This window comes from Xiphophorus maculatus, chromosome 5 (assembly GCF_002775205.1).
Source record: "Xiphophorus maculatus strain JP 163 A chromosome 5, X_maculatus-5.0-male, whole genome shotgun sequence".
Taxonomy (NCBI): Eukaryota; Metazoa; Chordata; class Actinopteri; order Cyprinodontiformes; family Poeciliidae; genus Xiphophorus; species Xiphophorus maculatus.
This window is the reverse complement of record NC_036447.1, coordinates 20,985,756-21,056,136: the sequence shown is the minus strand read 5'-3', so window position 1 is coordinate 21,056,136 and position 70,381 is coordinate 20,985,756. Positions and strand designations below refer to the sequence as shown.

The following is a 70,381-nucleotide window of genomic DNA, read 5'->3' as shown; positions in this document are numbered from 1 at the left end:
GGAATTAAGGCTGAAATAACCATTCGATTCATCCGTTTCTTCAATCCTCGAAATGTGAAATTTATTGTTTTCGTTCGACCTAATTATATTGAATAATTTAACATTGGATATTACTTTTTATTAAATAGAGATCATAGAAGTATAGTTAACATGAAACATGACATTGTGTATATAACTGAAAAGCAAATAAATTAGATATAAAACATTTTAATAGGCATTTTTATGGTAAGACTTTCAACATTAAAATAAGCTGATATTAAGAAATGGATGAATTTTCAACAAATAAAACAAAGTTTCTTAGAATTTGCAAAAAGATATGGCAAGTTTATCCCAAAAAATGTATATATATATATATATATATTTCTGATACATTTATTTTCCAACAGCTTTATGATAAAAAATCCAAATCTTAGTGCTCTTTATGATGTTTGTGGTCTTTGTATTTATTTTATTTGAGTTTATTTGGTAGGGTCAGACACACATCAATAATCATTTAAAATATTTACAGCATAATGTTGACGACATCTACACACAAACAGTGAAACATCAAAAATGGATTCAGTTCTGTTTTTGATGTTTGTTTCTTGAACGTACTGGTTACAGACTTTAAATCAACAGGAAGTGAGTTCCAAACTGCAGATCCTCTCACGGACAGAGCACTTTGAGCAAAAGTGATTCTTCGAATCTGAAGCTGCTTTAGTAGATCTGCTATTGCCCTGCAGTCTCTGTATGCAAATTCTTAATGGTGTAGGTGCATATCCATTTAAACACTTAAAAATCCATTTTAAAAGATTATAATTGATAAAATCAGGAAAGTCCAAAATGCCAATTTAGCCAAAATGTGACAATGATAGAATCTGATTGGCTTTTGATATAAAACCTTCAAAGCCCGATTATAGAGACTTGCTAATGGTTTGAGTATAGTTTGACTAGTCTGAGTCCAGACAGTAGCTCCATAGGAAAAATGTGAGAGGATCATTGTGCTTTATGGCACCACGTTAAAAAATCAGATCCAAATGTGCAGCTGAAATTTCACGGCGGACATAAAATTCTTAAATTGAGTTAATCCAGGATGTGCTTGGATAGAGAGGGAAACTACAGCTTTTTTAGAGAAATTAAATAAGCGCAACGTCATTGTCTGGATTAATAAATATCATCATTTATTATTTATTTGTGATTTTAAAAAATATTAAAAACTGTCAACATCATTGGTAACTGGTTTCATTAATGTATATGGATGTGAAAGGATTCTGTATGAGCAATGCGTGACCATACAACTGCTTGTTTTGGTCAAAATTAATATCAAATGTATATATACCTCACAGCAGCCTCCAGCAGAGTATCTGTCAGGTTTGCTCTCCACCAAAGCAATGTTAAGAAAAGAAGTACTGATAACCTGCCCATCAACAAGCACATACTTCCCCTTTTCGCCATGCAAAAACTTATGGTTTGTCTTAAAATGAAGGTGAACCATGTCTTTCAGTGATCCGACAAAGTGTTTTCCCCTGAACTGTTCAATTAATTTTGCTGGAATTTGATGTTACAAACCAAAAGTAAAGTGCTGCATGGTTGTGAAGCAGATAAAGAATATATCTATTATGAAATGTTTTATAAATAAAGCGAGAGGAGCCAGACGTAAATTTCAATTCAGCCCTTCTGCTTTGAAAAACTAAAATTGCAGGAAGTTTTTGTCTCGTTTCTCCATCAGCTTTTAACATCCAGAGATTGAACTTTTTCTAATTTCTCTCAGCAAAATACCTCAAATTCAATCCGATTGGATGTAAAGGAAACATAATTGTTTAAATTCTTAACTCAAAGCATTTCCTTTGAGAGGGAGATTTTACACATGGAAATGTTTTGATCTGAACCACTTTACTGCAGCTGCATGTTTAGAGATGCTCTGCTGGAAGGTGAACGTCCTCCACAGTCGTAAATCTTTCGCAGTCTGTAAAAAGGCTTCTGCTGGGATTTGTCGAGGAGTTAGCTTGCTCATTTATCTCTGACTCATTAAGGAAAAGCTTCCCCACAGCATGATGCTACCACCACTGTGACTCGCCATTGGACTGTGATGTTCAGAGTGATGCACAGTTTTAGATTTCTGCTGTTTGTCTCCACACATTTCACTGACCCGCCTGCTGTGTTTCCTGATCTTCAGGATCCTGTTTATTCACTGATGTTCTCTAACAAACCTGTGAGGCCTGCAAAGAAAAACTGCAATCATTTAGGACTAGAGTTTAGATTTATGACCCAACACCGAGCCGAAATGTGTGCTGGGTCATGCCAAACTTATTTTGCCTTATGGTCGGGTCGGGCAATGATGGTGCATTTAATAACCCAGCAATCCGTACAACTCAGAGGAGTATGTAGTTTGATTTGTTGAGGAAAAAAAAAATTAAGGTGCAGATGTTCATTAGATTAGAACAAGGGCAGCAAGCTTCACGATATTTATGCAGCTACACCCTGCTCCTTTCCAGGCAGTGACACATCACACATGGTTTACACTTGACTCATTCTGTGGTTACGATAAGCAACAAAATGGAGCTGGAAGATGCTAAACAAAAAGCTAAAACAGGAGAACTTACTCAAATTAACCTCTAAAAACGAAAGCAGTAAAATCTTAATTTAAATAATAACTAAAGTTAATTAGTTGGGCTCAGACACAATGTCTAGTAGGTGTGTCAAACTCCATTCCTTAAGGGCCGCTGTACTGCAGTTTTTAGATGTGCCACAGGTACAAAACACTGGTATCAAACGGCTTAATGACCTCCTCCTTGTGTAGATCAGTTCTCCAGAGCCTTAATGACCTAATTATTCTATTCAGGTGTGGTGCAGCAGAGGCACATCTAAAAGTTGCAGTTGCAAGTTTTTAGGCCCAATCCAAACTAGAAAGAACACGAGAGCAGCGCTCCGTTTAACGTTGTCATCTTTTATAACAATTATGTAAAATACAGACTATTAGCAGTCATTTTACAATACAATTGTGAGTCCTTGAGATTATCTGACTCTGCACCTGAAGCTTCACAGGCCACAGTGGGGTCCCGACCCTAACTTTGGGAACCACTGCTCTAATCTTTCACAGACTTTGTTAATGTCAGCAGTGTAAGCTGATGATAATGTTGCTGGGAGAACTTGAGAGGTGCTGATAATGCTCACTTAAAATGTATAGGATTGCTTGTATTTTTTATTTTAATCCACCACATTCTTCGATTTTTAAACAAATTAAATTATAATCATGAAACCTCTCCTCACCTCCTCCAGGCTCCAGGCTCACTTTGCGTTCTCCTCACCCCCGGCCCGTCTTCGGGACATGAAGGTCAGATAGGAGGGAGTGTTTGATCGATAAGCACCACCCTGTCCTGGACTCACTGACAGCTCCTGTCAAGTGTTTGGCAGGACTCCTATCAAATGGATCAACTGTTTTCCCAAAGCCTCCTCCACCCACCACCACCTCCCAGCTTTAAAAGAGAACTGTCACTAACTGCCACTGTCACATACCAGGCAGGTGCTTTCAACGCTCTGATAACGTGCCAAGGAATCTCACCAGAACCCACGGTGTGTGTGCGTGTGTGTGTGTGTGTGTGTTGGACTAAGATCTGTTGAAAGTTGGCCCGCATGTTGTGGGAGTTTGTGCATGACCCCTCTGACCCAATTCGCAGCTTATCATTTGGGATCAAGATACAAAATTGTAGGCTTCTTCAGCTGAGCGGTTCTGAAGGGGAATTTTTTTTTTTTTTTTTTTTTTGCGGCAAGTCGTCGAACTTTGAAGAAACACAAACATTAGCAAAGTTAAAAGGTCAGAGAGCCGGAAAAAAAATGAGTTGAGATGAGTTATGAGCCCTGAAATGCATACTTTATCCCCCCCCTCTGTCTCTCTCTTCTCAACTCGCTGATTTTCTGTTTGCGTCACTAAAAGAAGAGAGGGGCTCCTCGGTGACCCACAACACAGATGTTGGAGGCCTTTCCTGTGAAGTCGGACAAATCGGTGTTTGCGTGTGCTGAAAAACCCCATTTTTAGGTGCTTATCGTGCTGATGACTGCGTCCTTAAAAGAGAGACGCAGTAAAGCGAACTCTATGTTTGTATGTGTGTGGGCGTGTGTGTGTGTGTGTGTTTTGGGTGGTGGTTGGGTGTTGGGGGGTGCTGAGGGTGACAAGGAGATAGTGTCGGTGATTGACACGTGAAGAGCAACTAAAAAAATGCCCCGCTTTGGAATGTGACAATCTCCCAGCGTCCCATGTTGCTCCGAGTCTGACAGTGAATTGTTAAAAGCATTCCAGGCAGCTGGGGGTAGAGGGTGAAAAGGGGTAAAAGGAGATGTTCTGGGGCTACTAAAAAGGAAAAAAAAAGGGTTTGTTCGCCCCTAAAGTAGATGAACCATATCCTAAATGCCCGCAAACAGACTAACACGTACAAGAAGCGTGCATTAATGTGACGCTGAAAGCATTTTAATACTTGCATTTTGCTTTTTTCAGTCAGACAGGGGTTCAAAGGAGACCTGGTGGTCCCCCACCAGCGTCCTACAGTGACATGCAGGCCCCCCCCCAAAGCCCCCGAAACCCACCCACCGAGGCAGGCGAGGTGGTGGTCACGCTACGAGGAAAGGTCCTTATGGAGCGGCAAGTTAAACAGACCACACGACAGGGGCAAAAGGCCTCCGCTTACAAGGTCTAATTGGTTCCACAGGTTGCAGACTGGAGAGCAAAGACAGGGACCGCCGGAGAAAAGGATGGGTCAGCGGAGCAGGAGGGGGGGTCAAAAGACTGTAGAGACAGAAAGGGGGAGCAGGAGAAAAATAGAAACAAAGAAAACAGAAAATATACCAACAGAAGAGAGAGGAGTGATGGAAGAGAAGTGGAATCAGAAGAGGAGTAGTTCTTGTTTCTGTGATGCAGTTTCATTTTTATAGTAGAAATGAGGGATTTATCCAGAGATCGGGTGGATGATGGCGACGTCACTCCCACATGTGTGAATATTTTCTGAAGTTCAGGTCGTCTGTTAATAGACATGTTCAGACTGCTAACTTGATGCAATTGTCTAATTTTGTTTTATTTAGTCATGTCATTCTATTGTCCTTATGTTTTTACTTAGATATTTTCTGCTTGTAAAGCCTAAGTTTTAATAAACTGCATTGTTCTTCATTTGTCAAGCGTTAAATAGAAACAAATGTTCAAACCCTTTTTTAATAAGGTTTTCTGTTGCTAATTAGTGACACAAGATAAGGGTTTGAAGGCTCACCTTTCACAACAAAAGACGTCACAAAAAGAGGAACCAATAATTAAAGTATCAATGATTAACAGTTCTAGTTAAAGTCATTGCAGTCATCTTAATTTGGTGGATTTTTTATTAGCTATTGAAAATGTTATAAACAACTTTGATGTGTTTTAAAGAAGAATTTAAAGGCAAGTTTAAATTCATAGATGATCTTTTTCTAACCCACATAATCATACAAACTCACTCGTATGTCAGTGACTATTAAGAAGTACTGAGCAAGATTCAGACTGGATATTTAATCATTATCAAAATTGTGGAGCACATTTACACTTTTTCTCAGTTGTGTGGTGCATTTTTCTGATCAGAATTAAAAAATCACACAGTTTAGCAGCCACAATATTTAGTCAATACAGTAATGCTCAAAGTAGCAGTTTCTCATTTCTTCCAGGAAATTGTAAATCCTTCTGGATCAGCTGGTTCAATGTAATGCTCTGCTGTTGCATAACATAATTTGTTTATATCATGTCGATCAAAGTAAATTATATGATGAATTATCATTCACGGGAATGAGAAAGCTTGTCTTCATTTCATCACTTGACTCATTACATACAAACGTGAACTATCTGGAAAACAGTTGACCTCGATTCTCATCTCCCTCTACTGCTCAGTCTGGGCCTTCTTTAATTGACCTCAATTTCTACCAGGCCGATCAGCGAACAGAAGGAGAAGTTGTGAAAGATGACGTAGATTTTCTGAGCTGTTTGAGAGTCGTAGTCTTAGTTTTAGCGATGGCAGTGGAGGAAGTGAACAAAGCCGTACAGTCACATTGAATGTTGGCTGTCAATATTTAAATAACATCAACAGCCGCCTCATTCGGCTCGGCACTTCTCTCTTTGCAGTGGAGGAAGGTTGTTTGCAGCGCAGGCAATTTCCGGTAAGCTTCATAGAGTCAGACTGGTGCATTACATTCATCACGGCCAAATGTTAACAATTGGGTGAAATTTAAAACCTCAGCAGAGTCCACACCTCCAGAAAACAATCGATTCTGAGTAGCTAGAGGTCCAGACCCTCTGTATGAACCAAAGTCGGTTTTTACCAGTCTGGCAAAAGACAGAAGCTGTGGAAGAAGCTGCATTGAACAGAGAGCAACCTCTGATGTCTGAGGAGGAAGGTTTATTGCCAACACACATCCCCAAATGGCCCTGCTTGTGGCCATGTGATGACCTCTCAGCAGTGGATTCACCACTCAAGGTCAAACAGACAGAAACATCTGGATGTCCAAGAAGGATTCACAGCACTGTGTATGCTGATTGTACTGCAATATTGTTTACAGCTTTAGCCAAAGGGTGCTTCTTTACAATGCTTATTGTAAATAAATTTGTAATTTGCTTTCAATGGTGAGGACAAAGTGCAATCGCAAAGAGCATATGCAGTAAAAATGTGAAACATACATAATCAGTGTCCTGTACTCATTTACCTCTCTAAATAGAGCAATGTGTTGCTTCACTGTGGATTTCAAATGTATGGCGCCGTCATGAGCCCATTGAGGTAGCGTCACCAACAGCTGACTTGTTAAAAATGGAAAAGTGAGTGAACTATCATAACAAAATATGAACAAGCTATTCAACTTGCTTGTTCATAAATGTGGTGAGGACTTTTCATTTTGTTGACACCGACACTTTCATTGTCATACGTTCTTACTTTGTACATGCTTTGTAAGTTATCAGCTAGATTTTTGAACTGGTACAAAATGGTTTGGGAAATGGACTAGCTGTTGTGCAAATGGAAAGAGTGATGTAAGAAATACAAAAGGACAACAGTAAACAGGTTGGTTTCCTAGAATGGAGCAATCTTTTAAATACAGTCATTGAAATTTTCACGGGATTGCCATTCCAAAAACCTGAGAAATCTGTCTTTATCGATTCCAATTCCAAGTGGGCTTGGAGTCAACATCTAACTGCCTTGCTGTTAATCACAGGAAATGTTTATGAGCTTGGAGGCTGGACTTCATTATTCCATTCCCTTTGGCACAATCCACCATTACCTCTGGCAGCACCACAGACTCTCACCAAGACGCTACCACCGCCATGCTAACCAGCTGGTGATCAGGCGTCTCCATTCATGGTGATGTAAACGTTCCTTTGGTGGAGATGCTGGTATTCCAGAAGTTCACAATTCATAACAAAAACATGACAGAAAGGTTAACATTACATGAGTAAAAATCGATTGTTTTTTTTAAATGTACAATGTTATTGTCTGCATGTCCTCAACGACGTCTTACCAGTTGTCTTTATTGTCCTGGGAGGCTGATTCTCTATTGCCTCTTTGAAATATTTTGACATCAAAATAGAAAACATTTTGATGTCAAAATATTTCAAAGAGGCAATAGAGAAAACAGTATGTAGACAGATATAAAAGAAGACGACAAACAACAATTATATTTTATGTTATGGTGATACGATGTGAAGAGTTGTGTCCTTAATGTCAAAACCTGACATTAACTTGCTGTACAAAGGTTTAAAATGACTGAAAACTCACAAATCTGAAGATTAGTGGTGATATTAGCTGACTGGTGCTACGAGGAAGTAATAACTCCTGTCAACAATCTCCATGGTAAACATTACATTTCATAAGAGCTGAACGAATTATTAAACCGTAAGTACATCTATCTGTAGATTTAGATTACTTAATGTGTTTGACATATTTCGTTTGTGAATGATGGCTTTATTCTCGACAATCACATCAAAATTCATTGCTCAGCCTTAGTGAAGTCATTGTTGGCACATTGATTTATTTAAAATAATGTCTGGTGAAGCCAATGCTCATGAAGATATACAGCTTAAAGTGCAAACAGTAAAATGTCTCAAGTGCATTTTAAATCTAAGACCTCGTATCTTGTTTTTAATGTTTTCTTTGCTAACTTTATATCATGTTTATACCACATCAGCTATTCCTCTAGACAATGAACATGTCAACTTTATGGCTTCAAAACGCTGCACAAAGCCTTAAAACTGTGATCCCATTAAGAGGTAAAATCTGGAACTGTTCAGCAGATGAAAGTTTGACTTTGTGAGCCCTCCGAGTATTTATTTCGTTTTATACCTCGACAAGCTTTAGTCTGTATTATTGGTAGTTATGGACCAGAAAATGGAATTCCCAGCAAAGTGACCCGAGGTGCTGTCACACCGCAGGAAATCTTACAAGTCATTGAATCTGTTTAAGACCCTTAACTTATTGTTTTTCTTTAAAAAGAAAGTTGAAAGTGGTTTTCAGAGCAGGGAAACTTATTTGACTTTTTTTTTTTTTTTTTAAGAGAATGCATTTGTTTGCTACTGCTAAAGCTGTCAGCGTTATTTTACAGTGTTTTTTTTTTATTATTATTACTTTTACTGAAAAGAAAGCATTCGCAATTACAAGGTAAGCTTGTGTATGTTTTTTTATTATTATTGGTTTCCGGGAAAAAATAAGCACCTCTTTGTTTGCACTTTGTCACCTGCTTTAAAACATTCAGCCCCCTTCATGGAGTAGGTCCAGTTTGACATCTCCATGACATCTGTCTAAGACTGTCTAGACCACAGTAATAACACATATAAATTCCTATAGTGAGTGGCATTCCCATTTGATGTAAACTGATCTGCTGTGTGCCTGCCAGGTCTGAGCAAACAAGATCACTGACACCATTTCTGCTGCACAATTTATTTGACGGAGTCAGTGGGTTTCATTGTTCTTTATCCTCATGCTTTTGTTCCTGCGAGCCGAGTGAGTCCTGAGCAAATATATAACTCTTTGGAAGATTTAATCCTCCCGGAGTTAATTATGTTAATGTGCAATCTATCTAAATTTCCTACAAGCATGCAGTGAGCTGAGTCACAGCTGTCACAATTAAACGGCTACGGTCCAGATGTACCGAGAAAGTATGCTCCACAGATGTCAATTCCATGTTCGTAGATGTGTTATGAATGTGTCAAACGTCTAGTAAATGTGAGCGTTTACCGTGACTTCTAAATTAAAAAGAACTTGAAACAAAGTGAAATCTGGTTTCTCGGCCATGTGGACGAACCTGGTTATTGGACTCAGATGTATGGAGGCTTTAGAGGGGAGCAGCCTGTTAGCTTAAAGAAAGAAACAGGAACAGACAGCTATACCTGGCCTGGCCTGGTGACAGAAACAAAATCTGATTACCTGCATACCAGCACCTCAGTAAGGCTCAGACTCATTATTTATGTCCTGTTTATTTATATTGGTGACAGAACAGAGAGACAGAACAATAGGAGAGGCCATTTTACCGCCTGCTAAATCAATTCACAGGTAAAGCTGTGCTGTGCTGGGAGCATACACATGTTCACATTCATGTTTATTCACCCATCCATCCATCCATCCATCCATCCATCTTCTAACACCCTTGTCCCTAGTGGGGTCGGGAGGTGCTGGTGTCTATCTCCAGCTAACGTTCTGGGCGAGAGGCGGGGTCACCCTGGACAGTTTACCAGTCTGTCGCAGGGCAACACAGAGACAGACGGGGCAAACAACCATGCACACACACTTACACTCACCCTAAGGAGAATTTAGAGACACCAATTAACCTGACCATGTTTGTTCACATAGGCACAAAATGCCAAAATGGATCCAAATTAGTAATACTTGTCAGTCTAACCTACAGCTCTGTAAAAAGTGAAGAGACCACATGCTGAGCCCATTGAAACCCTCATGGTTATTCCACCAAATATTGATTAAATATTGAACTCTTCCTGAGTTAAAACATCATTATTGTTGTTTCTAAATGAATTTGAACTTGTTTTCTTCTTCAGCGTTTTTGTTATTTTGACAATTTCTCATTTTCTGCAAATAAAAAATATTTGCTTGTAATTTCAGAAACATGTTAGCAGTTCACAGAATAAAAGAACAATGTTCAAACATTTACCTATAAAGAGTAAAATCTGACCACTTTAAATGATCTCTTAATTTTTTCCAGAGCTGTATGACACTAAATGAAGTAAATAAAATATTCCTATATTTAAGTATTTATTTATTTTTCTTTACAGAAACACACTCGAAATGGACAAATTAACGTGTAAAAGTTGAAAGCTTATTTGCCCTGGACATCATGTTGTTTTTATTTTTAATTTTGTCAAAATGTGTCGACGTTCTCTTTGGTTTAAAGTGGATTCATTAGGCAAAATTAACTTTTTGCATGTTTTTGTATTTCCATTTGGGTCTGTTTCTAGAAACAGTCCAAATGCTGGAAGAAAAAAAAACTGACGTTTTTTTGGCAATAAGTTAATGTTTTTTAGTATCTGGAAAATTAGTCATTTCAAAAGCCTCTCGATTAAAAAGGCTCCATTTCTCCTTTTGGGTCTGACTCTGGGTCAAAGAAGTATCGCTGTACAATTGTTCATCTGTTTGACATGTATAAAGTGTGAGTGTAGTTTATTTAATTAAAAGTCACAGAGCCCTTGAGCAGAACATTGTGATAGGAGTGCAGGATAGGCAGAACTGAGCAGGTGAAATCTCATTATCGGAGAATAATTTGTGTAAAAAATTTAATAAAGATGTTTTTTATAGCCCATAGACTTATTCTAACGTGTTCCAGGAAGCATAATAGGTTCCCTTTAACTACAGGGTGGGCCATAAGTATCCATACATAGTAGAATGTAGAATCTATATTTCTTTCATACTTCAGATACCCAAGAAGATGCATTTGGCAAATGAGCAAAGAATTGAAATTGTACTGATAGCTGGATTGGGAAGCGGTCGCATGGCTGCACAAAACTTTAACAGAAAACATGGAATAAGCATCACATACGACACTGTGGCAAAATTTATTTTTAAGTTTTAGAAAACTGGAAATGTTGCAGATCAACCATGAAGTGGAACAAGACGTGCAGCGATTACACAGAGTCCCACAAAAATAAAAACGGTTGCCCAATATAAAATGTTTATTTTTTTCTATGTATGGAAACTTATAGCCCAACCTGTAGATTGATTTTCCTCCTGTTTTAATAATTTCTGTAAGTCTAGACTTTCTTTGCATTAAATGTTTACTTTTTAACTCTCCTCTGACTGGCTCGCAGTCTGTAGGGTCCAACAAAGGAATAGACATCATGCATGTTGTAATTTGTACCTAACAAACATAACAAGACTAAAACCATTCTGTTGCAGAAGACTACCTTAACATTGATAAAAACATATAAAAGAGCCGATAAAGCAAGGTGATAGTTTATATAACTTCTATAACCGTTGCATATTTCTTCTGAAACATTGCTTTTAAGAGCCACCTTTGAAATGCTAGAGAGGCAAAAAGCTAAGACAGAATTTCAGTAAAAGAACACCATTGCTGGTTTCTCTGAGCTGTATGCATCCTCTGTGTGTGTGTGTGGGGGGGGGGGGGCAGGATTGGTTCCAGCTGGAGCTCATCAGGTGACAATCAGGGGCAACGTTTCGAGGACCGGCTTCCCAAAGGTGAACGCCAGATGACTCCCCTGATGGATTCCTGGTTCCTCGTCACCTCCTACCACTTGATTGCTTCCAGTGTCACTGCCGCTCCTCACACTGCTCCTATGACGACACTCACCTGGATTCATCGTCAAGTTCACCCTCCATCGCTCTCCATTGCCGTCTACCTTGGGAATAAACCGAGAAACAATCACCAGGCAACTGCTAACCCGACTACGTCGGTCTGAGTCTTGCAGATCTCAGCTAACTCCAACACAGATCTGCATGTTCACTTCACTTCAGCTCAGTTTTGCTTTATTTTGGAAATTATCGACATTACACGTGTTCTCCATTTGTATTTCTTTGTCACCTGCAATTCTTTATTCAGTCGTCAAGAATCAATATTAATCAGTTACATTTTGACAATAATCTCCACTGCTACTTCAGTAGAGGTAGCAAAGCACCAATTACTTGTCATGTTTGATGAAATCATGAAATCTGCACTCTACCAGAAACTTCTGAAGGAGAAGGTTTGACCATCCATTTGTGACCTCAAACTCAATCACACTTGAGTTAGGCAGCAAGACAATGATCCAAAGAACGCCAGCAAATGGTAAATGGTCTGTACTTGTATACGATTGATCAAGTCCAGAGGACTATCAATTGTCAGTAATGTTTGATGGCAGTTGTTGCGATCGAGGGGACAATCAGTTGTTAGGCTTATGGCGCAATGACTGCAACTGCATTTTGAATTTCCTCTAGTTATCTTTGCTAAATGATCTGAAACAGTGCGATAAAAATCCAAAACAGAAAAAATGTGTAAGGTGCAAATACTTTTTCACAGCATTATATGTGCAAAGAACAAGTAAACATTTCCAAATGAATAAAATCCAGCTCTTAAAGTCAAAGTATTTAGTTAATAGTCCTTATGCTCCTCCGAACATGACATTGCTTCTTGACCGGCCCTTTCAGTGCTGGTGGGAGACGAAGGGTTAAGTACTCAGTCGGAGGAGATAGGAGCTGAAAGGAGGCCATGAATCCTGAAGTCCCTGCAGGCCCAGCATGGTAAAATAATTAGGCTTACCTTTGAAGAGAACTAAACAAACACAACAGCACTCAACACCAGCCACGTCCTCTGCTGACTTTCTTCTTCGTCTGTTCCTCAAAGCGGCCTTTTTTTTTCTTTCTGTTTCCTCGCTCTGCTACCTGCCATACCAAGCCAGTCGAGTCGCCCTCCCTCCCACATCTCTCATCTTTTCATCTTACTCTGTTCTTCGAGATTTTGAAGTCTGGCAGTCTCTTTCTGTCTGCCGATTCTCTTGGGGAAGAAAGATAAAAATGGACGGAAAAAAAAGAAAGACGCAGTTCACGGATCAGTTTTGTACATCCTCTAAAGAATGCTTTAAACTGCAAGAAGAACCAGCGCTGTAGGAATATTCAAAAAGAAATACCAAAGTGCTGACTTACTATTAAATTCTCCATTTTTAAGTGGCTTCTAAGACTCTGGACAAAAAGGAGATTGTTCGATCTGACTCTTCTAATAGCAATGAGTTGGAATCGCGCTGTTTTAAAACCTTTTCATGGAGGATTTTTGATAGATTTTACATGACTGTTAAGCAATTTCTCAGAATTGCTATTACATTCTATATGACATATACTGCTAACTGATTTATTACCCTTCATACAAAAAATACATTGAAGTAGTCAGGAAAATAAAATCTTATTACAATTAAGTGTGTTAGTATGTACAGAGAGTATACAGAAGTTAGTTCACTTTTTTCATTATTCCTCATTTTTTTGAGTTGCTCTTACCCTTTTAATGTTACAATTGAAAGTATATATTTCATACAAAGTCTTAGTATTATTGTGCAACATTAGGTTTACATTCTTATACTCCTAGATGAGGACTCTTGTCAAAGAATAGGAGAAATTAGAGCCTTTCTGCCACATTTAGTCAGATAGGAAGAAACATTCTTTCCTAAATACTGAAGCAAAATGTTGGTCAATAGATGCAGTTATTAAATCCATTTGGATTTCATTTCATAGTTGGTTACTTTTACCAATGTAGCGGGACTCAATACAGTTCTTGCAACCCGCAGAACTGCTACCTCAAAAAGGATGTCATTAGTCCGACACCCACGGCAACTGTGTGAGTTGTTTGTGAGCATAAAGTTAATCAGGTAAGAAAATTCTGTACGTCAGTTTTTATTTTTTGTGCGTTCTCTGTCGGTTCAAAATGTCTGCTCATACAATTAAGCACAGTTGGCAAGAAAACTCAGTGTCAGACATAATTCATCAAAATTATTTCTGATAAATAAACAAAAATCCGATCAGAAATTGTGAGAAGGCTTTGATTGCTGTGATGATCTATGAATATTTTCTTAGGGATGATCATTTTTGACATACAAATGGATATTTTATTAGCAATTGTTAAACTGGCACTCTTTTTACACTGCTTTTGTCATCTTTTGAGTGACCAGATTCTTGACTTAATGACGGTAAATTCAAATCTTAATCCAATTAGATGCATGGATAGTTTTGGGCTTAAGTACCCAAAATTACATGTGGTACTTAAGTATTTCTAGTAATACTGTTAAACAAATTAATCTGCAATATATGGACCTGTTTTAACATTTCTTTTACCCCCCTCATTAAAATTCACTGTACTCCAGATTACCTTTTTGTGTTAATATTAATAAAATGGCACATTATGTTGGGTTTTTTGTCTTGGTTTTAAGTAAAATAAGCTTGATCAGAGAGAGACAAATAATACCAGAAGCATATACCTGAAGAATAAGCTCATATGCCCGAAGGACAGATTGAACTCAGGAGACAGAATCAAAATGGCTTAAAATAGTTTAATCAAATCTTTTGTTGGGCAGTGATGATAACATATAAATTAAGAAAGAAGGAGGCGGAGAAAGGTGGACTTAAAGACAAAGAAGGGGAAAAAAGGAGCAAAGAGGTATACGGAGGCAGGATTCCCAGAAGACCACTGAATTTCCCTTCTTTCTTTTCTGCCTTTTTTCACAGTCCTCTCACTCCCAGCTCCACACAGCTGTTTTAGGGCCAGGGGCTTCTTTCTCCAGAGCCCAGATGAAAGAGCCGCCTTAAGCAGCCCTACAGGTAGGTCTGGTAAAGCCATTGCTCTGGCTGTCCACTGCCTAACGCATGAAATAAAAATAAAGGCAGAAAGACAGAAAGAGTGGGGGGAAGGATTACACTAGAATGAGCAGAAAAATGAAGATAAACTTGAAAACGCAGAGTTTGAACAAAGTGACAGAAAAAGAGCATCATGGCGACAATTTGTAAGAACGAAGAGACAGGTGAGGAACTATGAAGAGGTTACCTGATGTTGGGCACCAACCCCACGACGTTAACAATGTCCGCTCTTATTGACTTTGTTAGAGCATTTTCAATGCTACTTTCTATGTGTTTACAAGAGTAAGTCACGCTGAAGCGGGTGGGTAAGGGTTTAAATTCAGCAGAAAACATCCAAAATGGCTCAGACTGAGCTAATGACAAGCTTTCTGTTGCAGCTTTGTTTTACGGCATACAACTGCTCTCTCACACACATACTTCTTTCCATCCAGATGTTGATGGAGAAGCCACTGCAGGGCTTTTTGGTTTTCCAGCTAAATTACTTATATTTTTAAGTTCCATAAGTCTGAGTGTATAATGCTGTTATTGCTGGAACACATAAAACAGCAGCAAAAACTGAAAAACAGTGTCAGTGTGCTCAACAACTGGTAAAGAACTTCAGCAGGACTTCTTTAATGTCACTGGGAACACCGCGCTCAAAGTCGTTATGCAAAACTGCGTCCCTTAATCACTTCTACACACCGAGGTCATTCCCAGACAGTCATTTCATCCAGTTAGAGACTTATTCAAGATCTCCACTCAAACACGAATAGGTACTTCAGATGTAGCTTGAATGCTGGATTTTCCAGCTTTTCTCACTGCTACAATTTTCTCAGGCTCCGGCAGAGCGACACCACCCACACACAGTCTTCGCTAACCACCACTGTGTGCGACTGGAGCGCTCCAGGTGATGTCTAACCTCTCCACCTTCCCACATTTATATAGCCTCACTTCTATGGTATATCACAAAAACAGTTATTTTCTCCTCCCAAAAAATTTATTTTGAGGGCAAAATTTTAATGCAAAACTTGGTTTTGAGTAAATGAAATCCAATTTCTTTTTTGGCTAATTTCATTGAAGGACTAACTATTTTTTTTTCTCATGGATACTTTACGGTGCCCAATAGGCATACTCAATATTCGTACATGGGAACTGACCAAAAACCCAATTCAGTCATAAAAATCAGTCAGAATTCTGCCTGAACTTTTTTGGTGTTGATGATTCTAACAGAGATTTACTAATGCGGGATGCATGGTGGCTCTTCCTCGCAACAAGAAGTCTCTGTGTTCCAGTCTTGACCAGAAGCGTTCTGACGTGGGTTCTCTCTGGGTACTCCGAGTTTCTCCCCAATCTACAGAATATGTTAGGCTGATGAGAGACATGGTTGAAAGTCTGAGTCATGATGATTCATCTTATCTGTTTATGTGTTAGCCTTGTGGCTAGTGACCCATTCAGGGCATACCTACTTTATACCAACAACAACACTCATCAATCAGTGAAAAGTACATGGTACTAATTAATGCAAGATGTATTTCGTGGCATGTGGCAAGTGGTATTTCGAGACCATACCTGGGTGTCTTAGGAGTGTGATCCTGCTGCAATTGGAAAACACTCAACCACCACCCAGATCTGCCAATCCAGGATAACTACCCCCTTAAGGAACTCCAGGTGAATCTCATCCACCATCAGGGCCTTGCTACCAAGAAGCTTTTTAATCACCTCAAGAGAGTTTGGGGACATGGAGTATGAACAGTCCGTAGTCAAGATCTCTACTGCAGATAAGATCAAGTCTTAAAGGACATTGGCGAAAGTTGCCTTAACTACCAAAGTACCCATTCATCGATACCAGTGGTGATGGAAGCATCAAACTGGAAAATTGTAAATGGCGATTTACATTCTGTCATTCATGCCTTCACTCACACATTCACTGATGGTGGAAAGCTTTTGGACAGTAGCCACAGGCACCTTGTGGCAGTCTGACCACCACCAGGAGACAAGACGGGTGAAGTGTCTTGCCGATGGACACAACAACATAGGTGGACAGAGAGTGGATCGAACTGGCAACCCACCGGTTGCGGAACAAACGCAATAGAATTGTACCTATTCATTTTTTTAATAAACAAAACATCCATCCATTGTCTGTATCTGCTTATCCTTATAGGGTAGTGGATGGTGCCTTTCTCCACCAGTCCTTGGGTGAGAGGAAGTGGATAAGTCACACAGTCTATTCCCCATACCAAAGGCCAATATTAGAGTACAAAGATACCCTTACAGTCATGTTGGTGTAGTGTGGAGAAAGCCAGATTACCCAGAGTAATCTGATTAATGGGAAGAAAATGCAAACTCTTTGTCCAACACACCAGGCAGGGATTCCAGACCTAATTCAAGATGGCAGTGCTTACTTCTGCATCACTGTGAATGCCATGGTTACAACATTATTTTAAAAGATTGAAACTTACTTTTTATAACTATCTAATGTATACAGATATTTAAAGGGTTCAAATTTACATGCTGTGGAGATAAATTACTTTTGGGCATGAAAGATGAGCAAATAAAATGAGATTAACAATCTTGCAATCCTCAGCTGTTCTCCTAAAATGAAAATATTATATGTAGGTCATAAAATATTGACAACTACTTACAACTCCCAACCCAGCTATGAAAATGCATTGGACTAAAAATTTAGTCTGTCTGTTAGATATGACAGAATTGGGTGAACATTATATCAAAGACCTGAAATGTTTCAGGCTCATCGGTGCAGCCGTCTTCCACTTCCTCCTGCGCAAGAAACAAACTGTGACTTTCTGTGACGCACTGGATGTGAGCCAGCACACTCCCGGGCCAGCTCAAGGTAAATTGCTGTCGAGGTGATGTGGTTTGAGGCCCATTATGTGGTTCAGGTTGTTGCAACAAAGCAGCAGCGCATAATTACAACAGGTGGTTGGAGAGATTTTCTTCTCAAAAGCCACTGAGGTTTGGGCAAAGAGAAGGACTAGCAGAGGACACTGAGTGAATTACACCATCACACATTTTCCTCCCAGCCTAACACGCCCATACTTACTATTTGCTGATTTTCTTTTACTTTTATTCACCATTTCCATTGACCTGGGGAACTAGTAGCTGTGGTCTTCTCTGGGACGTTTTGTGTTCAATGATAGTCAATGTAAGACTTTATGAACAAATTAGGATTCAAATGAGATAAACTAGGAGGCTAATAGAAAAGAAAAAAAAATCTGGGCAAAGCTTGGTCCTGTTTCAACTCTCCTCTTGAAGCGGCCAAAAAGCTTCTTGCTGGAGGATCCAAGCAGCCGACAGTTAGGTATGTAACAAAGCAAAGAGGGGGAAAAAATGATAGCTTTTGATCAGGTTTCAGCAGCAACCTTTCATGTTCAGTCTGGAGAATTTTAACTAAACTTTCCTGACAGGCCGCTCTTGCGTTCGCAGAGACTGAAGCTTTTCTAAATTATGAGTGGCTGTTGTTGATGACTGCTGAACAGAGGATTTGCAGGGCGTGCAGAGCAGGACCAAATGTTTCCAGGCTGGTTTTAAAAACTGAGGTGTTAATGTGGGTCAGAGCCTGTTAGCATCAAGTCAGTGCTGATTAACAGGATCTCACTAAGGTAGAGTAGGATAAAGTGAAGAAAAGTTTATGAAAGGTAATTTAAATGCTCTCCAAACAAATGCACTTTACTGCACTTTTAATCCCTTTGTAAAATAAGAAGGGCACCGATATTGAAAATAAAAACAACTTCATCAGTTTCTGTTTTTGTCACCTGATTATGGTGCATCTCAACATGAAAGCTTACAATCATCCACATGTTAAAAAAAAAAGTGTGAAATGGAGCCTGTTTTATCCAGTATGTTACATCTTTTCTAATTTGGTATTTGTGAAGCATATTTAGAACTAGTCCAATAAAGTTGCTTCTCTGTTCCCAGGATGATCAGATATTTGACCTAGAGCTGTTCCTGCCTTCTTTTCAGCTAAATGACTTATTCGAGACAATCTAACCTGAAAATGGACTGATTGGAAATGTTTTGGCCAGTCTTCAATTTTGTAATTCTCTGACGATACTGAATTTAGTCAATTCTGATTTCAATTTGTGCATAGTTATTTACATTTCAAATATATTTACATATGTTGTATTTTTGAAGAAATTAACTAATTTAATTGTATACACAAAACTGTGAAATAAATCAGTGATTGACTCAAAAGGAAAGACGTAGAGAGCTGTATCTCTCTCTCTCTTTACTGTAAATCTACTAAAGCAAAAACAAAATCACCAAGTTATTAGATGTAGGAATCTGTACAAATAAAATCCAACTAAAAATTCCAATATATGTTATTTACTCTTTTACAAGAAACTGATTTTCACTCCTCAAAACCTAGATGTGCACCATATCATCACATATTTGAACACATCTTGTCAGAACATTGGAGAAAAATGCTTCAGCGTTTTGAAGGTGTAAAAAATGTTTAATTATTCACTTTAAACAATAATTAATTATCAATTTAGGAACAAAAGAGGCTGCACAGTGGCGCAGTTGGTAGCACTGTTGCCTTGCAGCAAGAAGGTCCTGGGTTCGATTCCCGGCCGGGGTCTTTCTGCATGGAGTTTGCATGTTCTCCCTGTGCATGCGTGGGTTCTCTCCGGGTACTCCGGCTTCCTCCCACAGTCCAAAAACATGACTGTCTCTCTAAATTCTCCCTAGGTGTGAGTGAGTGTGTGCATGGTTGTTTGTCCTGTATGTCTCTGTGTTGCCCTGCGACAGACTGGCGACCTGTCCAGCGTGTACCCCGCCTCTCGCCCGGAACGTGGCTGGAGATAGACACCGGCAACCCTCCCGACCTCATTAGGGACAAAGGGTGAACAGAAAATGGATGGAACAAAGGATGACACTCATATTGGCACAATGTTTATGCTGGAGAGTGAGCAGTAGGTGTCGCACAGCTCTGCAGTCTCGAGATTCCTAAATGCTGACATTTTTAAATTCTGCATGTTCCACGAAAGACCGACCCTGTTGGTGCCAGACTGCCTAAACAATGACATGCCTCTGCAGATAATACAGTTTCCTTTCTTGAAGCTTCTATAAACTTTACAGCTGATTTAATTTCTAAACACCTCGCTGACATTGAAAATCCCTGACTTTAAATCTTTCCATAGAAATAAGCTCCACACAGAAGAGTGCAGCTGTTTTTAAGGCCTGTTTTTAAGACCTGTCATAGTTTGTTTTGAAGTTGACTGGTCAAAAAAGATTGGGTGTATGTTAGGGGCAAAGATGGCCGATTAAGAGTCAGCCTTATTCCAACTATGATGTAGATTCACTATCTGAACTCTACATCACATCATCATGACCGTCTGAATTTTAAAATCTGTTCAGGATTTTCTCTACACTTGACCTAAATGTGTGGGCTCCTGCCAGTGAATTAAAAGTCTGGGAATTGAAATAACAATAGTTATCAGAATATTTATAAGTACTTTTAAAAACGTTCTGAGAAATGACGGAGATTTAAGTCAGCAAAAGGCACCAGGAGTTTTCATTCGTTACAGAATAGTCACACCTGCTAAGTGTTAAGCAGAATTTGCGCAGCCTACACTGGCATATAAAATAGTCTGACTTAATATGCAGCTAAGAAAACAATAAATGTCATATTATCTCAAGTCTCAGTTGGTCTAACCCTAAAACAGAAAACTCTGTCTGAATCATTTAATATGAAGCTGCAACAGCAGTTTCTGAACAGATGATTAATCTAAAGCTTCCAGGTTTCTTTTGACTAATTTCTTTGCATAATTTGTTTTTAGTCCGATAAGTGTGCGCTTTTGAAGTTTAATGGCATTCACGTGGAATTTATTTCAAGATATTTTAATTGTTGCTTCAAACAGGATTAAAACAAAGTGCTGAACTGTTCCATATGGCGAATTCACTTGTTGCAGTGTCCCGCTGGAACTAATAAGCCAGTCCATTTTCACCCTTTAAGTCTCCAGCATGGGCCAAAATGACTGATTTACAGCTAAGATGTTGAACAAACTCTCATAATTATATATGTAATGTAATTTACTCTTATACTGCCTCTCTGTGCAGCAGTTTCCCATCATGTTCACACATGGAGGGTGAGAGCCTGCGTTTATAAAGCTTTACAAATCGGAGTCAAAGGGACAATAATCGCATTTAAGGCTTGGCGTCTGTAGATCTCTGCTGTAATATTTTTGCCCTGATTAAGAAAAAAGTGCATATTGTGACACTTATGTTGCTAGAAATGATTGGTGTCACCACATCTTGGATAGTTAGCAGAAATTACGCCTTTTTTGTGTGTTCGGCGAATTATTTCTTGGATTTTGAATTGTGCACCAGTAACTGTATTCAACTTTTCACTGATATCAGAGTAAAAGTGTTTTCCCAATATTCATTTTCTGTACTTGTTATGTAACTTATCTGTTTAGGAAAAAAACCAGAGGACCTTAAGGAAGTGTTGCATGCAATATTCTTCTTTACTCCTTAAGACCGGGTACAAAAGTGGGCGCAGAAAATGACCAGGTTGTTGATGTGAGACTATTTCAGTGTAACAGTAAGCTAAAAGTGTTATTTCAAAGAGTATGACAGAATGAGAGTGTTGATCTGATATGTGGCACATATTTTTATTTTTGACTAATTTTATTACTGTACTTTTGATTTTTTAATTATTATTTCATGTCACTTTTATGCAGATGATATTTAGGTGTACTGAATATACAGATGTACCTCTACTCAGGCAACACATTGGTCACTTGACTTCTGTCATTTAGTCAAACTTAAGAAATGTTCATGTTTTTACCAGTCGATTTCTCAAAATTACTAGCCTGGTAGAAACCAGCTCCATGTCCAAAGGGTTGGAAAAACGACTGCTTCCTGGAGGTGTGGACTCTGTTAAAGTTTTACATTTTACCCAATGGTTAATGTTTGGCCGTGACATAGGTAATGCACCAATTCAGCACTGTAAAGCTTACCAGAAATTGCCTGCACTGTAAGCAACCATCCTCTGTGAAGCAAGAAGTGCTGAGCCACAGGAGGTGGCTGTTATTGCCACAGCCTGTTGACTTGTCCAGCAGACAGCCATCAGCACCCTCCACAAGGCAGATAAGACATAAAAGGTTATTGCTAACACACTTCAATATTTGGAAGTGTGTCCAACACGGACTAAATGGATTTGTTCACTTCCTCCGTTGCCATTGCTAAAACTACAGGAGGACTACAATTGTAAAACAGCATCCATCATTCACAATTTCTGTTCGCTGATTGGCCCGGTTGAAATTTTACCAGAGAAATCCATTTCAAAGGGAGAAAGTCCAGACAGAGCACAGAAGAAATAGCGAATCTAGCTGAAAATAGTTAGGCTACAAAATTACTAGTCTGAATTGTTTGCACTATTCAAAAAAATCTTTCCTAACAAATAAGTTTGTTGCAAAAACATCCATTCTTTTTATTTCCCTTTGTCTAGACTACTGCATTGCACTTTCACATACATCAACATAAAGCAACCTTGATCGCCTTCAGTTAATCCAGAACTGCGGAGCGAGACTCTTTAACTGGAAGAAGCAGAAGAGCTTATGACACTCCTGTTTTAATGTCTTTACATTGGCTTACCGGTTCATTTTACAGTTAATGTTAGAATCTTGACCTTAACTTTCAAGACTCTGAATGCAAGGTCAAGCACCTTCCCATTTAACTTAACTGTCAAAGACAAAGACACACTCCAGCTAGAGGCCTTAGGTCCTCAAACCAAACTCTAATCATAGTCCAAAGCATAAAACCCAAAGGGGTCACTCTCTCCAGACTGTAGCACGTCGACTGTTGAATGATTTTCCTTTGTTTTTTGCGCTATCTTGAATACACTCTTTATTCAAATTGAAATTTAGTTGAATGTCACTTTATATTTCTATTTTATTACCTTTATCATTGATCTGGTTTTTGTCTTCTAAATTACACTTCAATATTTATTCTCTTTTTCATTAAAGAACTTTGTGATTTACATCTTTGTAAGGTGCCATGTACATAAAATGTATTAATTACTCACCGACAGGAAGCTATTTACAGCGGCCGTTGTTGTGCAAACATGCAGCGGTCAAAAGGAAACCCTGCGCCTCTATTGTCACGAAGAATAATTACAGTTTAACTGCATGATGTATCAGATGGAAACCATGCTGTGAAAGTAGCACTTGAGGCCCCGGACGAGGTTTTCAGGCTCAAACCCGAGACCTAAAGCAGTCGTTGAGGGGTGTTTGTGAGCGAGAGAGCATGTGAAAAACGGCTTCAGATGTTATGTGAAAACCATGGTGCTTCATGTGTTCACATGGAATACGTATTACTTAAATATGTAAGATGAAAAAAAGTATGTTGGGGTCTGTCCTGAGAGACCTCCCCCCTCAAACAACCTCTAACCTGCAGTAAGGGAATAATTTAATGTAACTGTAGATTTTCTTAAGTACATGCCAGGGAATTTTTCCATGTGCTGATAGAAAACAAAGTGTTCTGCAATTCTGGACTTGAATGAGATTAATGTGATTGGGAATAATGGCTGGATATATATATGTTGTCTTTTTATCTAACCTGCCTTTAAATGCAGAAACAGCAGAAAGTGTCTTAGACTCATTACATGTCTATCATGTGCATGTCCAACTGATAGGAACGAATGTCACTGAAAACTTCACATATTTCAATCATTTATTTCAAATTGTGGAATCAGTAGATTCCTTACACACAGAGTGATCCAAGTCAGGCGTTCACATTTTGTCACTTTAGATGAAACTTGGTTTTTCAGGTAAAAAAAACATTAACATAAACTGAAAAGTCATGCCATGGCCATGTTTAAAATATTTCATAGTTGAAATTAAGTACCCAAAGGTTATCCATAGGCACAAAAAGGAACCAATGAGGAGTAAACCAGCAACACTGGGGGAAAGAACGGCATTGCAGTCGAAGGGACAAGGGAAGAGTGAGCAGAGGAGTATTTATTCTGAGGAGGGTGATTAATGGGACCAGCATCAGGTGAGTCGAATTAATACAAAAGTCTTGCAGCCATTGAGAAGCATGAACCAAGCAACTAAGTTCTGATAGCTCAAAACGGCCATTACCAAGACACACAGGTGATGTAACATGAACAAAGGAACGACACCAATATCTAAACAGAGCATTAGTAGACACAAGGATCTACCAAAATGCAAAATAAGTCCAAAGAGAAAAGGAATTCAACACAAAAGTAACATAGCAGAACCAAACTCCTTCCATGTCAAGATACGGCCTACACAATGACAAGAAAGACTGTTGACTTGTCCAGCAGACAGCCATCAGCACCCTTCACAAGGCAGATAAGCCATAAAAGGTTATTGCTAAGGACGAGGCAGCTCATAGACATCCAAGCATATTAATAGAAAGTTGAGAGGAAGGAAAAAGTGTTGTAGAAAAAGAACTTGAGCAACAAAAATAACATGAGCTATAATTGGCTTCATTGTAGGTTAGCAACTAATGAACCCAAGATAAACTCAGAAGTGTCTTAAAGAGAAAAAGAACTGAACTTATGCTCAGCAGTCTAAAGCGGTCACATTTTGCTTCTAAATCGAGGTTTGAGAGTGTAAAGGAAAAATAGTTTAGAGGCACAAGATCCAGGTCGTTCGAGGTCCAGTGGGAAACTTCCAAAGCCAGCGGATGACTTGAGCAGCCATGTCATCGGCTGGTTTTGGTTCACGGTGTTTCATCAGGTAAAGGCAGAGCAGTCGGCTACCAGGAAACACGTCAAGCTTTCCTCTTCTGACCAGCTTTATGGAGACACTAAATGTATTTTCCTGCAGGACCTGCTCACGCTGCCCAAAGTACTAACACCTGCTTTGATGACGGTGCTATCACTGTGCTTGAATGGCCACTATAACGGCACAACAATGTTGCATTAAGGCAGTAATTCCACTCAAAATACCTCTGGCCAGGTACTGAGGGGGTTTACTGTATAGAATACATAGACATCTTTTTTTTAGGAAGGAGATTTTGGATTAAAATACTTCTTTTATTTGACTAATGTAATATTTAAATTCTAATAATATTCTAATTTGTTTAAAAAAAACAACTTTGTTTTTGAAGGTTTTCTTTTTTTTTTTTTTAGATTGACAATAACTTGAAACACATAAATCTGCTTGAAACAAGTCCAGTTATGAGTTTCACGTTTTCTAAAATTGACTTACTGAAACTAATTCACTTTTTGATTACATTCCAATTTTACTGAGATGCACCTGTACAGATGAACGAGTCCCTCCGTGTGAACTGTTGAAGGATTCGCACGCGGATCGTTGCAGGCTTGAACGTCCTAACAAGGATTCAGTTTCATCTTGGCTCCAGTCTGAACGCTCCGCCTGCTCTCGCCGAGGATATTGACTTTCCCGCAAGTTAAAGCATTTAAATGTAGAGTGAGACAGATGCTGTATGTGGACTGGAGGCGACCGCAAAAAAAAAAAAAAAAGAAGAAGAAGAAAAGAAGGAACACGCGTGTGGGTGGAAGACTGGGGACGAAGGGACTTTACAATCCGCACGTATAGATTGACAGCCAAGGCAACTTTGTTTGCCACTTTTTAAGGAGATGCGCGCATCATCTTTCCTCACAAATGACCGCACTCTTCAGGGGGGGGGGGAAAAGCATCTCCTCCATGACGCGCAGAAATCCGTTCGTAAAACTGACGATCGTCACTCTTCGAGAGCGATAAAGAGGGATTAATTTCTGCGTTCAAAAACGTCATTGTTTGAACAACTGAATGAGTCAATGAGGATTTGATGGAGGAGCTGGGCTGACAGCGACGCTCTTCACAAGACTTAACTTTTTGGATTAGCGTGGCAGCGCCTTTTAACTCTCCCAGACGTTCCCCTCCTGACTGCGGAGAGGACCTGCGTCGGAACTCCTGACAGTTCTGGATCTCTTAATTGTCATGGGTTTGGCTTTCGGTGCGCAACAAGGAGGTTAATTCAAACTCAGCCGAAGGCATCCATCTACAGGAATGGTATTTCTGAGGGCATCCAAAGCCGAATCAGCGAAGTATTCATGAAGCAATATTTGAACTATTACAGGATGAGGCTGAGAACATCGAGGTTAGGTTATCTGTAAGTGTTGGAGCCGCTAGCAGATTCTAGCATGTTTTACTTTGACTTTTTTGGTTTGTTTGTTTTTTTGGTGCAAAAACTGTTATTTTATTTTTTTTTATTTTATTTGCTGTTTATGCCGCAGGTTTCTCCAGCTCGCGGCGCTTTGCTTTTACGCACAGGTAACTCCCACTTCCAGTTCAATAATAATTATTATTATTTTAAAAAAAAACAATTATGCTGCATAAAGTTGTTATTAATTTGAGTAAAACTTAAAAAAAGATACCTGGCCGATGACTTAACGGCAAGTAGCAACTCCCTTCAACAGGCTGCAGTAACAATGAAAACATTTTATTATGAGCGCTATGGCTGTTGGCAACTATTCAAACATCTTGAAAAATGTTAAGCTGCAGCCTAAAAGGTAATTGTTAAAACACATGTGGCTGCAGGACGGTTGAAATGATGAGGGCGAAAAAAGAAAAGAGCACAAGGAGGGGCGGAGGGGGGGATAAGAAGAAGTCATGAAAAGGTGAAAGATCATCGGTGGTAAAAAAAAAAAAAAAAAAAAAAAAAAAAAAAAACCAGCCTATCAAAGTGAACGCGTCTCCAAAACAGGCCACCCATAAATCAATGTTTAGACGGCAGAGTGATGCAGCTATCGGGATAAAATAAATGCATAATAATAATTCTGTGATATGACACATGTTTCATATTTTCTCGGTAGGACACTGTGCAGTCGCCTCCTAATTTCAAGCAGCACGTCACCGAACAGAGCCGGCTGTCGGACCGCATGAGCCGCAGACTGACCAGAACCTACCAGCTGTACAGCCGAACCAGTGGGAAGCACGTCCAGGTCCTGGCCAACAAGCGGGTCAATGCTAACGGGGACGACGGCGCGGTGCACGGTAGGTAGACACACTATATAATGACCAGTCAGAAGACATGTGTGTATCGTAACATCAACTTTGTACCAATTAATCCTCGTTTAATAACACACTGCTATGTTTTTTTTCTTACTTTTTTTTTGGGGGGGGGGGCAAAAAAATTAAGGTGAATATTCTCTCCGGTAATATTTGTTTAAAAAATGCAGCTTCGTAAAGAAGACTCATTAATATACATCAAAGTAAACATAATGCGAGACATTTTTTTCAAACAATAAAAATGTTTAAACTGAGTTGGGGTTTTTTTTTTACACTCTGTTGTTAAACAGCAAACTGATAGTGAATGAATAAATGAATGAATGAAAGTCCTCTGTTTATGGACAAACTGTGTTAATCCTTAAATGAAGATTTGTTCTTGAAGTCAGCTGAGTTTTTCTTTTTTGTTTTTTGTTGTTTTTTTTGGGTAGTAGAGCAGGTCTGAGACATAAGCGAACTAAGCTCCTGCTTTTTGCCCCCAGGCCAACAGGGGGCACCCAAGAGCTTTTGAATTTTCACATTACACATTATGAATGTCAAATAATTATGACTGTAGCCATATAAGCAATTAATATGCTTTAAATAAAATTGTCCTAATAATTTTAGATTTGCGGATTAAAGTAAAATCATTTCATTTTCTAAAATGAGGCCTTTTATTTTAGAAGTGATTTAAAACAGTAAACATTCTTTGTGTTTGGTGTTTTTTTCTCACTTGGTGGCTTAAACAGTAAAAGAAACTGTTTAACTGTTTAGTTTAACCCTGCAGACATCTTATTTAATCCTCTCATTTACTCATTCGTTCATTAATTTCTATACAAAGATATGTCTGTCTCTTTGCAAGATAGACGTGGCCAAGAAATCAGCAATGCAGCTTAAATACAAAGATCAAACAGCCATTTTTCATGTTGATATGTCTCACTGCTCAGGGCGGTATCTCTTGTGCTTATGCACAAGAGAAAAAAAAATTGTTATGGGTGAACAAATTCTCTAATCAAGTAGCAGTAGCCGACGCCCTGTCTTTTGCACAGTGTAAGAGTAAATATATGCAAACACACCCGCTGCTGAAAACCCAAACGCTTTCTCTCCCAGTTTAGTTCTTAATCCAGGAATCCCTATTGATTGAAATGTTTCCTTTATTCCTGTTATGAGCATATTTTCAGAGTTGCGTATTTAAGACAATTTTCTTTACTGCTTTCGGACAACATTTTATGATACTGTTATAGAGCACACCTACGATGGTTAACAAATAATTACAGAACAAATTGTTAATTATAATGAATACAGCTCATGAACCATTAAGAAGCGTCTGGAGCGCATTAGCGAAGAGCCAAAGAGGAGACGAATGTTGCCCAAAGGGGAGTATTTAACTGGACTCTCCTATGTACGGTACCAAACTGTTTTGTTTTTTTCATGTTGTGTTTTTTTTCATTGCAAAGCCTAAAACATGTCATCTTAACTTCTATTACTGCTAGATTTTTATAAATGTTATAAGGCTACCTTTCCTAGTCCAGTGTGTTAATATTACAGTCATATACAGTTATTTAATTAATTTGCTTCACCATTTCACACATTTTTAAAATGTTTTCTTTTCCCAAACTGCTAGTTGGATGTGTTTATAAACAACCTACTCAGGCTTATTTAATAGAGAGACTGTAGATCATGAAAAGGTGAAAAGCAACAGGAAAGTAGAGTTAAAGGACGTCTCAGCATTTGATGTCTCAATATAAGACATTGGTGAAATTTAATCCCGCTAAAAAGAAATTAACTAATGTACCATTAATGCTCATTAATAGTTTATTAATAATTTGTTTGTCATTTGACAGCACTGCATGTGGGAGCCTTATTGTAAAAAAAAAAACAAAATGTGACACTGCTAATGTACCTGAATTATTTTTAAAGCTTGTGTCTGATCTGAGGTCAGGTTCCCTGCATGATGTACTTGTTAAACAACAAGTCTTAAGATCAAATCAATTAAACTTGACCCCTCCTTTTTGACTTTTTCTTTTTTTGAGTCTGGATCAAAGTTGACTGCCAGCTCAACTAGTTCAGAGAAAAAAAAAAGATTTGAAAATGGTACAAAAGATTATGCAAGGTTAAGCATGATTTTAACAGCAGGTTGATCCCTTATTAAATTCCACACAGGGTCTAAGAGAAACCCTGGCCTGGCCCTGCTTCCACCCATCTTCCCACCTCCATCCTTCCAGCTGCTCTCTCCTACCCACTTCGACTTTATGGGTAATTTTTATTGCCTTGCAAGTCAATGTATGACTCAATTCATAAGCACTGGTTAAAGTTCGCATCTTTCTCTTCACTTCTCTCGTTGGTGTACTTTTTAAGCCTTCTTCAGGCTCTCAGAGAGAGGTCTGCCCTGCTCGTTTCGGCTGCACCCTCCGGGTGGGAGTCGCTCCCATAAACCAGCCCAAACCCAGACCGCTGCACCGCACTTGTGGTTGTGTCCCTCTGACCACAGTATTTCTCACTGTCCTTTATCCCCGTCTGAGCTGGCCCACAGAGCACAGAGCCTGACGGGCCCTCGGCATCAGCCAGGCCATGTGAAATCACTGTCATTTGATGCTATTTTGGAAGCCCTTGATGCTGCTTGTTAAAGGCGGGCTGCTGGATTATGGGAGATAAAGAGAGGATTCATGTCGTTTTAACAACTTGGGCTGTAACAATCTGCTTCATTTGTATCACGCTCATCTTGTCATCTTGTTTTTTGTCTGTGCAGCTAAGCTGGAAGTGGAGACAGATTCCTTTGGGAGTCGCGTTCGGATCAAAGGAGTGAAGACGGGATACTACATATGCATGAACAAGAGAGGGAAGCTGATTGGCAAGGTGGCTTGGTCTTAATGAAGCAACATGTTGAATGCTTTTCTTTTACTGTGGCTCTTACACGTCGTTGGGACACATATAAAGCCAGCCAGCGAAAACTTGTGGAAGTTGAAGATGATGTTTCAGCTCTCCCTAAAAAGCTCAACCTCTCCGCTTTTTTCTCCCCCAGCGAAAAGGACGAGGCAAGGACTGCATCTTCACCGAGATCGTCCTGGAAAACAACTACACAGCCCTGCAGAACGCCAAGTACGAGGGCTGGTACATGGCCTTCACGCGCAAGGGCCGCCCGAGGAAGGCCTCGAAGACCAAGCAGCACCAGAGGGAAGCCCACTTCATGAAGCGTCTTCCGAGGGGCCACTTGCTGAGCGACAGGAGGCCATTCGACGTCCTTCCTCTGCCCGTCCCCGTGCAGCCTCTCAGCAGGCGGACTAAACATTCCCATCACCAGCGCTCTGGGGGACGCTGAGGACCGAAACCACTGAAGAGGAACAACACAGAAGAACCACTTCAAGAGAAAGCATGGTGTGAACTCAAGTGCCCACACACTTTTTCTTTTTTTTTTTTTTTATTTGCCTCATTTCTGGACTTCTTACGTACTTCTTGGTTACTGGGTTTTATGTAAACTATCTAATCTGCTAGTTATTTACAGACTGTAGCAAGATTTCCCCGTATCTTTGGCTATTAAATCAGGGCATTTTACGTTCTGGAGAGCTCAAAAAAAAAAGACAAAGAAATCTCATGATGAGTTAGACGTTAGCCAGCTCAGCGTTAAAAAGAATGTTAAAAAGTGAAGCTAGACGTGGCAGCTATCTGTGGTTACAGCATCTCTCAGTCGACGTGCTCTCTCGGAGAATTATGTAACCTGTTTTTGTTTTTCTACATATAAGGATATATTTTTACTGTAAAAATGTAAATTACATCAAAGGATGGATATATTTATTGTAGAGTGTATATTAAAACCACTAAAGAGTTTCGTAAGCTGCTTGTGTGCTCTCTTGTGGTTGTTTTCGAAACTAGAAGCTAGCATACCAACCAGCCTCCTCCAAGCCCCCAAAAAAGAAAAAAAGTTGTTGCTTTTTTGTTTTTTTTTCTTCGTCTTCTTCAAGCTGAAAACCTAGATAACTGAGGGGCAATATCTGTGACAGGCTACTGAATTCAATGTGCTCAGCAAGTGAGACTTGGGCCTGAATGGTCTGAGCTATGCATTAAAAGCGATGAGGTCAGCCCACCATTTTGGCTCAAACAAAGGTTACCACCATGTAGTTGCATTTCTCACGATCGCACACCGTAACCCTCTGATCAAATGGGCCCTTTGTGGGACCTCATATAAAAGGGCATGTTATACAATAGTGGGTTCGAATAATAACACGAGGAGGGGTCAGTTATCAAAAAGAAGCCAGTCACACAGGGGGAGGGGTGGCAGAGAGGAAGCTGAGGGGTGGGGGGTGGGGGGTGGGGGGAAGCACCAGGGCCTGTGTGGCAAAATGTGGCATCAACTGAAAGAGGGGGAATGGCTGGGAAGAGGCATTCGGGAATGAAAGGGAAGCAAGAAAGAAACCCTCTTCCCAGAAGCAGTTGAGCATGACCGTCAAAGGCCAAATGACAGGGGAGAGGAAGACCCTAAACAGAGGAGTTGGGCTTCTCTCACCAAGCATGAGCTGGATGTCAAATTTGTTAAGTTTGTGCCTCCTGCTGCAGGACCATGGACTTTTTCCACTTTCTGTCTACTTACAACCACAAACTATAACCTATTTAAGTAGTATTCTGTGTGGTAACTATTTACTTCAACTCAATATTTAAAAAAAAAAGAAAAGCTGGACCATCCCCTAATGAAATGTGATCAAATGCTGTTTTGTCACTTCAGGGTTTGACAAATAAAAAATAAAATAAAATAAAAAAGTCCCCCAACAGAATTTCCAAAACAACAGGACTGGCTGGTTTAAATGTTTTCTTGTGTCCTGTCCTTTCCATCTGGAAGAAGACAAAGCACAATGGTGAGAGAGGACCTGTGGTTTTGTCTCTGCTTTTTGCACTTGCTTTCTGGGTTTGGACAAGCGGTGAAAAATGCAAGGAATCACAAGGTTGGGACAATCTATATTTAAGTGCCATTGTCCCATTTAAACAGCACTACCGCTTTTTTTTATATCCACTGTTTAAGCATCTTCAGTCGAACCGATTGTACTTCTTTAATATGCAGTGGGGAAAAATACCAATTTGTCTTTTTTTTTTTTCTATTGCACTTTTTTTTTTCTTTTAAAAGAAAGAGATAAAAAAAATTTTATTTCATATTTATTTCATCAAATGGGCAGTGCAAGGCAACTGGAAATATAATTTCACCGATTTGAATTTATTTCTGTTTTACAGTTTCTGCAGCATTTCAACCGACGTGTGTTTTAACAGGAAACGGTGAAACAAGCTTGTGTGATGGCTGTCAGGGTGGCCAACTGCGTGCAAACAACATGAGGGAATTCATTTAACACAAATGAGACGTCGTCGTACCCGTGACCTCTGAACAAACAAGCATAAAGCATTGTGTGTCCGGAGTGTTTTACTAGGGCATCAGTGAAAGCGGAGTGGTAGGTTATGTGACCCTCCTACCACCCCCCGCCGGAAAAAAGAAAACACCTTCAAATGAAGTGCAGTAAAACAGTAAATACATCTTTAGGGAACTAAGAAAATAAATGAATTTGCAAAGTTCTTAAATCAAGGTTTTAGAAAATGCATGTCTGTGTGTTGTCTTTTTATTATTAATACTGTCTACATCAGATTGAATAATTATCCATCAAAACTGAAAGCACTAGCCCAGAGACAAGGCACTGAGGAGCCAAACAAAAAGCTTAAAAACAAGCCTGCGAGTAAGGAGGGATATGACCATCTGAGGCGCTGCCTGAAATGCAGCCCTCTATCATTTTCTTTTCGTCATACTCAGAATTCACTGGGTTGTACAGTCGACGTCCCCTTCACCGGTCCCCTTCAGTTTCTTCACTTCCTTCAGCAGCTCCTGCTCCAGGGTTAAAATCTCTTTGGGTTTCTGGTACTGGACAAGAGAAAAGAAAGGAAACGGTCAACCTAGAATTACTTTGGTATATATAGTGTATATATACTTCTCTTTTTTTTTTTTTTAGATAAGAATGCAATTTTTAATTGTAAAAGGAACAGAAGGAGACACAATGAGAAAATTTTTTTTTTAGTGCTGATAAAACTTTTTTTTTTCTGAAGAGAACTATGATGGAGGCTTTCAGATCAAAACAGATCTAGCACTCTAGATCTGCTAGATCTAGAAAAAAAAAAAGATTACATCATCTTTTTTTTTATTGTTAAAAATGGTCAACATTAGAGAAAAAAAACATAATCATTAGAGTGTGTGTGACTTACACTGACTATTAAAGTGTTGTTGGCATGTGTGTAACTGAGTGCGGAGCCATCGAGCGGCAGCTGGCTTCGATCCAGATCAGGAACACTGAACTTCTTGTAATACCTGGGAAGACATGAAGAAGATGGCATAATGTAGCCGTAGAACCAATGAATGTATTGCACACAGTCCCATCTATATTTAAGACATAAGAACTGAATCCAGTAAGCATACATTACAAGAAAAAGAAGATGCTCAGGAAAATGCCATTGGTTTTGAGCAAATGTACTTTTTATTTGTGGTCTTTATGATGATGCATCTCTCAGAGGGCTCCATGGAAACACTGAAGACATCCTTGGTATAGGGAAGGTTACGGATTCGCCACTGAAAGCTGGTTTTTGTGTCTTTGCGCATAAACACCGGCTAAAGAGACAAAGTAGAATTTAAAAAATGCATTGATTTAAAAGAACTAACGCTTTATATGTATTGGATACATAAATAATAAAAAACCCACATTGGAGCAGTTTTCTTTAATGACATCGGAGTTGAGGGCTGCAGGTACGTTTACTGGCTCCCCAACTTCTACCTGCCAAACACCCTGAACTCCCAGCGTGCTTTTCTGCCGCCACTTTCTACCTGTAACGCACAGTGTTTCAGTAAAACACAATGAAATGTTACAGACACCATGCGTTATTAATCTGCAGATGTGTCAAGCAGAAAATCCGTTGCTTACAGATGAGTTCATCTGTTTTCAAGTTGTACTCTTCAGCCATTTCTTTTCCATCTGTGAAGAGGTAATGGATCTTCCTTTTCCCTGAAGGTCAAAGATAGAAACAAATGAACAATTCCAATATACACAAAAATAAAAACAGTACGAATCAAAATTGTTAGATTTTTTTGGATCAAATAGCAATTCTGGATGAACAGATTGTTATTTATGATCAAAGAATTAAAAATCTGGGTTTATTCTAAAAAATACCAATAAACGTTTACCTGCAATTATACAGAGAAGCCCAAAATTATTCACATTACTGGCAGATTTAGGTTAAATGTAATATCTCAATTTTACCAACATGATTCTTAATATTGAAAGTAATGTAAATTACAATAATAAGTTTTGGAGTGACTAAGCCAAACTTGAATCTGATAGAGAATCTGTGGGGGAAAAAATAAAGATTAGGGTGATGGGACGGAGGCTTACCACTCTTAAAGGGCTGGAAATTTTCAATAAAATGAAATTGCTGGTAAATTTTCAGTGAAAATGTACCAAAAGCTACTGAAGAGTTGGATCGCTTCTTGTATGTGTTTTTTTTTTTCATTTTGCTTTTCATTATTATTTTCTTAGTTGTATGATCCACTGATAGATACCCGTCTGATTTCCTACCAAAACAAACTTCTTGGTTGAATGAAAATAGTCCTAAACCTAAATCTATCAGGGGAATGAATAATTTGGGGTTTACCTGTCCAGTGAAGGTATTTAGCGTCTTTAACACAACTCTGTACCGCACTCTTGTGGCCAGATTGTGATTTGGAATATTTTTTTTAAAAAAAAAGGTTTTTGTTTTTCTTTTTTGTTTATTTATTTTTTTAACTTCTATTAACTCTGACAAATATTGAACCATATACTAACCAATGACTGCCTGACAGGCAACTGTCAAATCAGTTGTATTTGTGTAGACCATAACACAACATTTCTGTGTTAAAACTGCGTTTCTGTTGTGTGATATGAAAATTGCGTAGAATATTTCTGTGAATCTTTACATTTTTCATTTCAACAATATGTTTTAGTACACTTTTGTCTGACTAATAACGGATCTCATACGTGATAAGTAGAAGTGACGTTGAGATATATTAATTTTGAGGTACTACTGGTTCATCTACACTATCAACAAACGTATGCTAGTTTGTGTGTATTATTTACTATTCGCATGTAAAACCTCATTCTTTATTATTAAGTATGTGCGGCTTCCGCTCAAATGCAAAACGAGTTCGTTGCCTAGTAACACGACCTACACAGGTAGCTACCAGCGTACACTACAGAAATTAACTCATAGTCCCTACGAGACAAAAGAAATTCTGGTGATAATATGTTATGCAGTGCTTACCGTCCTGTATCAAGGCCGTTTTCTGCGAAGATTTCAGGACATCGATCCAGTTTTGCACGGCCATGTTTCCATGAGGGCCACTTCCGTATTCAACTTGTAACCCCAGCAACCTGATGACGTACACAAAAAAAGAGAAGCTAACGCTCGTTTTACACAGCATGGTTAAAAATAATTAATTCAATAAACAAGTAAACAAACAAATAAAGGTACACAACGTAATTATTTACAATATAAATTCTGAAAATGTACCAAAGACACACTCTGGGCTTAACGTAACGATTGCATCACACCCGGAAGTGAAACATTTAAATTGCACGTTTTACTTCCGCTGTCATCGTTACCGTGTTTGTGGTTGGAGTAGAAGTGGGGTAAGAGCTGCGATTTTAAGTTTGAGATTTCACTTTTAAGCTACGCAGTTTTCTTTACGTTGTTAAACCTGGGCTCCAAATCGAAAGGGATTTATTACACACACACATGTTTATACGTCTAACGTCATCTTAAATTACAGCTAGCTTGCTACTAGCACAATACAAGTAGTGGTATTTTATCTAGGCAGCAAAAACTAGTGGGTAAGATGGTTTTAGACTAGCGAAGATGTAATTTTGTTAACCTTTTGAAAATGTTAGTGATGTGAAGTCCAGATTAAATATCACAGTAAAAACTTTAAATGGGGCTGCAGGAGGTATTTATAGTTCTGCTGCAAGAGTTGATGTGATCGTTTACTCAAGTGCTATTCCATGTTGCAGATTCCTATATCTTTAAGCTCTATTCCATCTTTAAGAGAAAGGTTAAATATTAGACTAAAGAGCGATTTTATGTCATTTAGCATTCCAGCTAACCTATGGGCTTACTTTGTTAAATAATATATACACTTTGTATTTACATATGCTCAAAAGTAATATTCATGATCAATTTTATTTAGAATGCAAAATCACACAGTTTTAATTTGATAGAGCTATCCTACGTGGAGATAATGTGCAGGGATTTGAAGTAATCTTTATTTTTTTTGTCATTGGTGACAGTAAATCCAGGCTTTTTTATGATTACAGATGATTCACGTTAAGCCCCTCTTCTGGTAATCCATACTGATAAGTATACTGCTCAAAAAAATAAAGGGAACACTTTAAGTGTTAAACACCTGTTTAAGTGTTCCCTTTATTTTTTTGAGCAGAGCTCAGCTTATGCTGCAGAGCTCCATACTGCATTGTTTTAACCCGCTTTATGCAACAGGGCGGTGGCTCCTCGCTCCAACAACCAGGATGGAGCCTCGACACGGGATCATGAAAGCCTTCCCCAAAGTTAAACGGGCTAAAGTGTTGCAGGGGAAGGACGTGCCTCCCCTCAAGAAGAAAGCAGAGGAACATGATGTCACAGGTTGCTATTTTTGCCTTCGTGAGCTGTAGTCTGACACGGGCAGCTTGAAAAATATAATTGGTACATTGTTGGTTAAAGATGTTTATGCCCCTTTTCTACAAATTTTTGCTCAAGTTGCAGCCACAAACTTCCATGTTTAATGATGGATTTTGTGATAGACCAAAAAAGTAGGGCATTGTTGCAAAGCAGATGGAAAATAGGTTTCCTCCTATATATTTCACAGATTCCTTTCACTTCAAAATTATGCACAACTTTGTTTTGATCTATCACATAGAAGTTTGTAAAAAAAAATACATTGCCTGTTGTCATAAAATAGGAAAAGGTTTAAGGGATATGATTATTTATGGGTGGTGTATGAAGCAAATTATCAAGAGAAACAAATCCTCACTACCCTTCAGAATCCGTTAAGCATGCTGCTCTATTGCTTATTTTTTGCTTCCCTGCTTCAGGAGACTTCTTCAACGGCGTCACAGTGTACCTTCTACCTGCTGGAATCGGAAACGCCAGATGCCAGATCTTCCACAGGCAAATCCAGCAGAATGGAGGGCAAATCCAGAGTTCGTTGTCCCCCTCTGTCACTCATGTTGTTGTTGATGACACCATGGACAGTGACAGGGCTCTGCGCCTGATGAAGGTGGATCGTCTGCCATCTGACGTTCATCTGGTGAAATGCACGTGGTTAAGCTTGTGTATTAGTGAGAAGAAAGTCCTGGATGAGGAAAACTACAGCCTTCTGTTACCCAAAAGGTTCGTCGTCTAATTATTCTTTATTCTAGAACATGGTTTCAATAATGTTTTTAAACTATTGCCACTTTTATTTCTGTCATATTTTATCAGTTTTCACATGATCACTTACACATTAGGGGTGGGCACCTATCATGTATTTATCGTTGGTCATGAAAAATTTCTTGTTTGTTCCACGAGAGCGTCAGTAAATTAGACGCTTGATTCAATGCACTTCCTATGTTCAGTTTAAATCACAGTTCTTAAAGCAAGTGCTGTCCTGAATTAGCCCAGTTCAAGTGGGAATCTTTATTTAAGAACAATATTTTTGTTTGTGCTGCTATGAATACTGTGCCATGCACAGCCATAAAGTTTTTTTTAAAAAAGCAGTAAAAGGTTTTTTATTGTTTTTTTGGTCATTTTTAACATTATCACAATAATACCACAAAGTACTGTGATATAGTTCTAAGTAAATATTGGCCTTTTACACATTCTTTTGACAATTCAAAGCAACTAAATTATCAGTCTAACAACATTTTTCGTGTGATTTTACAAAGAGACTCGGAATCAAAGCATGAAAGTACAGAAGACAAGCAATCAGAAAATACTGAACATCCTGCTGAAACAACCACAGAGCCAGAAATTCATCTTACCAAGGAAGAGGAGACTGTAGACATAGTAAGTTTCCATGTATCAGCTACATATTTACTTCTGTCGACAACTATGCTTAGACATGTTGCATCATCATTCACATTTTACGTTGCTTCTGCTTCCAGACAATCCCAAAGGCCAAAGAAGAAGCTAACAGAGAAGAAGATGGCGTCTCTCAGAGCGACCTGGAAGCCCTCATCACCGGACGGCACCCTAAAGAGGAGACTCCCGACTCCAGCACAAACTCCGGTCCAGATGCAGCCGCCTCTGCTGCTGAAGCTCAGAAACCCGTTTCAGGAAAGTGGGTCTGTGCTCAGTCTTCTCAGTGCAAAAGTAACAACTTCAACAAATGCATCACAGACAAGCTGGAAGTGTTGGCCAAGGCCTACACACACCAAGGAGACAAGTGGAGAGCACTGGGCTACTCCAAGGCTATCAACGCACTGAAGAGCTTCCACAAGCCCATCACATCATATCAGGTAGCCTATAGAAACCTTTATTAGCTGGTTTTGTATTATTGACTTTAACTGTGCCACTCTTTACACACAAATATATGATTTAAACTGGTGAATTTTATCTCTAGCTGTATGTTTGGGGTCATTGCCTTCCCGGAAGGTGAATCTCCACCTGCATCTCAAAGTATTTTCTTTCAGGATTGCCCTGTTTTTAGCTCCACCCATCTCCCCTGTCCCCACAGCATGATGCAGCCAGCACCGTGTTTCACTTTAGGGTCTCTGGTCTTTATGATGCCATTGCTCCTTCAGACTAGTGGCAGCAACAGTTGGCAAACACCTAGTTGAACTGTGCGTCTGCTGAGCTCATCATACGAACTACTGTATTTCTTGGTGTAAATGAAATAATGGTGGCTCACTATTCAGATGAAGGCAGAGTTTTGGAACAAGTAGGAGCTTCTTGAAGAGACAGAGTCCCAACTTCAAGACTGTAAATTACAAAGTCAAAATTCTTTTTAGTCATCTTTGATATACGCAGCATTTTTATCAATCAGTCTAATTGTATTTGTGTAGCACATTTCAACAGCAAACCATTTCAAAGTGCTTTACATCATAAAAACACAAAAAAACACAGTCATGCGACACAGAATCAACAATCGAAACATTACATTTAATCAAGCGCCATTGTTAAGTTCTTAATTGATTATGCCTTAAAGGCATCTCTAAATAGGTTGGTTTTTAGTCTAGATTTAAAGGCACTTGGTGTTTCAGCAGTTTTGCAGAAAGCAACATAGTTACTTGATTGTACTATAAAACGGCACTATGTTCCTGGAAAATACATTCTTTAAATTACACAAATGTGTAATCCTCAATTTACCTATCTGGCAACTTCTGAAGGCAAATAATTTCGCTGGGATTTTATTTGGATGTGCCAAATTCAAACGAGCTGAATAAACATACACACCCCAAACCTGTTTCTGTTGATCAATCATAATGTCAATAAATAACACTGATGTTCATGGTTGCAATGTAAAAAAGTTTGAGGGGGATTAATTATTTTTTCTGCCCCCCACACCTTTGGTGTTAGGAAGCTTGTCAGATCCCTGGAATAGGAAAACGCATGGCGGATAAAATAGAAGAAATTATGGAGAGTGGTCACCTGAGGAAGCTCGATCACATTGGAGAGGCCGTGCCTGTCTTGGAGCTTTTCACCAACATTTGGGGAGCAGGAGCGAAAACGGCCCAACTTTGGTACCAACAGGTAAAAACAAAAACATTGCCAGTGCTACAGAGATCCTGGGCTGTAGCACCTTAGCCCATCAAAGTCATATTTAATATCTATTACGTCATACATTATGTTCACGTGATTAAAGCTCAAATAATGCATCGACTTCAGTTTTTTAGTCAAGTTGTTTATAAAATTTTCTACCTAGGGAAACCCAGCCGATTGCATTGAGTCATTAGCTAAGTGTTTTGACCAAGTCCCAGTTTCTTGCCTGCGTATTGTGGCATATCCAAAATTGAGCTTTGTAATCTTTGTTTTTAATGTTATGTTATTAAACTACTATTGAAACCTATTATAAATATACTTTTGTATTTTTTTTTACTTACTTTTTTACCTTTTGCTTAAAGGTAAATTATTTTAGAGAAAAAAAGCATAATCTCTGAATCTCCTGATGTGTCTTGCAGGGCTTTCGCACCCTGGACGACATCCGAACCAAAGCCCACCTAACCAGCACTCAGAAAATAGGACTGAAGCACTACGATGACCTTCTAGACCGAATGCCTAGAGAAGAGGCGGCAGCCATAGAGAAAGTGGTAATGTATATTAATTTGTAATACTGCAAGCATTTAGTACTCTCTGGCTGAAATACCTTTGTTCCTTTTATCATGTCAATGTGTTTACAAGAAATTAGGGGGGGGAATCAACCTCAACTTATAGCCCTGAAATAGAATTGTGTTGTTTAGCAGAACGCAGTGAAAATACAAACATTATACAAAATTATACAACAAATACTTAGCTCAACAAATAGGAGATTATGGGTGAGGGAAATAAAGATGTAAAAACAAACCAAAAGCATAGTTGTGATACAACCTCCAGTCATATTGGAAAGAGAAACTAGCGAACACACGGACAGCAGAAGAGAAAGTCCACAACGAGACACTGCGAGTTGGGCTTGCTACAATCAGTACAGATATAAAGGACAACAACAAGTTATTCGGCTCTAAAATACATTTTATGACTCATAAGTTTTTATCCTTTGCAGGTGAGCGATGCTGCACATGCCGTCGATGCCGCCCTCGTGGCAATGGCGTGCGGCTCTTACCGTCGCGGGAAAGCAACGTGCGGAGATGTGGACGTTCTTATCTCTCACCCTGACGGCAAGTCCCACAAGGGAGTTTTCAGTAAAGTCTTACAGATTCTCCATGACAGTGGTAAGCCCTATACTATCAGATAGACACATGTTTTTTTTTTTTTATTGTTTTCATTTATAATAATGAAAAGAACATCAATCTGTGTTCCAAAGGGTTTCTAACAGATGACCTGGTGAGCCACGAAGACAACGGAGAACAGAAGAAATACATGGGCGTTTGCCGTTTGCCAGGGCCCGGTTGGCGCCACCGCAGGCTGGACGTCATCGTCGTGCCTTACGAGGAGTTTGCCTGCTCGCTTATGTATTTCACCGGCTCGGCCCACTTCAACCGCTCCATGAGAGCACTGGCAAAGACGAAAAATATGAGCTTATCGGAGCACTCTCTTAACAAAGACGTGGTGCGTCAAGGCAGCTTGAAGACGCACGGTGGCAACCCACTACCCACGGCAACGGAGAAAGATGTTTTTAGACTTCTAGGGATACCGTACAGACCACCGCAAGAAAGGGACTGGTGATGATCTCCGAACAAAAATTTGCTTTTAGAAAAAGAGAGCTTGATATGTATTTATGAATGGTAAATCCGGAATTATGCAAACACACTGCTCATTGATATTTAAAGATAAAAAAAAAATCATGAAAGTATTTCACTAGCCAATTTATTTAGCAAAATAAAATGTCTGGATTCATAATAAAGGTTATTATGATAACATTTGCTTTGTTGATCTGTAGAGCTTCACTGCAAATGAGGCTCTTGTCTCAAGGAATCTTTGGAAAATCTGGACTATATTTATTATATATGCATATGTTTATTGAAAATGAAGGCTGAAAATACACATACTAATACTTGTTTCCAGATGCCTATTCAACTTCAAAACTTCTCCTGACAAGAAATTATGATAAATACACTTACATCTCCAACACTTAGTTTTATTTAGTTCTGCACTCAATGCCGTGGTGCATTGCAGCAGCTCCCCTCCCTCCAGAGATGAGACATGTTTCAGGGACCTCAGGAAAGACAGGCTATTCCTTGCATCTGAAGATGAACATGAGATCAAATTCTCTATTGGCTCATAAAAATTGGTGAAATAGTCCTTTAGCCCACAAAGATATGTGTTAATTTTTTTCCTTGAGGTTCAGATTTTGTTTTTTACAGTCTTTTGTTAAAGATGCAGTATGTAACTTTCATAAAAAATATATTTTTTTGTACATATTTTTAAAAACTGCAGCTCTTGTTGTGACAGATAAGAAATAATTTGAAAAAACAAGCTCCTCTGCCTCCACCCTGTGGTCCTTCTGCCATTTGCGGAAATACATCGCTAGGTTAGAAACAACCACTCATGCCCAGGAGGAAGGTCTTAGCGCTGTCAGTCATGCTTGTGTGCGCTGCCCACATCCTCGCCCTTGCTCTCTGGTAATGACTGCTCAGGCTAGTTAGCATACCTAATGATAGCGGTGGATAAACAGTTTTCCTGGACTGGTAAGTTATTTTTCTGACATTAGCACATTTAGCAGCACATACACGAACTTGACTTGACTCCTCCTGACTCTGATTGGTTGTTTTTGACTGAGAAAGGTGCATTTCTGCAGAATAGGAGCTCAGGGAGGAGGTGAAGAAGTGTGATTTTTTCATATACCAGGGTATTTTGGGTAAAAAAAGAGCAGATAAGTTGGATAAGGAGGCGGTTACTAAAGGAGTTATTGATATGCCAATAAAATGATCTAAAATCAAAGGCAAAAGCATTGTTTGGAAAGAAAATAAGAAGTTATGGAAAATAGGTGCGATAATAAAATAAATGGAAAACATTTGCTGTATAGACCACAAAATACAATTGATGTTATAATAATTAGAGGAACAAACAGGAGAGAGGAGATAATTCTAAATACAATAAGAACCGGTCATAGTTTTTTGAATGGGGAACGTCTTACTGGTTTATTGGTGTAGAAATTATAGAACACGTTTTTATTAGTTACAGAAAATATGAGGGTCAAAGAAGATTATTGATTGTGGAAATAGGTTTTAATACAGATTAGACATTTTAAAATGTTGTTGTTGTATGGAGCTCCATATTGTTCCGATAAATAGTAATGAACGGAAAGATTTGTCTGTTTTTGAAAAATACAGTACTGGAGAATTTGAGGAAAGGCGATAAGTAGTAAAATCCGATAGATGGCAGTAGTGCGACATTGATGGGTGCAAGCTCCCGTTAAAAACTAAAGAAGAAGAAGACAGTATGAATTTGAGGAAGAACAGCGTGCTTCCCTGAGTTTGTATGAAAACTGAACTTTATCCACTCAGTAATTGCTAAAAGAGCATCATAAGAGTAGGTAACAACAAAGACGTGGAGGCAGCAGCAGCTCAAATGGTGGCGGCGAGCTGCTGTCGGAGACATTTCTGAAGAAGCTAAAAAGGGACAAAGAAAATAACCTGCGACACATCATGGAGGCTGGTTTCAACCACAAGGTTCTGCTAGACGGGTTAGGTTTGTATGTTTTCATGACAGTTGCAGTTGAGGAACATGTTAAGACGACTAATGGATCAGTTACTTAAAGCTCAAATTTAGCCAATGACATTTTAGACGAGCGACGTCCGCCATATTGTGAGTGGTAAGAGGGTTTGGAAACCGATTAAAGTGTGCTCTGAGACACCGCGGGGTTTAAAATCTCTTTCGGCTAGTTTAGCGTTACTTTTGTTTATGCTGCTGCACAAAAAAAATTATGGTTTTTATATTTTAAAAAGGCTTTTAAACACATCGGCTCAGTTTGAAATTCAGGAAAAGGACAAAGCCACATATCCAGACATGGTCTTGTAGTTTTGTTGACTTGAAATTAGTCAATCTACCAAAACAAAAATGTGTGGAATTTTATTGTATTGCTGTTATGTGTAGATGAATGACAAAGCAGAATCTGCTCAGATTATAGATGAACTGGTAGGAGCATCAGACTGAGGCAGATGTTTGTTCCTCAGTCTGACTGTCCTGATTAGACTAATGTCTAATCAGGACCAGTTTATTGAACCAGGAGTTAAACAATGTGTGTTCATTTTAACAGGCTATAAATCATCGCAAAATTTATCAGAATTACATCAATATGTTCATGCAAAGTGACGTTTGATACTAAATTTCCTAAAATAAATGGAAGATTCACAATGGGTCTGTAATTAGATTTTTGGTGTTAAGGTTGGTTTTTACTCATTTTCTCCTTTTTAAAACCTGTCTTTTCCACATAGAAACTAGTTTAAAAATATATTTTGTGCCACTGATGGCAATTCTATACAGGAGTTATTGAGACAAAAAGAGGCAGAAATGGTTTCATCGTGAGGTTGTTGAGACTGGGTGAAAAGATGTTCACATAAATAGACAGAAACCTTCCTGCAATATAAAGGATAAGAAAATGTTTTAATTAAATTTAACCAAATAATCTAAATATATCTTTATTAAAGTAGTTCAGTCCAAGCTACAGCCCAAATACTTTCTAATATGCATAATGTGTTTCCATGTTTGCTACAGATGTTAAGCAAATGCTGATGGTTAAAGAAGCTCCTGAAGACCACAGATCTGCTGCTGAGCTGCATGACCCAAAACCCCAGCAGATAAAGGAGGAGCAGGAAGAAGTCTGCATCAGTCTGGGGGCAGAGCAGCTTAAGGGGGAGGAGGATATTGATGCCATCAGGTGTCCAGTCTCTGCTACTCCGATAAAGACTGAGGATGATAAACAGTCCATTCTGCTCTTACGGAATCTTTATAAAGACGAAATTAAAGAGAGAGATCTTCCAAAAGAAATTGATGAGGAAGAATCCATCAAAATAGAAAACTGTGGAGATGGTTCTACTTTCTTAAAGACTGAAGATACTGAGGATGATGATGTAAACGAGTTTACTTCTGAGTTAGATTCTGGTCTGAAAACTGAGAACTTGCACAATGACTGGCAGGAGAGAAGAGCTCCAGAATCAGATGGGAACATTAACAAACCTTTTAACTCTTCTGAGTTTCCTGAACAATTTGTTCACTCTTGCTCTCTTCAGACAGATATGACACATTCAGAAATGGGATCTTCAACCACTGTGGGTAATAAATGTTTTACAGAGAAGAAAAATGTGGACTCAAAAAGTAAGATCCAGACAGGAGTGAAGTTGAGCTGTGAATACTGTGGTAAAACATTTTCTGGTAAATACACTTTAAACACGCATGAGAGAATCCATACAGGGCAGAAACCTTTTTGTTGTGATCTCTGTGGACAAAGATTTAACCAAAAATCTACTTTAAACAGACACATGAGAAACCACACAGGACAGAAACCTTTCTGCTGTGATTTTTGTGAACAAAAATTTAGCCAAAAATCACATTTAATCAGGCACATGAGAAACCACACTGGACAGAAACCTTTTTGTTGTGACTTTTGTGGACAAAGATTTAGCCAAAAATCACATTTAAGCCGACACATGAGAAACCACAATGGAGAAAAACCTTTTGGTTGTGATTTATGTGGACACAAATTTGGTGAGAAATCAAATTTAAATATACACATGAGAATCCACACAGGACAGAAACCGTTCTGTTGTGATATATGTGGACAAAATTTTGCCGCAAAATCAAATTTAATCACACACACGAGAAGCCACACAGGACAGAAACCTTTCTATTGTGATGTCTGTGGACAAAAATTTAGCCGAAAATCACATTTAAACACGCACATGAGAATCCACACTGGACAGAAACCTTTCTGTTGTGATCTCTGTGGACAAAGATTTAACCAAAAATCTAATTTAAACACACACATGAGAATCCATACAAAAGGAAAAAATGTTTAGCTATGAATACTCAAACTGCACGGCACCAGTTAGCTGTTAAACATTAATGACAACATAGTTGTCATTAAAGTCAAGAGTTTTCTCTCTGTGGTTTCAGTATTATCTAGAGGTACTTTTTTGTATTTTATTTCTTAAACGATTAGTTGTAATAGACTTTATTTGAGAAATATTTATTTTAGATACAAAAACAATACAGTAATACTGTAACGATACTGCAGGTTGTTTAGTTTTTAGAAATTTTAAGAAACTATTGTCACACGAAAGTCACTATGTTGTTCATGCTGCAATGCATTTTGGGTAAATGCCATCTATAGGTCCAACTGCACTAGCTCCGTCCAGCCAAACCAGCGATGACAAACGTCATTAAGCCTTTTTAATTTGAACCAGAGCACGTTAAAATCCATTGAAGTGCAGAAATCACAAGAGGTAATGAAAATGACGAGAAACAAACAGATGAAGAGGACAGAGTTGGCTATAGGAGCTTGTGTTTCGCTGTTGTTGCCACCTTCAGCATCATAAATGAAACGATGAATGATACATACCTCTTGTCAGACTGTGTGATCCTGTAAGTACTTCTAACAACTGTTTGGGGTCGGTTGGATCGTTGATTTCATATTCAGTACCGGTGACAGTGTAGCTCCATTAGCATTTCAAAGAGCTTCCAGTTCTGCCTGTCTCAGCACGGTATTTATTTTTAGCTTGCAAAGGTAATGATCACCTGTTAGCCTTTGTCAGTTTTGCTCATATAAATGACACAATGTCCTCTGGAGAAAAATGTTGAGGGCATAAATGTAGGTTCTTTGGAAGTTGCTGTCTCCCACTATGCTCTTTTTTCATATGGGAATTTATCCAGATTCACCTTCCCTGCATACATTTATTTGGTTCATTATTGGACATTCATGTCAACTTTTCTGGCCAGTATTTTTTAATACGGTCTGGAGATCTGTCCTGTAACAAAAGAAAATCTGGTAAATTGTGTAATGTGATGATAAATTAACATCACATTACACTAATGTCAACACTAATTAAGACAACCCATGATGTGGTAAACTAGAACGTCTTTGTGCTACATAGCACCAACTACGGTTCAGGAATGGTCCAGTGCTGTGTTATGTTAATCATCTGGGATGGTACTTGGGGATCCTCCAACCCACTCTAGGTCCCCCGCTGTCTCCAGCACTACCTTGGGCCCCTTTCCTTGTAATTTGGTTGTGTTGACTTAGGCTGTAGTTTGTAATAAAATCTTCGCCTTTTCCAACCAAAGTCCAGCCTGAAGAGCCTTATTCCTGAACCATCACCTCACCAACCCCTTGAAGACACTGACAGAATACACCACAGAAGCTTCCAAGCTTCTGCCTCACATAGCACGCCTCCTCTGTAATGTCCCCACTCAGCTCCTTCAGACTAGCTAGCAGCAGTTAGCAAACACCTGGTGAAACTGCTAGCTGAGCTCATCGTACAAGCTACTTCTCGGTGCAGAACTGGTAAAAACGTTGTTAAAGGTTTAGTAGATTGTTGTTAAAGGGTGGAGTTTCGGAAATTGCAGGCATTTTTAAAGACATAGAGGCCCAATTTCAAGGCCTTATTTTTTTTATAACTTAAGGCTACTTGACTATATAAAATGGCACCATGTGCCTAGAAAATACATAATGCTGGCCCATTAAGACCACGTCAAGTTTGGAACCAGGGTCAAATCTTTTATTTCCAAAAATTCCGAGGCCACCTTCCAAAGTGTTTATATCCACTTTATGCTTTTCATTCATTCTTCCTGAAGGACACAACAGCGTCAGAATGGGCTGGTTCGTTTCACTGACGGGATGAGTTACACCGAAGATGCTTAGAGTTACCAAACACTCACTAAGTTATTTAGTTTTAAGCAATTCGTTCAGGATTTGCACATCACTAGTGACCACGCCACACCCAAATGACCGAAGCAGAGTGTCTGCCTCGGGACGGGGATGTCTTGTGTAACAGCGGTATCGGGCAGCGGCGCACCGAAAGCAACCAGTTGCTCCGGCCCGGATTCTGGTTGTCATGTCCCAGAGGAGGCGGCGCATACGGCGGCCTCTGAGCGCAACTCGAGCCGATACATAAGTTGAAGACACAGCCAGGGGACGCTGTTTGTGGACAATAGACGTTTACCTCCCGCGGCCGGTTCTTGGAGGAATGAGAGGCGTATGTTGGGCTCTAAAGATGGGGTTGTTTTTGCATGCTGTCGGCTCCGTCAGCCCCACGGAGTCCGCACCAGAGGGGGTAAGGTTGGAAGGCAAGGTTCCTAACCAGAACTGTTGGCTAAAACCCCAAACGGGTCGGCACGCTTTCTATCCATAAGCTTACTACATCATGTTAAATACTGAGTCGTTTGTTTCAGCTGCTCGGTTTAGATACGAACTACAGAGAGTTGTTTGACCCGCATAAGCAGTGCCACACGAACTGAGCTGTTAGCATGCCTGCTAGCTGTTAGCTTCCACAGCTAGCGAGGCTAAAGCTAAGAAGCTGTCGCGGCCTTTCCTATATTTGTAGTTGCGGGGGCTTGATATTTCAGTAGAGCCAAGTTTTAGAAACAACAACTCTACAAGTGAGCATAACACAGTTGGTGGAAAAATTGGGTGCCAACAACATCTGTTGTCGTTTACTTCCAAGCTGCATCATCTTTTAACAGCAGTCTGGTTGCATTGTTCTGTCTTTAAACGATTCCAGACTGATTCGCATTTTCTTTATGTTTGCAAAGTAGTTTGAGGCGTTTATCTAAACAGTTTAATTTAAAAGAGCACTGTTAGAAAATTCAAATGACCGCATAACGTTTGCTGGTTGAAAATTAGGATAAAGTGTTTCAAAAGCCAACATTCTGGTGATGCTATGCCTTTAAATTCAGACCTGTGAAGAGATGTGACAGCATAATCACACACGGAAAGAAAATTAAAAATCAAAACGGAGATTGTTGTGAAACCTGGAGCTGTCCAATAGATTTTTTTTTTGTTTTGTATTGATAATATTAGTCTAAAATCACTGTAACAGCCCCTTTATTCCACCAGTAGGTCATGTTTGTTGTTTCAGCATTAAAGATCACAAGTGATTGTCCTCCTTTGAAACACACATATCATTTTGCTTGCATTTGTAATCAAACTCCTGAACTACATTTTCTGTAATTGAGATTAAAAAAAACTTTTAAATTAATAATAGTGTAGACCAGTGGTTCTCAAATGGGGGTACGTGTACCCCTGGGGGTACGTGGAGGTACTGCAGGGGGTACGTGAAGCTTTTCAAAATATCTTTAAAAAATCAGTAGGCTCCTCATAATAAGTCTTGGGAAAAATTCTTTTGTAAAAAGTTTGAAAAAATATAAATGTGTGTTCATGCACTGAATTTTATATTCAGTATTTAGTTTCAATATCCTTTAAAATAAAACGGTTTGACTGGTTTTATACCTTCCTGGTGGTCCCCGTCTTCTGTTTTTCTTTTTTGTTTAACCATGCAATGTTTGCAATATGGATGTATTTGTCAGGTTCACTGATATAAGTTGTTTGGCTTTAATAAATCAGACAGTGATTTTACAGCACTGTACCTCTTTTTAATTCCAAAAATGTTTTGCCCGTGTCAGGGGGTACTTGACTAAAAATATATTTTTAAGGGGGTACATCACTGAAAAAAGTTTGAGAACCACTGGTCTAGACCTTGCACTGGCTAATCAATTTGTTGATTGAATTGTATTTTTAGGCTGCAGGCATTTTAAACTGTTACTGTTCATCTTCAAATAAATCAAAATTGGCTTTGTCTGACCAAGACTTCAACCACAAGTCAGGCTTGGGCTACATTCACACATCAGGCAAATGCAACCCATATCTGACTTTTTCATGTCAGTCTGAATGCCCCGATCTTTTCACCCAAATACAAATCCGCATTGCACCACCTCCATATTCGTACTAAATCAGATATAAATTGTTTTCAAAGCATCTGCAGTCTGAACGGTCATGTCGCCTTTTACGCCGTTGATGTTACATGCCTGAACTGTTGTACTCATTTTCTACTTTGACTAGGGTCAGTAGTTTTTTTTTATTTTAAAACAGTTATGAGACACAGTGGCAAAACCTGAAATTGTTGTTGCTAGGTAACCAAAGAAAAGCTTAGTTAGTTGACGCCACCAACCTTTCTTAGCTGACCATAAGAGGGTGAGCATCGTTCTCCACTGGCTTCTTTCCTTTCATGATGCCACCTGTTTTTCCTGCTGTTTTTCTGCCTGTTGTTTGTAATGACTGTTTCCAGCCATTGTTCATTTTAATAAAACACAATGGTCCTTCCAACAAAACCTACAAACCTTAACAGAGATTGTCCCAAGAATTTGTTAGATCAGTGTCGTCATCACTTTGTGTACTCGGACACAAAGTAATTTTAATCAGACTTTTTAAAATGTAATTTTTAAACGCATTTTGAAGCATTTTTAATTATATGTAGTCAGGGAATCAAATTTCCCCTAAGTTTGATTCCATTTTCTGAAATGAGAAGTTGAGTATTTGGAAGTTTGAAGCGATGAGATCACTGTGTGGTCGACGCTGTCATGCACAACCGGTATGGAGTTACAGCACCGTCATTCAGACATAGCTACAACTTCCAGTTAATATGTAGTTTTAAAATCAAACAATAGATACAAACATAAACAGTGCGAGAGGAAATTTAACATTCAACTTTCATCCTGAGCATCTTGTGTAGATGTGTTTTTTGGTTTCAAGTGCAGCTACAAATCCATTGCATCATCTGAGCTTTCTCTTAGTGACCTTGACGATGATAATAAGGTCTCTTTCTTTCACAGTTAATCGGATTAAGAAGTAATTGTTCATTGAGGGGCCCGTGAGCGTCGGCTGATTGCCTTATAGTCTTGCATGAAAGTGGATCAGTTTTGGCTGTGAAGTCTGGCTTAACAAAGAACTGCAGACACCTCTCTCCAGACGCAGTATCGCATGGTCACAAAGACATCTTTTAGGTTCTCAGCAGCTTTTCATTAAGGTTGATGTTCTGCTGCAAAGATTTTCAGGGATGGTAACCAAACCTGTGTCTTAATCTGTTTGTAAAGAATGAGAGAGGTGGACAGTTTGGGTATGCAGGAGAATCTGATCCGTACAGACTGTTCTCAGTGTTATTTTGTTCTTTTTTTTTAAAGTTGATCTTTTATACTTTTTGTCTGGATCTCACTTAAAGGCAGTACAAAATTCTGCTCTTATGTAATTTTTTTAGATGACGTTGATCAGCACTTCTTCTGGGTTTTTGAAAGACTTTCAAAGTCTAAGAAAGTTTGCTGCTTTTTTAAAACTCCTGTTTTTTTTAAAGGCTCCTCATAAAACAGGTTTCAAAAGCTCCTGAGTTGAAGTTTGACCTGGTGTTATTCTACCAGTTTTTAAGTGGACCATTTGTCACCTTTATTTTTATTCTCATAGATGTTTATTTGACTTCATGTTGGAGAGGATCTATAAAAATCATTAAAGATAACTAGAGAGATATCAACCATAAGGTTGTGGTCACTTTTTTTAAGCTGGCTGCGTTCTCTTAATTGTGAAACGCCGTACTGACACAGACAATGGCAAAGAGGGAGTTTTCATTTAAAAAGCTTTATTTTTGTTGATTGAATGTAATTTAAAGGAGAAGCTTTATGAAACGAAAAATAAAAATAGAAGTGTCGTAAGAGAAATTCAGTCCGTCTTTGTTGAGTTTAGGATCTGTTTTCTGTATGAAACTTCAACACATCTGAAGTTATAGACTGTCATTTAACTACAGTCATAGCAAGCATTCAATATTAAATTTTAAGATAAACTTTTTTGAAGTATTTTTAATTACAAAAGAAACCATGTTTTTGGTTTAAAAGGAAGCTAAATATACAAGTGTTTAAATGGAGGTGTATGATGTAGATTTGACTTTTTATAAATTTATATCATGTTAAAATTTGATTACCTCATGAAGTGTTGCTTTGATGCTTTAATCTCCCATGGCACCCACCTGCGGTGCCTAAACGCTTGCTCAAGCAAACCTCAAACGAGTGTGGAACATAATTTATTTGTGAAATTCAGGAAGTTATTTCAAATGTTGCCATAACTGTCAACCTTTTCTAATGCGCTACTTCAGATGAAAAAACTTTGATGGAAAGATAATTATTGATACAGAAAATCTCTGGGTCCTTTTCACTTTGTATCAACTTCCACATTGAAGGGAGTTGTGATAGCAAATGATGTACCTTCAGGCGAGTCTTTTGGTCAGCAAGAATCAAGCTGAAAATGAAAATGAAAATGAAGTTTGATTCATTTCTTTAGTCCTCTTTGCTGGATTTAAAAAAGCTTAGTTTTACAAATCTTTTTTTAATATGTGCTGCAAAGGTCAGGCAACAGAAGGTCTGCCTTTTTGGTCCAAAATAAAGAAGGAACTTATAAATTTTTATTTTTTTTTAAATTACACAGGTTTTATTTGAATGCTTTTTCCTAATTTTAATAGGATTTTTTAGTATTCAGGTCGTCGCTCTAAAACAACTAACCAAGCCAGATTCTTTTAGGCAAAACGAAGCATAGGATGCCAACTAAGTCAGGAGAACAACAGATATTATTGCAACAGAAGAACAGAACGTCATGTGATCTTTAAATCTTTTCACAGACTGGTTTGTTTTTTTAGAAGGCCATGTTGATAAAATTGAAACATCTGATGGTTTAAAACCAGGCTGCTGCTTTAGAGTCAGCAGTTAGATTTTGTTCTCATCCAGTGCGTCTTGTACAACATCTGCTATTCCCGCGTTCCTCCTTTGTGCCTAGATGCGTCCATCGTTTCGCTCTATGCGTCTTACACTCGACACACTCCTCTCACCACCTTATTATGATGGAGTGGTGCAGCCAGGAGCCTGTTCTCAGCCGCTGCCTGGAAATTTCCGTAAAGCAATCCTTGTTGGCTGTTTGGGTTGTGTTGGAGTGGGGTGGGCGTGTGCGAGTGTTTCGGTGGGTAGAGTCGAAGAAGGCAGTGGAAGGTAAGCAGAAAGAGAGGGGGTATGCTTAAGAGCTTTTTGACTTTTCCTCAGTGGGGAGAACAAGCCGTTGGGTGAAAGAGGGATTGTCTGGATCTGGAATCGTCATGCCTCTAAGTCAAGGACTTACGATGGTAATCTATAGAAACTAAAACTTATCTTTATATTTAACCTCTGGTTGCTAACGATTAAGATAAGTCTTGGCAAAGTCCAAGAAGTTTTCTCAGAAAAGCCCATCAGCGCATATTGCTTTCTTTAATTATCTGTACTGCTTTTTTGGCATGCTCTCTTCTAATCCATCTTGTTTTCTTTGACTTCCTAGCTTTTCACAGGTTTGATGGGTATCAGTAACAGGTTCTGTTTGGTTAACTTTTGACCAGGCTGCAGGTTCGCTGTGTTGACAGTGAAAACATACAGCAGGCTGATGGAGTGGAGTCAAAAGTTTAGAGGATTTCTGTTGGAAATGACCTCAAAATGGATCACGCGTTGATGTTTTAGGTTTACATTGTGTATTTGCGTTGTGGGCAACATACTGAGGGCTTTTGTGCTGGCTGTGATGTAACAGTTCCACTTGATTTGCACTAGGAAAAATGTCAAGCAACAGTTTTGATATTTTATCAAGACACAAAAGATTGCAATAACAATAATGAAGGGTAAGCTTTTAAGTTCAGTGATACATGTGGCCTATCAAGCAGTACATGGTAGCATTGTTTTTGTTTTTTTTTTACATACTGAAATGTGAGCAAAGCCGATACATTTTTTGGGTTCTAGTCATTATTATTAACTTCAAGGTTTGAGTTGGAGATGTGGCTGTCAGAATTTTGTGGCTATTTTCTGAAGATTTACTTTAAGAAATTTAATATGTAATCTACATTTGCCATCATAATTGGTCCAACTTTATTTAATAGTGGCAGCATTCAGCAGTATCTCTATATACTTTACTGATTTGCATCCTAATTCCATCTCTACGTCTTACTATTTTCTCTCAGCCTTCTTCTGTTTCATGCTCCTAAACAAACCAATTCAAACCCACGTACTGAAGCATTGCATCAGTTTATTTATTTTAGCAGGTATGAATTAATTGTGAAGATAAATAACATGTTCCAATTTTCTGAAGACTGTATAGATATATTTATTACACTCTATGTTCATTAACTGTGCTTCTGATCTCCATGTGGGCTTGTTGGCTCTTATTAATGATGACACATTTTGTTCACTGATCAAACTGAAATAATGTCCAGAAACATTGAATCACATAAACCTCATTAGACTGCTTGCTTACGTTAAACAATACAAGTAACCCGAAAACTATTACACTAAATTAGATGTTTAAAATGTATAGAATTGCTGTTGTTTTCGAAATATTGTCTTATGAAATGTATTCATTTTTATGCATTTCTACTCTAGATTTAAATGATTGACCCTGTTGGATGGACTTTCACTGCCTGTGACGGCCACACCTCATTTTAGTGGCTTGACCACTCAAACTCACAAAAAGTGACAATATGTTGATGGTAAACAGACTGTGGAAGTCAAATATTGTATCTTCAGTATTAAACAGCAATATCCCAAATGCATGTTGTGCCCGTATGTTAAAGCAGGGGGACAACACCCCCAGGACAGATGTGAATTGTTGCATGGCTAAGTTCAAAATGTCCTGTGGAAGATGTCACATTTGGGAAAAGTCAAGATCAAAACGAACAAACCTGCAAAAGCACCAGAGAGCAGAAATAAGCCAAAACAACCTGCACCTTCTTAATAATGAAACATTCACGACGCTGATTTCTCAGAAATGACAATAGAATAGATACAGTTTGTCCAATGTTGTTGCTAATCGGAAATAACAGCTGTAATGGCATTTTTGCAATTGAACTAATAGCCTAGTAATACAGTTTATCTTTTAGTGAAATGCTGAACTTCATTTGTTCTTAAATATATAAATTTCAGATCAAGTGACTGTGGTGAATCATTGTGACCAACATAATCAATACTTTTTCTGTTTCCTGTTAACCTGGCTTATGCGGCAGAAACTCACTAAGTACATCAGTAGTTTGTTATGACTTGATGTTAGCAACACATTTATGTAAACAAGTCAAAGAAAACGACTAAAAGCTAAAAGTAAATCACATTATAAGTCAATACAGCTCTGAAAAAGAAAATAAGAGACCACTTAAAATGATCAGTTTGTAAAATGAAGATTATTCTTTTATTCTATGAACTACTGACAACATGTCTCTGAAATTCCAAGCCAAAATTTTGTATTTATTTGCAGAAAATGACAAATGGTCAAAATAATGAAAACATGCAGCTCTTTCAGACCTCAAATAATGCAAAGAAAACAAGTTCGTATTGATTTAGAAACAACAATACTAATGTAGAAATCAATATTTGGTGGAATAACCATGAAGGTTTCAGTGGGATTCAGTGCAGTGGTCTCTTAATTTTTCCAGAGTTGTATGTAGTTGATTGTTACTTTTCTAATGAGTGAACTTGGAAAACTATGACTTAGACATTGGAGGTAATGGTAACTGATGACTAAACACAATCAGCACTGTGGGTTTTTGCTCAAGGAAAACTTCTGCCAGTGTCTTTATTAGCACTTAAAACATAGCAGTGTTTACCCCTAATGACTCATGGAGCAGAACTTTATTCTTGTCAGACTCCTTTCCAAACCTTTTCCTCCCATGAAAGGAATATCTGTTGAACGTCTCGAGAGAATTTATTCTGATTTGTCCGCTTTCTCTTCGACTCGAGGATTAACAGATTAGATTTCTCTGGTCAAAGGTCTAGGTCTGTGTGACCGCACGTCCATCCCTTTCTGCTGGATGTAATATTTCAGGAATGCGTGGAGGGATTTTAATTACTACTGGCGCAGGGATTTGCTTGGATTGGATAATTTAGTTTATGTTCAGGGTCTTTTATTACCACATTATTTATAAGGATGCAGCAACACTCTGCAAAGCTCTTAAATAACTAAGAAGAAATAATTCCTGGTAGCTTTTTAAAAAATATATATATATTTCTATGAACAAATAGTTCTAGTTTGGTTATTTGCCACTTCTGTAAGGCTGGGTCGGTTCAAACCTGAGAAGTTTCAACATTTATGAATACCTCATTACTGGGAAGAGTGGGTTGTGATGTAAAATTAAAATGCCAAGTAGTCCTCTCCTATTACAATACTGCAAGCATTGAAATTGCAATGACAATTTTAATTCAGTATGTAGTGCAGTTTTAGTTTGCAAATATTTTTTTCCCCAGAAGTGTAAATCATCAAGCCTTATACCTTAAAACTGCAGAATAGTGGTGAAAAATGTGTGAGTCTGTTAATAAACGTAGTTTCTCATTACTCACACTGTTGCTGCAGTCTTCACCTCACCTGGTCTTTGTCCTCCTCCAAGCACATTGGAAGCAGGCTCTGCAGGACGTTCTGCATGGATAAGTGGCTGTAGACGATGGAGGGATGAATACCAGAAAATGAAGAAATTTAAAGGAATCCGTATTGTGCTGCTCTTTCATTTTTACCCACGGCCTGAAATGATACGACTAGACAAGATGACTTATTTTATGCGAAAACATTCCTTCACAATGTTCTGCTGTCCTTGTGTTGCAGAGCTTGATCCATTGTGATGGCGTCAACAACCAGAGCTACTTCTGCGAGTATGGACACTGCTGCGGAGAGTCCCAGTGTTGCAGTTACTACTATGAGCTCTGGTGTACGTTTCCGCCTTCTTCCTTTTCGTCTTTACAATCACATTGTATCCCTTTATTTCTAACTTCACTAAAACTGCAACTTGTATTGTTTGTGTTGTGTAACTGATCACTATTTTCCCCTTTGGCCTAGTCTTTAAAGATCAGCCTAAAATAATAGAAATACATTTAGTTTTTACAAATTAATGTTTATAAACTATTAGGAAACCTCGGTCAAAACAGGAGACGGTTACATTGCCTGAAGTGTGAGGTTTTGTCTCTTCCTAACACTAAGGTGCACTTCATTGATGTCACTTTAAAACAGAAGTGAGTTGAAGTACAGCAGAAAAGTTATTTTTTTTCTATTATCACAGAAATCGGATGACTAATGGTTCTATCTCTTAATAATTATAGATTAAGCCCAATTTAAAGGATTTAATCTATAATTGGATATTTGTCCTTTAAGTTATTTGTCATTGATCATGGTACTGACAGAACCCACAAATTAATGCAGCTTCTTACTTATAAAAGGGTTTTTTCAGTTTCTGTGGCCTCTTAGATGAAAGTTTTAAGCTAGACTTTTGGTTCTGAGATTAATTATCCTTTGGATCTCAAACTAAAGGTTCATGTTTCACTTGTTTTGGATTTCTGCAAACAAAACAAATGTATCATGGATCAAAAGCAGCACTTTAGAGACTGTTGATTGTCAGATTATCTAATCTATAAATTTCTCTTAGTTTGCTGGTAGGAGAGCCGTACAAAATGTAACTGAAAAGGTTATTCAATAATTTGATGCAGAGATTCATCTTCTTGGAGCCTGAATTTAATGTTTTCTGTGTGTTTTTGTTTGTGTCTGCCTTCTTGTTTGTTCGTCCTTGAAGTTAAATTCCTCACATTTTTCTGTGACGACACAACAAAGATCTGTTAATTTCCCACACATAGTAAACAAAGTTCTCTCTTGCTTCCTGCTGCAGTTTAAGCTTAAGTCTAGAGTAGCTGAGAGGGCATTACTAAAAGCACATTATAATTATTTGCACGAATAACAGAATAATTTTGAAAATGTGAGTCAGTGTAAGAAGTGTGATAATTATCAATGTATATATTTAGAGTTAAATTGAACCTGTGCCATCAAATGAAATAATTTCTTACATGGGAATGATTTGAACCATTATGTTAGGTATTCGGTGAATTGCTTCTCTTAATAAATTATTTGGATGCACAGAAGCATATTTTAATTGCTTCCTGTTTTATTTTTGAAATAAGAAGCAAAACAATAAAATTAGAATGTCTAAAGTAAATGTTTCTTTTTCCACCTTAGGGTTTTGGTTGGTGTGGGCAATCATCTTTATTTTGTGCTTCTGCTGCATTTGCCACCATCGGCGCACAAAACACCGAATGCAGCAGCAACAACGGCAGCACGAGATCAACCTCATCGCCTACCGTGAAGCACACAACTACCCCTCCGTTCCCTTTTACTTCCGTAAGTACGCAAGTCTTTGAATTTTGCATTGGTGAAACCTGCAGATATGGGGATTAGTATAGAAATCATTTGAAGCTTTTTGTATCTAACCATGTTGGGGTGTAGCTTCACCACTGACTTGAAAGAAAATCAGCTTGTTTAAAAAAAAAAAAAAAGTAATTTTTTGCCTATGGGCATGTTTTTCTCATTTGGGTACCAGAAAAAAAAGTCTTCTAAGTCAAAGTGGGAGCTTGGCTGAGATGTTTGCACTGAGATCCATCCTGGGGGTCCTGCAGCATCAGGACCTTACTTGTTTGCATGTCTCAGCCTTCAGGAAACGCCGAGCATTGCTTTTTTGGTCTCTTGCCAACTTTGCAAAACCTGCTCCCACTGTGTTTCAGCGCAGGAAAGAAAATCCAGAAATGACTCGGTCACTTTACACCTCCTGATACTGTGGGAGGGCTTGAATAATGATCTGGAAAGCTCTGTGAGGCCTTAAGGAGAAATGTTTAGTCAAGGTTAGACAGATGTTTTTATACATCGTATAAAAAGATGCATAGCCATTTATTTCTCTGTCTGATATTGTGGCAGACATTACCAGAATTATATATTTTTTGCAACAAACTTTTATTAGGCTGATGGAAGAATAATAGAAATGTAGAAATGTGAAGTCATCACACTAAATGTTCAGGAAGGAGAGGGCTTGTGTGTCTCTGGATGTGTTGATGCAAACCCCTAAAACTAAAGCAAAAACTGAAGCTGCTTTGACAGTGTGAGTACCACAGTGAAATAATGCCAACGTGAGCTGAAAGGCCGCTCAGAAGGAAAAAAGCCATTACTTTGAAATCAACATGAAAGGCCAGATTAAAATTTGGAAATGCTCTCAGGAACAATGCCTTAATATTTGGACAGGATGTCCTGTGGTCTGAATCTGAAATTGAATTGTTGATGATTTTCACAAAATAGATCAAAATAGATGGCATTACAATGAAATAAGGTTATGTTGAAATGTTGAAGCAACATCTCAAGACATCAGCCAGAACGTCAAAGCTTCGGCCCTAACATTATTCCAAATGAACAATGACCCTAAGCTTAATGTCAGATTAGTTTGCTTTAGGTAAGAAAGACTCTCTGTTGGTGCGTCACTTGGCCCTGATCTGATTCGCATGGAAAAATTTGGACTCGGGCTGAAAGGTGTGAGGGAACGAGGCGACCTGCAAACTTGACCCAGTTACACCAGTTCTGTCAGGAGGAATGGGCCAGAATTTCCAGCATGCTTGTGTAAGAAGCTGGAGGAGGAAACCTAAAAGGTTTGACTCAAATCGTAAAGTTTGTAGGCAAACACTGAGGGAGTGGATCTAAGCTTCTGAATTAAGATCGGAATCTAAACAAACCAAAAATTGTCCAAAAACAAACTTTTGGTCTGATTTAATGTTGGTGATTGTCCAGGCTGTATAGGGTTTTTTTAAATGTAAAAAATCTGTTTTGAATCTCAAAGCTGAGTTTCATCTATTTTTCTTTCTAGGGTTTTTACCAAACTATCTCCTTCCTGACTATGAAGAGGTTGTCAACCGACCTCCGACCCCTCCACCTCCTTACACCGCCCTAAACTTAAACTCCTCCTCAGTGGCTTCTGTTGCCATGGCTCCTGAGCAGCAGGCGGGACACTGTCCATCCACCCAGTCCTCTCCTGCGCCCCCAGTCTCTGACGGTCTCTGCAGTAGACCTGCAACAGAGGAAGCGCAGCCTCCTTCCTTTGACTTTAGGCCGAAGCCCGACAACAAACCCCATCAAACGGCCCAAGACTCCAGCATTATTCTTCTATCAGATGGGCTGAATGTGGAGATGCTGGGCAGCCAGGAGAAAAAAAGTGGAAGTGGGGATGACTCCTGCAAGGATCCCCTGCTCAAGGACCTGTCGCTGTCAGAGGGTTGTAGTGAGGATAAAGAGCGCCTCCCCAACGGGAGGAGGCGGCGATTCACCGGGGACTCTGGGATCGAGGTGTGTGTGTGCGGCACACGCGGAGGCGGCGGTTGTGGTGGAGCTGGCGGGACGGGCCAGGAGCAGGAGAGTCTGCTGGGGCGCGGCGTGGATGACGGTAACGAGGAAGAGGATGCGGGTGACTTCTGTGACAGTTGCGGTCATCGAGCCTCCCTGAGTTTAGAGGAGGAGCAGGCGCTGGGCGGGCTGGAGAGGAGGGCCGGGCGAGGGCCCCCGCTGACATCTCCGAATGCAGGCGGCGGCTCACTCGGTCCCCCCGCGTGCCTTCTTCTCCACACCATCAGCGAACAGGACGGCCCGGCTCACAGCCCGGATCCGCAGGGATGAAACGCTAAGAGGTGTCAACGGCACCTTCGGATTGCTTTACGAAATGAGCCCGTCTTAAAATAACCAGATGAGGGAGCAGCAAAATGATTCGAATGAAAAGGTGGAGACACCTTGCTCTTCCCCGTACTAGTCCCAGTGGCCTTAACCAGTGTAACATGGGCTGTGTAGGGGCAGTGCAAGCCCCTTCAACAGCCTGCAGCAAGCGAGAGCTCTCCTCTCTGCAGTCATCCTTCTCCTTCAACCCAAAGCACTGACTTGGCAACGGATTCAGTGGGAGGATGAGGACAGGAACTCTTCAGGAAATCTGTAGAGCTGCAGCACATTACATGGTGGTTAACATGCACAGCGGGAAAAACCTTGAATGAACTGGTGCGTTCATAAGGATACTGCAACTTCTACGACAGGAGCAGACTGCACGGCGTCCCAGTAGTCGTGCTTCTAAAGTGCTTTTTCAGCAACTGTAAACCACTTTGCCTTCTGTTGGTGTTGCTCTATCAGCCTTACAAGCGATACGGTAGTGTCTGTGTTCAGAAAAAAAAAATAGATAAAGCGTGAACACTTCCAGTTTTGCACAGTTTCTCTAAAAGTGAAAATATTTTGCAAAGTAAAACAAACCCCACCATTTTAAGGCTGAGTTTTTACTTAATTTAGTCTCGCATGGTTTGTGATTAGTTTCCATTCCAACATGTTTAAATGGATAGGTGTGTGTGTGTTAGTACAGTAGGAAATGTAATATTTACTTGGAATGTGATCATTTCAGCCTAACTTAGCTGAATGTATGTAGTTGGTGCCTAACAGAACTCGGTGTGAAAGTTCGAGGAACAATAAGCTTTAGTGAAACTGACGAACCCTGAAAAAGCAGGTACTCATATCAAGAATGTCGAGCTTCAGAGAGATTAAAACTGAAATGACAACAAGCAAACCTCAAGATTACTTTTGTAAGTCACTTCAACAGATTACCAACCCTGGCAGCTCTTAAACAAAAAATGAATCCCTCGTTAGAAACATCGAGAACTATTCTTAATATTTGGTGTTGAATCTATGGTGCAACTTCTAGTCTGATGTCATTAAATTTGTCAGTAACATCATTATTTAGAACTAAAATTATGTCCTAGTCTGTTGGGGGGTTTTTTGTTGTTGTTTTGCATTTGCACTCTGCAGTTAAAGAGATGAAATTGAAGAAAACGATCTGAACTTTTATGTATGTTAAAATAGGGCTGGATAAACCAATTAAAACCTGGTTGTGTCACTTTCTCCTTATATAAAATCCACTCAAAAGTATTCACACCCTTGATTTTTTTTTCTTTTTCACTTTACAAAAAACTTTGGATTTAGGTCTGGGCTTTAATTTCTTACTGGACAAAAGCATCCCCTCAGCATGATGCCCAGTAGGTTTCATTTTGGTCACCTCAGAGCACCATCTGCCTCTGTAAGCAGAACTTCTTGTGTTTGTGAGTCCAGATTTTTATTTGTAAAACTTATTTTCCGCCCGCTTCACAATCACAAAATTCCAGTGAAATTCACACAAATTTATGGTTGTAATGTGAAAGGTTCCAGGGTTGTTTCTGTAGTTCCACGACAATGACATTCTACACTTTTCGTCCTCCAAGTCCTATTATTGACGATGTTGCTAATATTTGTTGAAACCTTCGCAAACAGAGTTGTTTCACCAAGGATTCAGTTCATTATTTTGTTCAACTGCCCATTTCCATAGAAACCACAATAAATTGTAATATGTTTTGTAAGACTTTCCTTCCTACAACTGCATCAAAACACAAAGTTCAATCTCTGCGAAGCACAGACATTTTAACAATTGGTCAGACAAATTTATTTTGGTATATATATATATGTATACTAAAAGCACCTTGCAGGAGGTTATTTCCCCCACATTCTTCAGCACGGGGTTACAGTGCAATGCGAAACCTTCTTGTATTACCAGTAAGCTGATTGACCTTTATGCGTCGCGACGTGGACACACTTTTAAGTGCTTTACATATTAGCGTATGTGGTGAGCTACAGATGAAGAAGTATTGCGTACTTTTGTCTTATTAAAAAGAGCTATTTTCATATCTGCCTGTTCATTTAAGTGTAATAGAGAGAAAATCCTAAAACCACTTTATATTTGCAAATTGTGTACAATCACCTGTAGCGAGTTGGAGAACCATATAGTTGCTTTATAATGTTTTCTAAAAATCTTTAGCTTTATTTTCATGGACAGATTGTATTATTAAGGCTAACATTGGGTTCTTCTAGAAAATCTCCCTGCATTGCAAGGTTGTGTGTTGGACTAACAACAAGTATTTGTTCAGAGATCAGAGCAGTGTTGCCAAAGATGGTTTTCTGACTTAAGTGTGTGTTTTGCACATATTCTGTGAATGTTCTGATCATAAGCCATTTATTTCAGCAACTAAGATGAATGTATGTTCAATAAATATACAAAATTTACAAACAGTGTTGTCTGGGTGACTTCCTGTCATCTTGGTTTGGCATCAGCCATGGAAGAGGAATGATAAATATAGAGAAACTATAGCAAATCTTTACCCCATCACTTACTGACGATGTGTCTTACAACTTTGTGAGATGGGAATAAAAGATTTATTAAGTAGTAGTTTTGTAGGTTCTCTCGGGGTGCGATTGAGTGAGTGCATGGCTGTTTGTCCTGTGTGCCGCCCCTTAACGAGCCTCGTCTACTGACCGCTGGAGATGGGTGCCGGCGCTATACAATCCTCCAAGGATGTACGGGTACAGACAATGAATGACTTGAGTGAATGGGGGAAATGTATGTACAACCACTTTCAGAAACTACAGAAGACCTATTTTTAATCCCCAAAATGCTGAAATCAGAGCTTAGTGAGCCACCACACACAGGCCTATCAAGAGCAATGGCTGCCACGTTCTCTGTGTTAAGCCACTTCTCAACAATGTCTGAAGTGTCTCTTGACCAAGGAGGAAACTGGCTACACTGTTGCTGTCACAAAGCCCTCTACTTAGATTAAAACAAATTTAATTTTATTTAGAAAATGCAGTGCCAGAGGCTGGAGGAAGAATATCCACAGAATCCATGTTATTTAAAGTCCAGTGTGAAGTTTCCGCAGCCAGTGATGACTTGAGGCGCCATGTCGTCTGCTGGTGTTGGTACACTGTGTTTTCCGAAGTCCAAAGACAAGTACAGCCATCTACCAGGAATTTTTCATGGTTTCTTCTGCTGACAAGCTTATGGATATGTTGAGTCTGACTTTCACCTGGACTTGGTACCTGCCCACACTAATGGCACCTGCTTTAATCAGTATGGTACCTTTGTTACTGACTGACAAGCCAATTATCCTGACCTAAGCCCTCTTACAGAACCTATGGAGTATTGTCAAGAGGAAGATGAGAGACTATAAACACAACAGAGCAGACAAGCTACAAGCTGAGCTCCTGCGGCAATAATTATGACAGGAAGGCATAAATCAATAAAATCCAGATTAAATTCACATTTATATACACAGGCTCCTGTGATACACTGCAGTCACAGTCTAAATGCACTCTTTACTGACATCTATTCTGATCTTTTTGACTGATTTGGATAAATAGTAACTCTTTTATGATTTAAAAGACGTAACCTTGTAAAGTTACAGGACGGTTCAGACAGGACAGGAAAGATTGATCTTTTGGACTGTGATTTGGGGGAAAGTCCAGCAGAGGGCGCGGCCGATCAGGAAATGAAATCCTTTCTTCTTCGTTTTTAAACGTGACCAAAGTTCTCTATTCAGGCTTTAAATTTTGTAAGAACCAGTGATAATGGCTCAGCACAACAGGTAAGAAGTACTTAATCTTCCCACTACGCACTGTTTGTAAGTGACATTTTACATCTAACATGGCCATCTGTGTTCCGACTTAAATGTTACACATGTAGTCCAAAAACAGGGACATCAAATTTTGTCAAAATTACATTTATTAAGTTACTCTGCACATTTTAATTATTCTGTAAGTTTTCTGTAGCAACAGCCACCTGTTTATTCTAAGTAAATACAGCTGTTGTCGCCGTCAAGACTGTAACGTTGGCATTGACACTTAATGATTGACTATTTTTTTTTTTTTTTTTTTTTTTAAGTGCCATTGGAAATGATTTCTCTGACAGCAGCGTTCACGCGGATGTCAAGGTAATGTGACGTCGTTTTCCCCTCCTTTATACAATTTAAAATTTATTTCGAGGTCACTAAAATTGGCTAAATTTAAAAAAAGTTTTAGATGATAAATGGAAGTTTATTGACATCCAGTTGTCCCCTTTTTTTATGCAGTGATGTCAAACTATGGTGCTGTGACTCAATTGTTGTAATTGTCAAGTGAATTAATTTAATGATTCAGTTATTGAAAGTTCTTAGTAATTATGATTCAATTGATAGGTGATTGAATTTTGTAAGTTGAAAATGCAGCAAGGGAAAGACCCAGAATGTCATGCACTGATTAATTATATCAGTGATCATTAAAAAAGAAACTACTTCACTCAATACTTTTGAAACCTAAAATCATATCAGGTTCGCTCACTGCAGCACTGTTTAATCCCAGTCAGTGAGATGAGGATTTAAAGGTAAATTCTTCAGCCTCATTTGTCCTCGTTTGTTGGCAACTGATGAAAAATAATCCGCTGACGACTGGAATAATTCATCTTTAATTCACACCAGCTGAAACCTCACGTTCATTCTATTAAAAGCTCAACCTAAAATCAGCGCAACAAGTAGTCCTGGCTCAACATGTCCAAGTCAGAATTATAACAGGCAAAACAAGAAGATATTTAACTAAACCCCTACTTCAAAAATAAAGCTCACTACATGTAATGTGGTACCAGAGCAAAGAGCTTTACTGCAGCTGCTGCTATCGTTGCAGAATTTGCTAATATATTAAGTCTTCCAGCTGCGTCATCAGGAATAAGCTAGTTTACCCTATCTTCGGTGTTTGAGCTTTTCTATGTTAAACAGGATTATTATGGAAAGAGGCTCCAGAAGACGTCGGACCTGAAGACAGGCGCCTGCGTGGCTCCAGCTCAGCCTCTCCCAGCCTTCATAAGGGAAGCCCTGAAGAAAGTTCACCCCGAAGTCTCTAACAAGTAATTAGGGGAGGAGAATGCTTTTTCATTTAAAAAAATTCTTCTTTTTTTTAAATTTTGACATTGAAAAAAAGTTTTGAGATTGATGTTTCTGATTCCCCCCGACCAGATACTACGGGTGTGGTCTGGTGGTGCCGGAGTCCTTGGAGGGCTGCAGGATTCTGGACCTGGGCTGTGGGAGTGGAAGGGACTGCTACATGTTAAGTTTGCTAGTTGGGGAAAAAGGTCACGTCACCGGCATTGACATGACTGAGGCCCAGGTAAGGAGCGACGGCATTGCGAATGCAGCCATTAAGACAGACCACAACATCTCAGCATGTTGTCAAGTTAAAGAGGAATAATTTCTGGCTTTAAAAATGCCATTCATTGGGACAACTTCACAAAGCAGTTGGGAAAAGTCTGTAGCAAGTTTGAAAAATGACTTGATTTATTTTTAGTGTAAATTATTGAAGAAAAAAAATGCAGAGTAGTTGTTAAACTAAGTCTTGTTTAGGAGTAGAACGTTTTTAAGCATGTTCAGAAGAAGTGTAATTGGCTAACTGTTAACTTTATAAATGTTTAAACACGTTTGACTCGAAAGGAATGTGAAATGCAAATGTTCAGAATAAACAGCATATATCCTGAAAACCCAGATATTTTTCTTCTGTCAAAGCTTGAAGTGGCCAGAAAATATATGGATTACCACACGAAGGAGTTCGGCTACAAGGAGCCAAACGTGAGTTTTGTTCAGGGCTACATTGAGGCCTTATCTGCAGCGGGTCTGGGAAAAAACTCGTTTGACATCATCATGTAAGAAATGATCCTTACTTCGTCAGGTTTTCTTCTTGTTGTGCTTTTATTCTGTTTTTAACATTGTTGATTTTTGATGTTGCTTAGCTCCAACTGCGTAGTGAACCTCTCCCCAGACAAGAAACAGGTTCTGGTTGAAGCATACAATGCACTCAAGGTGCGCAGCTTCATGCTTTTACCAGTTATTTATTTATTTATTTATTTATTTATTTTTGATCACTATATATTTGAAGTTAGATTGCTGTTGCAATATTTCCTGAAAACGTGTGTCTCCTCAGGATGGGGGTGAGCTATACTTCAGTGACATCTACTCCAGTGGAAGACTGACGGAGGAAATTAAAAATCACAAAGTGCTGTGGGGTGGGTAACAACCGGTATTAAAAAGAATCAGAATTTAGTGTCAATTAAATTTTAGGTAAAAGATTTTTCTATTTAAAACCAAACAAAACATTTTCATCAGTTTGACTAGATGATAGAAATACAGTTCTGTTAAAAAAGTAATTACACCTGTTTATGATGAAACTGACACAGATAACTTTTTTTTTTTGTTTTATAATAATTGTATTGTAATTCAAAAAATGTTTGTCAGTCTCGTAGTAGTGCGGTAGTTCCTCTCAGCGCTTCGCAACAAAATCATTTTGGGGTTTGAATGTGTGCAAGTTTTCCCAGTACTGTCAGCTAATCAGCAGTTCACACACCTTCATAGTTGATTAGTGTCATTAAGGCTTTGCTCCGTAGTTTCTGTTGTCTGTCTCATAAAGGTCAGATCATCTTTGCAGGTGAATGTCTGGGTGGAGCGCTGTGGTGGAAGGATCTGCTGCAGCTGGCTGAGGAGGTGGGCTTCAGTCAGCCACGGCTGGTTACGGCCACCGTCGTCGCCGTTGACAATAAAGAACTGCAGGACGTTCTAGGTTTGATGCAGTTTTCTTAGTTATTGTTTGTTTGTTTGTAGAACAACCCGTTCTACTTCATGTTATTGACTGTTAAACTAAGGCGAACAGAAATGTTGCGCACTCATATTTAGCTTTTATTTGTACTTGTAAGATGGCCATGACGTTATTAGTTTCACAAGCGGAAAAATAGGTGTGTTTCCGCCTGCCAATGGAAACGGTGATGAAAATAAAATGATGTGTTGATGTTGATTGCACTAATTTACCTGGACTGAAACTATTTTTAAAAAAATGGATGAACCATGATGGTTTTGGTCTTTGAGCTGGTGTTCAGTTGGTGATCATGGGGTTTAATCTGGTGACTTATTTCAGCTTATGGATCTGCTTTTTACAGTTTTCCGGTCTCCAAGACTTTCAAGATAATTGTGAAACACTATAAACATACTAAAGTAGACATGACCTGATGTTACAGATTTTTTGATCTATATGTAGCAAGAAAAATGTAATTTGAGATTTTTTATTATTTTTTAATACTTTAGTGTAAAATTAACAGCTCATATTTTACATAAAATGTTGGAAAATCTTCATTACCAAGAGCTCTTTTGTTGTGTTTTTACTTTTTTTTGCACCTTCTCTGACTGTGCAAAACCACTTCCTTTTTTACATTTCAGTGAACTTAAGTTGTAAGAAACGTTGCACCACAGTGCACTTACATGAGTGAATTTCATTTAATGACTTATACAATGTTGATTGTTCATGCATGTGTTCATACAGGTGACTTCAAGTTTGTTTCTGCCACGTACCGCCTGTTCAAAGTCCCTAAAGGTAAAACCAAGACCTGCCAGGTCATATATAATGGAGGCATCACTGGGGCAGAGGACAACTTCCAGTTTGACTGTCACTACGCCTTTAAGGTCTGTACACATCCTGCGTTATGACGTTAAAAAAAAATGCACCGTGTTTAAATGGCTGTGTTCAATATAGACCAATGAAGTGGTGCAGGTGGACGGAGAAGCAGCTGGCATCCTGAGGCATTCCAGATTTGCAGAAGACTTCACTTTCCAGCCACCAGGGGGCTCCTGTGAGCCTTGTTGTGCCAAGCTTAGGGTCAGTGTCATGCTTTAGTTTTTGCATGAGGACTTCTCCAGTTTATCGTATGTATCCTCATGTCTTTATTGTTGTTTAATTATTGATACAGGCTGACACGGTGGATCCTTTTGACCTGGCCTCTCTGTCGGGCACTCGAGGGGGATGCTGCAGCACCAAATCTGCTGACTGCTGCAAATGATCATAGGACGAGCACTGAGAAATGCAGCAGCATGCTATGTGCTGTGTGATTGTCCTTTTTCAGTAAGACTAAAATCAGACACTTCAGATGAATAAGGTAGTAAAATTTCAAACTTTCCCTGTTCCAAATGTGCCTTTACACAGTTTTCTAAGAGAAGAGAGATGGCTGTGAAATGTCACATATGGATTTCCGTGTTTTTGTGGCTTTCCTGAAATCACTTTCTCAATGAAGGATAATGGAAGAATCAGAAGAAATGTGAGTAAAGATGATCACAAAAGAACTTGCTATCCTTCACAGAGCACCAGTGAAGGTTATTTTTTACACACGTTAGCAGTTCTTTCTAATCAACAGGCTCTAATACCACAATATCCTTACTTAACCTTCATAAAGTGAAGTTCTAGTTTCTGCAACCACTCAGGTTCTGAGGGGATTTACAGAACTGTACTTGTTGACATTCTCCTGTAACGTATACTCTTTGTGTAGGTGAAGAAATATTGTGTGTCTTCAGGATATTTTCTCTTTATTTGTGAACATTTGGTAATTTTAAGTTTTTTTTTAAACTACTTGTGTGGTGTTTATAAACAGAATTCCACAGATAATTTTTAAAATGCATGTTTTAGTTTTTGCTGGGCTTTAATGAATTACTAAAATCCTCAAAGCTTTACACTTTTCAGTGAAAAAATTATAGTTTAACTGAAATACTAAAGTTCCAAGTATTTTAACATAAAAAAATACCCTGAAACTTTCAGGTTAAACATCTGCTTTAATTTGATGAAAACTGAATCCTGTAAGTTTCCCTCTCATACAAAATATATTTTTAATACGTAAGAGCCAGACCCACCAACATCTTTTATCTGTAATGACAGTGCAAGTCATTATTTTGTCTTCAGGACCTTCTGACTGTAGCTGAACATTTTTTCTTCTTTAGTCAAGAAACTCCTACTCTTAAGTGTTTTCAGTGAAGTTTGTGTCCACTAAGGTCACAAATGAAAGATTGTATGTTCATTTAATTTAACTGTTTAGCTAAATCTTATTTCACACAAAAGCAAAAGGTTTCTTGACTTTATGGATTCTCATGTATGTTTAAATGTCCTCCATGGTTACACTCATTTACCTTCCTTAGCCATTTCTCTTGTGTTTGCCTTTGACCTTATTTATTAAGGAAGGTTGTGCCTAAAGTCATAGCACACCATGAAATAAAATTTCACTTCAGATTTAGACATGCCTTAAATTGCCTTAAATTACTGTATTCCATTTTAGAATAGATATTATTTAGGCATTGACTTGACCGTGTGAGTTAGGTCATATCCTGCTGCATAACCCACGTTCACTTGAGTTTAAAGGTGAGAACAGATAAATGGACATTGTCCTCTGGGAAGAGAACAGAATTCATGACTCCAATAATTACAGCACTCAGCTCCAGACCATCACTCTGTAGCTATAATATTTTTTTCTGAAATGACGTTTTGGTTTTACCCGTCCCACGTTTTCTACAAAGTTCCATTTGTATACAAAATATTTTCCCGAAAGTCTTGAGCTGTTGTTTTTTTGTTTCCTTTTGGAAATGTGAAATTAATCTGTGGGCTCTTTTTGGTCAGCATCAGTGTTGGATGCCTCCTCCGGATACCATTTTTGCCTAGTCTCTTACTGTGGCTGTAGATACTTTTCAAGGTATCTCTTAAGGCAACACCAAAACCTGTCAAGTGATTTCAGTGAAGCAATTGCAGGGCCAGAGGACCGCTTACGAATTGACCATCATTACACTTTTAAGGTTTGTATATCCTGTATCCTGTTTGATAAAGAAGCAAGATGCATGCACTGTGTCTTCAGGATCTTAAATATGTCTAGACTCAGTAGACCAGTGAAGGTGGATAGAGAACGCATCTTGACCCATTCAAGCTTTGCAGAGAACTTCAGCTTCCTGCCACCGGGTGGCTCCTGTGAGTCTTGTTGTGTCCAACCTAAGGTCAGTGTCATATTTAAATTCCTGCATGAGGAATTCTCCGATTTATTTGTTTGTTTCGAACCACTGGAGGTCAGTATGTGTCTGGGATCAATCCAAAGCGTGTGACACACCCAGGGAGCACCGATGTGCGCACAGTCACAACTACACATGTGTGCACCGGGACGCATGCTGCACTCACTCCCACTCACATACCCACTGAAACATACCCACGCACACATCCACACGCAAGAAGGTCAAGCAGCTGTCTCGAAGTCATAACTAGAGTGTGGAGTCATGCAGGGGAACCTTGAACAGGAAGGAATGTTCTCTTCTCAGCCAATGGAATGCCATCTTATCAGCTTCTATAGTCATTTTGCGTGCATATACATACTTATTTATTACGTAAAATGAGTCCTTAAGAGTCATCCATCAATAATAAATGAGTGTTATATT

At 38.9% G+C, this 70,381-nt stretch overlaps 6 protein-coding genes across 7 annotated transcripts; 5 read left to right on the top strand and 1 right to left on the bottom strand.

The window, feature by feature from the left end:
* Positions 1–23,493: 23,493 nt before the first annotated feature.
* Positions 23,494–30,605, top strand: LOC102224699 (fibroblast growth factor 8b). Its single transcript, XM_005810337.3, has 5 exons — positions 23,494–25,895; positions 26,020–26,056; positions 26,599–26,779; positions 29,520–29,626; positions 29,793–30,605. Exons 1-5 carry the CDS (start codon positions 25,837–25,839, stop codon positions 30,087–30,089), a joined length of 681 nt encoding a protein of 226 aa, XP_005810394.1. The 5' UTR covers positions 23,494–25,836; the 3' UTR covers positions 30,090–30,605.
* Positions 30,606–32,346: 1,741 nt separating this feature from the next.
* dpcd (deleted in primary ciliary dyskinesia homolog (mouse)) lies at positions 32,347–35,191 on the bottom strand. Its single transcript, XM_005810336.3, has 6 exons — positions 35,081–35,191; positions 33,709–33,789; positions 33,490–33,611; positions 33,265–33,398; positions 32,999–33,101; positions 32,347–32,660 (listed from the first exon to the last, which is right to left on the bottom strand). The coding sequence occupies exons 1-6, from the start codon at positions 35,142–35,144 to the stop codon at positions 32,556–32,558; spliced, it is 609 nt and encodes a 202-aa protein (XP_005810393.1). The 5' UTR covers positions 35,145–35,191; the 3' UTR covers positions 32,347–32,555.
* A 187-nt stretch (positions 35,192–35,378) lies between these two features.
* On the top strand, positions 35,379–41,364 carry poll (DNA polymerase lambda). The gene is made up of 9 exons (XM_014473041.2): positions 35,379–35,448; positions 36,311–36,454; positions 36,904–37,201; positions 37,735–37,855; positions 37,954–38,307; positions 39,368–39,541; positions 39,970–40,098; positions 40,548–40,716; positions 40,809–41,364. The coding sequence occupies exons 2-9, from the start codon at positions 36,340–36,342 to the stop codon at positions 41,168–41,170; spliced, it is 1,722 nt and encodes a 573-aa protein (XP_014328527.1). The 5' UTR covers positions 35,379–35,448; positions 36,311–36,339; the 3' UTR covers positions 41,171–41,364.
* Positions 41,365–42,883: 1,519 nt separating this feature from the next.
* LOC106699978 (zinc finger protein OZF-like) lies at positions 42,884–46,852 on the top strand. Of its 2 annotated transcripts, none has more exons than XM_023333306.1 (2): positions 42,884–43,135; positions 44,162–46,851. In XM_023333306.1, the coding sequence occupies exons 1-2, from the start codon at positions 43,093–43,095 to the stop codon at positions 45,460–45,462; spliced, it is 1,344 nt and encodes a 447-aa protein (XP_023189074.1). In that variant the 5' UTR covers positions 42,884–43,092; the 3' UTR covers positions 45,463–46,851. The 2 variants fall into 2 exon arrangements, with proteins under 2 accessions (XP_023189074.1, XP_023189075.1); XM_023333307.1 differs by having other exon boundaries at positions 43,041–43,130; positions 44,162–46,852.
* A 410-nt stretch (positions 46,853–47,262) lies between these two features.
* On the top strand, positions 47,263–61,667 carry LOC102228584 (WW domain binding protein 1-like). The gene is made up of 4 exons (XM_005810352.3): positions 47,263–47,715; positions 56,064–56,166; positions 57,459–57,620; positions 59,125–61,667. Exons 1-4 carry the CDS (start codon positions 47,629–47,631, stop codon positions 59,925–59,927), a joined length of 1,155 nt encoding a protein of 384 aa, XP_005810409.2. The 5' UTR covers positions 47,263–47,628; the 3' UTR covers positions 59,928–61,667.
* A 1,948-nt stretch (positions 61,668–63,615) lies between these two features.
* Positions 63,616–69,201, top strand: as3mt (arsenite methyltransferase). Its single transcript, XM_023334005.1, has 11 exons — positions 63,616–63,727; positions 64,024–64,072; positions 64,889–65,016; positions 65,126–65,276; positions 65,669–65,805; positions 65,893–65,962; positions 66,084–66,165; positions 66,585–66,716; positions 67,470–67,609; positions 67,680–67,802; positions 67,894–69,201. The coding sequence occupies exons 1-11, from the start codon at positions 63,711–63,713 to the stop codon at positions 67,981–67,983; spliced, it is 1,119 nt and encodes a 372-aa protein (XP_023189773.1). The 5' UTR covers positions 63,616–63,710; the 3' UTR covers positions 67,984–69,201.
* Positions 69,202–70,381: the final 1,180 nt, after the last annotated feature.

Bases quoted from the DNA above. Each gene is read 5' to 3' on its own strand.
- dpcd (XM_005810336.3), bottom strand. From the start codon at position 35,144: ATGGCCGTGCAAAACTGGATCGATGTCCTGAAATCTTCGCAGAAAACG. The intron at 33,790-35,080 runs GTAAGCACTGCA...TTTGACCTTCAG, and splicing joins AACGGCCTTGATACAGGACG to GGAAAAGGAAGATCCATTAC. The intron at 33,102-33,264 runs GTACATTTGCTC...ATGTCTTCCCAG, and splicing joins ATAAAGACCACAAATAAAAA to GTATTACAAGAAGTTCAGTG.
- as3mt (XM_023334005.1), top strand. The intron at 65,017-65,125 runs GTAATTAGGGGA...CCCCCCGACCAG, and splicing joins CACCCCGAAGTCTCTAACAA to ATACTACGGGTGTGGTCTGG. The intron at 66,166-66,584 runs GTGGGTAACAAC...TCATCTTTGCAG, and splicing joins AAATCACAAAGTGCTGTGGG to GTGAATGTCTGGGTGGAGCG.
- LOC102224699 (XM_005810337.3), top strand. From the start codon at position 25,837: ATGAAGCAATATTTGAACTATTACAGGATGAGGCTGAGAACATCGAGG. The intron at 25,896-26,019 runs GTAAGTGTTGGA...TTTATGCCGCAG, and splicing joins ACATCGAGGTTAGGTTATCT to GTTTCTCCAGCTCGCGGCGC. The intron at 26,057-26,598 runs GTAACTCCCACT...TTTTCTCGGTAG, and splicing joins CGCTTTGCTTTTACGCACAG to GACACTGTGCAGTCGCCTCC.
- LOC106699978 (XM_023333306.1), top strand. From the start codon at position 43,093: ATGGAGGCTGGTTTCAACCACAAGGTTCTGCTAGACGGGTTAG. The intron at 43,136-44,161 runs GTTTGTATGTTT...TGTTTGCTACAG, and splicing joins GGTTCTGCTAGACGGGTTAG to ATGTTAAGCAAATGCTGATG.
- LOC102228584 (XM_005810352.3), top strand. From the start codon at position 47,629: ATGAGAGGCGTATGTTGGGCTCTAAAGATGGGGTTGTTTTTGCATGCT. The intron at 47,716-56,063 runs GTAAGGTTGGAA...CTTGTGTTGCAG, and splicing joins CGGAGTCCGCACCAGAGGGG to AGCTTGATCCATTGTGATGG. The intron at 56,167-57,458 runs GTACGTTTCCGC...TTTCCACCTTAG, and splicing joins TTACTACTATGAGCTCTGGT to GGTTTTGGTTGGTGTGGGCA.
- poll (XM_014473041.2), top strand. From the start codon at position 36,340: ATGGAGCCTCGACACGGGATCATGAAAGCCTTCCCCAAAGTTAAACGG. The intron at 40,099-40,547 runs GTAATGTATATT...TATCCTTTGCAG, and splicing joins CGGCAGCCATAGAGAAAGTG to GTGAGCGATGCTGCACATGC. The intron at 40,717-40,808 runs GTAAGCCCTATA...TGTGTTCCAAAG, and splicing joins ACAGATTCTCCATGACAGTG to GGTTTCTAACAGATGACCTG.